Raw genomic sequence first — 56,837 nt, 5'->3', positions numbered from 1 at the left:
AAAAATTGACAGGCATCCCTGCAAAATTTGTGCTGCATTTGCTAATTTATGATCAGAAAGAGAGCAGCATTACATCAGTAAAAACAGTAAAGCACATACCATGGTTGTTAAAAACTCATATTATTCTAATTTGTTCTTCAATATATTTAATACTTACTTTTTATATAATGTATAAACTTGCAAGGAATGTGCAAAAAACTGAATGTTTTCAGTCTTGTTTTGAAAGTTATTCTTTTCTAGTCGATGGGTGGGTTCACTACAAATTTAATAGAATTTCTTATTTCCTTCTCAGCATTTTTTCCATTCTCCTTGATAATTGAAAGTATAAAATTATATACACATTGTAATAGAATTATTAAACTTATCTCTGTGGAAAACAAGATTTTTCATTCACCAAGGGCCAGAATAGTTAACTTTTTTTATAATCTTCATGGTGAAACCAACCTTTAGAAGAATTATAAAAAAATACCTATAAATAAAATGTTACTCTGAAATATTAAACAGTAATTTGTTATGCATTCCATTATAATCCTACAGGAGTTCTTCAAATAAATTGACACTTATTTAAGTAACACAAAAAACAAGGTTTAATATGATATAAATTAAAATTTTTCAGTCGCATAATTCACAAAATTACAAATGTTCAAATACAAAGCCATCTCTTTCATAATGAAAACTGCCTTTTTATTTTAACAATCATATCGTAAAATTAAACAAATATTGTTAGTGTATTAACAATTAATAAGTGTATATTAAGAATTAATATATAAAATAAGTTCAGTAATATACATCTGTAAAGTTCACAGTTGTAAATTTAGTTCAATATCATTATGTCATGATTATATTATTGAATTCTTCTAGCTGTTTCTGCACCTAATGATTTTTCCCCCTTCAAATTTCTCAAATTAATAATTTTTAAAAGATAAATCGGCTGCTATTTATTGTAACCATCTGATATTCCAAAGTCCAAGAGTTTAACTCGCTGTTTGGTTTTGACCATTTTTTTATTAAACCACAGTTTCTTAGACAGTAAGCAAAAGGTTATGTATATCTGACTCATAGGTTGTGCTGAAGAAGTAAATTAGAATATAGTTCTAAAAAATCAACCTGTTGAGAAATATACAAAAAATGAATATCATAATTTGCTCATTTCCAAATTCATCTAAATAACTTTATACGTACCATTTATTATAAATAAAATATTATTTACAAATAAATATAGTTACTAGTTACTAACTTTTACAGCCAAGCCAATATGATGTTGCTGATCTAGGAAAATCTGCATCAGCTTTTTTCCAAGTGTTATTAAAACCCCAATACTGTTTTCCTTTAAAGAAGTATGTTATTCCTGAAACAATTCATTTTTGATTAGAATAAATTATTAAATAAAAAGATTTAACAGCTTAAAAAAAATTATTTAACATAAGCCCAAGAAAACCATTTATGTAGCAATGTTTTCCTAATAAAGGATTGATTATAAAAAAAAAATTGTGAAAAAATGCAAGTAAAGTCTGATCGGGCGAGTATGATTTCATAACTTTTGTATGAAACTTACAAAAGTAAGAAAGCAAACAATAGATTGTGTAGTGCACCTTTAAACAAGAAAAGCTTTACTTCCATTTACAATTGTTTGCTATTCATGATTTTTGTCTCCCACATATATAATCATATTAAAACATCGCACAAAACATTAAAAACTAATCAGCAGTTGGCTGCCTATTTATCAATTTACCACAAAAATTTCACAGGATCAAGGATATCTGCCTGTGATCTAGAAACTACCAAGCTTGCTTGCTACAAGTACATGTAATATCGCTTAAAACTTTGCTTGATCACAACATCTGCCTGTGATTACAAACCAGTAAAAATGTCTGCTACTGCTTTCTTGTATTGTGAGTCAATAATTTGTGTAAAAACATTTCGTTACAAAAAAAATCACACAAGTTTTTTTTTATTATCAACTAGCATCCTGACATAGCTTTGCCAGCACTATTTATGTATAGAACTTAAAAAACTGGAAATAGCTGTTTGGTAATTATGTGTGGGCTGTTCTCTGATTTTTCAATATTCACAACTTGCCAGATAAAATAGATTAATTTGTATGAATAACTTACTAGTTAGTTGTTAAATATGTAAAATCTTAGTCATTCACTTTATTACAAAATTAATTTGTTTCTACTAATGACTTTTTTATAAAAAATGACATTAAATTTAGTAAATCATAGTCTGAAGAAATCGCACTGACATACACAAATTTACTAAAGAGAGTTCTAGGTTATTTATTTATCCTTTTTTTTAATTTATGATTTATACATAGTAAGGTTTGAACTGTGTTCAACATTCCTGGGATCATAAGAAAGCTACAGTTAACATTCTGTAATGATTGGTTCAGTAGATTTCATGGTTACCAGGAACAAATGAAAAAGACTGTCTCTTTATGTAGTAGCAAGATAAAAGCAATAGCACAACAGTATTTTTCTTCTGACCTTTCCCGCCTCCCATTTACTAAACTAAAAATTTAACACACTTTCTGTCTGGTAAAAATTAGTCATGAAGTACTAGTCTTAGGATTAAAATTCTTGAAAGAATAATTAAACCAGTAAATTTACTGTTACTAATTAGAATATTTCATGTCACTATATACTAAATTCAGAGCTGCACTTAAATTCTTAACAGTCGGTCATATACTCATTTTAAAAAGTGACCATTCAGATTTTTTTTTTTTTTTTTGTATGTTCAGTTTCTTTCTACACATGAAAAGAAATCGTCAGCATAAGTGAAACAATATTAAATTTGCATATCTTTCTTTGCCTTCAAATAATCAACTGTACTGATTACATGAATGGTAATTTATAAAGTGCTGAATTTGGGAGTGAATGAACCACACAACTGAAAATGGGAAAAGACTATAGTTTCTTTTATAAGGAGCTTGTAAGTTAGGGTTTCTAGGCAGAACAACATGCACAAATAATTTTGTATCTTTCTCTGTTGTAGAAGATTAGCTCTTTCATTTAAAGATCATTGTAGGAGTGTGTATACATGGATTTATTTAGAGTTGTAAAAAACCAAAAATTTTGTTAACATTTAATTATTATATTAGTCCAGTAAAATTTTGGTGTTATTCATAAAATTACAACTATAAAATACCAGCAACAAACATAAAAAAAACCATCTATAATCCTGGTTTTATAAATATTTATGGTTTCTTCAACTCATCTAATGTTGTTCATGGAAGATTTGATAAATATTTCATGAAAATTGGCCTGATATTCTTAAGTTGCAATATAAAAAAGAGTATAAATAAATACTAATTTATTATACATATTAAATTTCTGAATTTAGGCAAAGAAACCTTCAATAAAACCTGATCGGATTGCATCAATGAGAGGCCTCCCTTAGGAACAAAACCAATCAACAGGCAGTTTTAGATAAAAATTATGGTTAGATTTCATGAGAAGAATATGAAAAACTGATTCTTTCTTTTGATCAATCCAGGCAATGTTAAATGTACAGTTATTTATTAAAGAAATACAAATATTTTTAAGAACTAACCAAATACTTACCATCATTATCTGACAACTTAAAAGCTTGAAAACTCTTAAATACATTCACATCATCAATATTATTAAAAATCATTTGTTGAAAACAATAAAAAAAAACACGTATTAAAATACAGAGCATGAGACCACTTATTTTAAGTAATTTAAATAAAGTAAATGATTACCATCCTTCCATGTCATAGCTGCATCTAAGTCAGTCGGTATGTTTCTAAAATTACCCATGCTTCTCGGATAATTTTCATCCATTGACTTATTGAATTCATCATATCTCCAATATCTATCGCCTCTATAATAAAAATAATATTTGTTGAAACTGCAATATCATGTTACAATAAATAGTTAGGCAAAAAAGAGGGAATATTAAAGTAATAAGTCAGGTTTGAAACTTATATGAAAGCAGTTGAATTGCACTCAAAGATTTAGATTGAATTACCACCTTGGGCTTGGCAATTTTTCATAATTTATAAATTCATACTGTGCCTATGATAAAAAGAGAAAAGCTAGTTGGAGGGTTGAATATATTTAGTAGGCATAGCATGCAGTTATGCAGCTACATTTGGTTAAGATAAGAAGGCCACAAAAATCCAATTCACTTCACACCTTCCTAGTAAGCCCAACATGAGTTGTATTCATGAAGATGGCTTCACCATTTTTTTAAATAACAGATGGCACTTTTTGCCAAGAAAAAATGAAGATGAATAGTACAAATGTAATTTTATCTTGTAATGATATTTATATAATATTATTATACAAATATTAAAGTATAGGTGACTTTTTTCTTGAAAAGATATTCTTTTATTTTTAAATAAAATAAAATCTCTTCACATTTAAAAACACATTTTTGTGGGAGCATTTCAGTAAATCAAAAGTAAATGTTTTATTATATGTAAATCTTTTCATTTTTTTTTATTCTACTGAATTTTTCCTGTGCTATAATTGAAGCTTCTTTTTTAATAAAACAAAAAGCCTCAACATTTTTTAACAATAAGGCAGTAAAATAACAAAATTTTTTTTTAAATATCAAAGAACATCTTTTTGTACAACTAAATCTTTCTTAAGATTAAAAATTATTCTTACAAATAATCTGAATTTACCTGAATAAATATGTTTTCTTATTCTTTTGCCATACCATTGCTGCATCAACTTTTTCTACATAATCAGGTAGACCATAACGTGATATAGGCTGAGGACTTTCATCAATGAACTGATTGCCATCATAAACCCAAAAGTCTTTACCTGAAATTACAGTTTTAAATATTCATTTCTTACATGTAATCTGCATCTAGCCTACTATGAAGTAGTTTTCAAATTAAGTTTTATTTTGCTATCGTCATTCAAATGACTGAAAATCTCTATTCTTTATAATCTACATTAAATTTTACTTCCTTGTCTGAAGTAAAGGAAGTATTGTGATCGCAAAAAATTCGGTTTTCAAATTTCAATGGAAATATCCATTTTGACTAGTTTCAGCATGATGCTTATACGTATGTTCATATGCATTTACATATCTCGCATAACTCAAAAATGATTAGCCCTAGGATGTTGAAATTTTGAATTTAGGAGAGCTGTGCCCTCCCCTTTTGATTGTAATCGATGAACCAAAATTTGGATTTTGGACTCTTTCTCATTGAGTCCTCATTGAGAGTTTTCAGCAGTATATCATAAGTGGTACTTATTTTTTCATTGGTCCAGAGTTATAGCCAAATAGAATTTTAATTATTGAAATATTTGGATCTTAGAAGGGGAGGCAGATCGGTTTGACTCAGATTTCATCTCGTTTGTTTTTAACTTTTTTTTTTATTTAAATCTATTGATTTAATAATTATTTACCTCTGATTGTAAAAACTTTTTAATGATAAATAATAATTCAATAAATAAAAATATCAGAAGTTATTAATGAAATAAAATATTATGGACTTTTCATTAAAAAAAAAGTTAATGTGCAGGTATTAATAACAATAATTTTCTGCTAAGCATATAAATGAAAAATATTAAATTATAGTAATTTACTCAATTTTCCCTGTTATTTTGATTTTTTGAAGTTGGTGAAAAATTAAGTTAGTCAACTATTTGTTTTTAATCTGGCATCCAATTAAAAAGTCAATATTTAGAGAATAAATAAGCTCTTTTTTTAATTCCAAAATATATATTTTTTAATTGTGAAAAATTTTTTAAATATAAATGTTGTGTAATTTATCTAATTCTATTACATGAATATTAATATTTTAAAGTATTTAATATTCAGCATTATTGAAATTCAAAGTTATCAATCCGATTTGTTAGTGATCTGTGATTATCTTGTATACTGGTAACATTCGGCTGCAGTTTTGGTTCTTTTACGATACATGGTAGTGTATCATTTTATTGTCAGCGAGTAAGTTTTCAATCAGATTATTTCTAAGTCAGTTTTAGTATAAGTTGATTTGTGACATAAATAAACCCATAAAATAACAGCTGGATTCATCATTTGTAAAAACCTTTTACAGGCAGGAACTAGGTTCTGAAGAAGATGCAAATTTAACTATATTTTTTTAAATATTTAGGTTTTATGACCTTCTGATCAGTAAATATAATGGTTTTTCTTGTTAACCATTTGAATAGAACTCAGGTGGTACTTTATACAGTACAAAGTATTAATCAAGTTTTGTCCCAAGAAATGGAGGTGAAATCTTGTTATTTTAAAACTTTTTTATTCACACCATTGAAATGAATCTAGCATAAAACACTGTCCTTAGATTTTTCCGTTTGCTATATCATCTATTTTTTTAAGTACATTTATCAACCTATGCTGTAACAGAAAAATTAAATAAAAAGAGGCATGAAATAAATATTGATTAAGTTATGATTGTACAATTATTTGGAATTTACTTATTTACAGTTAATTTCAGTAAGTTGAGAGGTACATTTTCTAGTAGACTAATTTTTAAACTGTAGACATGGTATGTTTTGAGCATACAATAAAAAGCATAATAATATATAGTAAGCATTTTTAGTAAATCTTATCTGTAATTGGGGATTAGTACATAGTTTTTTTCAATATGGAAAATGATCAGACAACAATAATCAGTATTTGAAAATTGTAATAGATTTCTTGATTCTGTATTTACAGAAACATCTCTTTAAATTTTAATATGAATGATATTAACCATATATTGCACAACTTCTAAAAACCAAACAAATTTTGCTATAGTTAATCTCTTATTTTTTAGAATTTTCTTGGACAGCAAAATAATTAATCTGAAAGCCCTTGATTTCTCTTTGTAAAGCTATTTGAAAAATAATCCTTTCCTAATTAAATGAACTTTACTGCGGAAATAAAAGGCTTAAAAGGAAATTCGAGATCCAAGTAATAGGAAAAGTTATAGTGAGATGTGTGTTTGTCTAATATGTGGTAAAATTATAACCTGTATATTATCAACAATTTTTTTTTTTTTTTTAAATTATAGTGATTTGAGAAAGCAAAACAAATAATTCATTTTTTTTAAAATACAAGATTATAAAAATCTAGTGTACCAAAATGAAAAAAATTTCACTAATTGTAATTAATTTTTAAAGTTTGCAAAAAGTTGCTACACTTATAGTGAAAGGATACCTACAACTTACCTGAAAATATAACAATATTTGAATCTGTAGGTCTTTGATATGCAGCAGATATCTCAATCAAGGGTTCTCCAGGAGTTCTAAAAAATCGATCAGTTGTGACTGGATACCCTTCCTGAATATGTCCTGGTTCATCTAACCTCCAAACTTGCTAAAATAGAACAGCAAGAAAACATTTAAAGTGCTTTCAATTTTTTATGTTAATTAAAATAAACTAGAAAAGCAGACTAACATTGTTAGCTTTCTGATACTTTAAAAATAATGAAATACACAGAACTTAGAAGCTGATACTACAATAGTAAAATTTATATAAATTATTACTAAGGACTTCCTCTAAGAAATGTATATAGCTGTCAAACCAATATTTTATACATTACATACCAAACTATATATATACTTACATATCAATATTATATGAAACTTAACTGTTCAATAAAAATAATTGATGCAACCGTAAAAATTGATTATTGGTGTTAATTTGGTAAGTTTACTTACTGTTTACTGTGTTTTGGTGGTTAAGTTAAAGTTAATGTTGAATCTGATTAGCACAGTGGTCAATATGTTTATGAATTATTTGAATTTTCAAAAAATGAAATGTATACATATATATATATTTTACTAAAATTGATCCTTTTGAAAATCATATTCCTTTGCACTATACAAATTATATTAATCTGATCAACCTAAGTACAGAATAATAAAATAAAATAAAATAGGATGACACCTACCTTATTCCATAATTAAAGCAAGAATGCAAGAAGCAAGAAAGCAAGAAGTCTCTCGCATCATCAGTTGTTCTATATAATTTTTTAAATCATTTGTAAAAAATTACACATTAAAATTGAAATTAAAAATCCTGTATTATACATAAGATTTAAAATTGTTAGAAGATCCTTTACAATTAAAATCAAAATAGAAATAAAAACTAAAAATTTTTAAATTCAAATTTTTTTTTAAGTTAAAATTAAAAATTGCAAATATATAAAAAAAATATGACTGTCAGTCATATTTATGACTGTCACATAACTTTGACTAGCTAGTCCACATGGATTTCTATTTTGTTTTTATTATTGATTTTAATTTTGACTTTTTAATATAATTTTATTAAATGACTTCACATATATATATATATATATATACAACTTTTAATTTAAATTTTAAAAAAAATTTGAATTTAAAAATTCTTAGTTTTAATTTGGTAAAGGATCTTTTAACAATTTTAAATCTTATGTATAGTATATGATTTTTAATTTCAATTTTAATGTAATTTATTACAAATGATTTGAAAAATTATATAGAGCAATTGATGATGCGACAGACTCGCGAAAGCGCTCTTTAATTATGGAATAAGGTAGATGCCATCCTATTTTACTTTATTATTCTGTACTTAGGTTGATCAGATTAATATAACATATATATATATATATATATATATATATATAATAGTTAATACATATTTAAGAGTCCATAACAAAAACTTCTGACTAGCAGAAATGAAAACATAAATGATGAAACTAAGAAAACAGAAAAAAATTACACACTATACTTTCTACCATCTTTCAAACTAATGGTTTTTAAACAGAACTGATTTTTAGTATTTGAAGTTCAACAAATGCAGTTCCAGGGACTGCTTAATCAGGGAACCCCGTCTGATACATCATATTCAACATTTAAGATAATGTTTTAAGTAGTTTTACTTCAAGTACAAATCAACTAAAAAAATCTTTATCACAATAAAATGAGATTTCAAGCCCATTAGAAAGTAAAGAGCAGATTGTAAAATAAATTAATTTTACACTGGCTTTTTTTTAAACCAAAAAAGATAAAATCTAAAAGAGACAAAGATTTTCAGTACCACCAACCTTATTACTTTAATTCACTGCTTTCGTTTTTATCCATGCTTAGTATTTTCATAAATATTTCTGTTTAATCAAATTTTTTTTTTTTTAATTTAAAACATTAAAACTGTAGAAAGATATATTAACCATCTCATTCACAGATATAAAATTTTTACTGAACATGTTATCACCAACATTACATTTAAAGTCTTATTTCTGTCATGATCAACTGAACTAAATAGTGGTTACAGCAAAGCAAGCTATTAAAACAGGTGTGCCAATTTCATTTTAAATAGTTAGTCATGTTCAAAATTTACCTTTACATTCATGAGTATATATCTATATATATTTATGTTTGTAAATATACAACATAAACAGATTCCTTTTGAATGAACAGATAAATTTTAATATGATGAACTATATAAAATGGAACATCAATTTTGAAAAATGTAACTACTATTTAATTGTTAGTCTTTACAACTATCAGATTCTACCTAGTTAAAAATTGTTATAAAAGCTTATTAAGTAAATTAGAATATTTATATTAACAAGTTTGGTACTTTGGTGTATTCATAGGAGGTTTTAGTAATTGTAAAACAAATTTTATTTGTAATTAAGATAGTACATATACTTCTCTATATTTTTAATATTTAAACTTTTGTTTTTAATTAAATCTCATAAAAGGAAAAATCCTGATGGAGCTGTAGTATTAAACACAGATAAAAAATAAAACCAGTAAATAGAAAAAAAAATTAATGTTAATACATGATAGTAACAAAAAGAAAAAAAAGGTTATTTTATGAGAAAAAAAGTAGTGTATCTTGCAACATTTGTAGTTAAGTTGAATGAAGCACTTTCTTAAATATTACATTATGGGTACAATTTATAAATAATTAGTCTAAAACCAATCTTACAATAAGATTTAACCAGTCTTAGAATAATGTCGCATAATTTAACACTAAACTGTGTAGGCATAATACATACAATGAGAAAGGTCAAACATCTTAAATTAGTAACAGTGTGCAAATTTTATATATTAGATTCCATTTTTCAAATGTCTAAATCTCTATTGCATTGTTGACAACATAAATTTATAAATAAAAAAAAAATAATAATGTTATTCTGTTCTAGTAATAGAATCAATAATAGTATATCTGATATTGAATCAGTTATTACTTAATATTAAACTCCTTCACTATATGATATACTGTAAGAAAATAATGTATTTCAACTAAAACAATAAATGGTAGTATATATTTCCAAACCAGTATTCTGTTTCTACTGATTAATTTACTTTATTATTTAAAATGAGCCAATCACCTCCTTTTTAAACGATGATATTTTTATTCTCAATAATTATAAAATAAATACCATAAATAATAATAAATTAAATACTAACAAATGCTTGCGTTAGTGTTTACCTAAGTTTACTTACTCTGTTTTTAAAAAAAAATAGTTCTCCTCTGAGATTTGCCACAGCATCAAAATTGCCATGACAGATAATAATATTACCATCGTTACCATTTACAACAGGATCTTCTGCATCTGGAATACCATGTTGATCATCATGTTTTTTATGATCATCAACCGATTCATCATCACCAATATATGTAATTGTTGTTTTTTTAGTTGAAGTTGATATAGGTGGTCTTCTTGTATATGGTGTAGTAATTCTTGTTGTGGATTTTTGGGTTGTTGTAGTAGTTGTAGAGCTTACCGTTGGGTCATCATCATTTTTATCATAACTAGTATCACCAGAACTGTCAGAAGTCCTTCTAGCAACTGAAAATTATATAAATATCACTATCAGGTAAATAAAACACACTGTAATAAATGAAGTTTTTCAGTTTAACATTTAATCCTATCGTAGACTAATCATTCCCAAGACAGTGTTATTAAATGAACTCCAGTGACTACAGAATACCAGAAATGCAGGATTCTAACAAAAGTAAATAACTTTATACAGACTTGAGCCTGGTCTTGCATCAGCACAGAAAACAGATGAAAAGCATTAATATTAAGCATCACTTTTTAAATATAACATACATTTTTTTCATATACACCTTGCTAGTACTTTGTTATGGATAGAGGAGGAAGAAACTCTTGCAAAACTAGTTTATTCCTATGGAAAAAACTGGATATCTATCTACAGGATCAAGTTTTTTACTGGTTCCATGGAAAACCAAACTACTTTTTTCAAAAAATAACCAAAAAAAATTAAATATACTTTTTTTTGTTAATTGAAGATATCTATAACTTGCAATGGAGTAAGACCTCCTAATCGAGAATTTTTTTTCAATTTTTACTCACCCTGAAAGTTTTTCAAAATTATGGTGTAAAAAGTTTTTTTTTTTTAAACAACAGTTCGAAGCCAGGAAGATTTCAACCATTTAAAATTAATTTCACAATCTAGTGGTGTTCCATGCAATATATAACATAAATGATATAATAAATGGTATTTGACAGCAATAAAAGAAATGTATGGCAAAAGAATAAGAATGGTTTTCACTTAGATAGCAACAAATAAAAAAATAGAACACTGATAAATATAAAACAAGATAAGCAATATAAACTAACAAAGAATAAATAAATAAATATTTTATTCTGATCACCACATTTACATTAAATAAATCGCATCATTATAAGATAAAATGTAAATATAAAAAAAAACATAGTATATATTACTATACAAAACAAGTATAAGAAAAAAGTTCAGATTAATTATTTAAAATGTAAGCACATGAAATATAACTGACCTCCGAGGCGGAATGGTAGCATCTCAGCCTTTCATCTGAGATCCTGGGTACAAATCACCTGGTCAAGCATGGCAATTTTTATACAACACAAATTTTCATTTTCACACTCCCACATACAAGCTTCTTTGTAAGCTTCTATAGTGAGTTTTCATCAGTCAAAAAAATAAAATAAAATAATGTTGAAGTAAATGCAATTAATAAAAAAAATTACTACAAAGTAATTTACAATTCAGAAGCCATTATTGAAAATTACTTTCTTAACATATATGAATAACATGTAGAATGGAATGCGAAAAAAACAGGGCTATTTAAAATTTTTTAATTATTATTATTATCTACACATTTGTCAGAATAATATTGTTTCTGTAAAAGAAAATTATTTAATCATATTTTAAATTAACTGTTGGCAAGAATTTTTAAATGTTCAGCACTTTATTAAAAATGGCAATGGAAGTATAAAAAAACTATTTTCTCATAAGCTGAAGTACTTGTGTTACATGAAAACAGTTAGTTCTGTTATCTGGTTTGACAGCGATGGAAATTATTATTTTTTAAAAAAATAAGTGACAATCCTTTTTAGCAAAGAAAAGGAACAAAAGATGAAAAACAGTTAGATCATTTATAAAGAAAGGCCAGTTAGTGTAATGGATACCACACTGGTTTCTATACCAGCTGATCTCAGATTTAATGCCTGACAAGTTTGGCACTTTGTCATGTATTATATCCTTCATATCGTTACTAGTTAAAATTCATTGATATAATGCATTCAACATATTTTAACAAAAAAATATCAAATAAATAACATCATTTAAGTGCATCAAATGATGATATAAAAGATTAGTAAAAAGTAAAGAAAGGTAACAAATAAAAGAAAGACGGTAGATAGATACATAGGAGAGAGAAGGAAAAATAATAATGATGGCAGAGTAATAATTTAGGGAATTTAGTATAAACTCTGATCCAGAGATAATTTGGGACAAATAATAATTAATAAGAGCAAATTTTTAAAAACTTTAATTTTAAGTATTAAACATACACATGAATACTTACCATATAATTCATATACTGCAAGTATATCATCATATGCTAATTGAAATGTACCAGGTTTATATTGTTTATAATATGGATTCATAACAGATCCATCTTCTGGTGAATGCATTAAACCAAGGCTGTGCCCCAATTCATGAACTGCGACTGAGAAGAAATCAACACCTGCTCAATACATAAAAAACAAAATATATTTGACCTGTTCTAATCACTTTAAAGAACAAAGAGTAATTTAAAAAACTAGAACAATAAGACACAATACATCTCTAAGTATTTATTCTAGAATAATAGATTTAATATACATATAAATACAACTGCAGCTTAAAAGATTTTCAAACTGCTCATAGAAACTGATTTCTCTTTTATTTTTTAAAGGTAGGCTACTTCATACAAAGTACTCCAAAGCAGTTCAGTTACTTTAAATAACAATGAAGTTTTTTTTTTTAGTTTTTTTTTGCCATCACAAAAGGTATTGGCTTATCGAGCTGTTCCTTTCTGAGACCTTCTTTAGCTAATTCATCAGCTTTTTCATTCCCTGATAACCCACAGTGTGCCAGTATTCACTGTAAAACAACTTGTATGCCTTCTAAAATCAATTCCTAACACATATTAACTTGATTTAAGGAAGAGCAGGAAGCATCAGAAACTGCAATTATGGCAGCCTGCGAATCAATCAGGATGCAGTTTTATCTTTTTTATGGATTCCAAGGTGAAAAAACTGCTCTGACCTCGCCATCGAAGATACTGGCTAGCTTCCCCTCAGGCTCTGATAACCAGAAAGCTTCTGCGTAAATTCCAGCCCCTCCATTCTTTCTTGCACTATTTGCAGAACCATCTGTGAACACACATAACCATAGGGGTGTGGGGTACCGCTCTCTTATAGCAAAATTCTTTAGCTCAGTCCTTCAGCAGCTTTGTTTGTTTATCGGCTGCAGAATAAATATTTTATTTAACAAAAGAATATGGCAGAATATTAAAACATATTTTGTTTGGTAAATAATACGTTTAAAAAATAATAAATTTATTTATTTTCGCTGAAAAAAATAACTCCCAAAAACTGAATTTGATACTATCCCAATATTACTTTCCCAGTAGAGATTAAATCGTTTTTTAAAATCAATATAGGTCAATTTATTGAATGACAAAATATTTAAAAATAAAATAAAGCCATTATTAAAAAAATACTTCATTTTTTAACTTGATGTTTAAAATATTATTTATATTCAACTGTGGTGCTATGCTCTGAGAAGCACTTTTTAAGTAACCATACCAATGATATCCAAATCGCATCTTTTTTTTTTACATTACTTACATAAATTTTTAATTGAATTTCATCTTCAATTAAAATTTCATTATCAAATTCCTCGTAAAAATATTATTCTATGTTTCAATTACATAAAGAACTTGACCACCAATTTAAGTTATACAATGTGGTGTTGTGGAACAAACAAACAAGATAAATAAATTACAAAATCTATGAGAACACTTCTTCCTAGTCACTTTTTATATACAAGGCATATTCATAAAGGGCCGTTTTATCATTAAAGAGAACTAACTCATGAGAAAAGGTTTTTACTTACAGTTTTAGTTTAGTACATATCTACTTCACTTTTCCACATAATCACCAATCAGTTCTAAGCACCTTTTGTAACACTGCACCAGTTTCTTTTAACACCTCTGCATAGAAGTTTGCCGCCTGGGAATTGAACCAGTTGACAACAGCTGTCTTGACTTCCTCATCATTATCAAACGTCCACCAAGCCAATTTTTCAAATGCAAGAAGAGGAAGGAGTCGCTAGGTGCAAGATCAGGACTATGTGGAGGGTAATCAAAAAGTTTACAAAGAAAATCCTGAATCTTCTTCTTGGTTAAAGCAGCAGTGTGAAGACACGTGTTGTCATGAAGGAGGATTATGCCGAATGACAGTTTCCTGTATCACCAATTTTGGATTGCACGTCTCAGTTTGGTGAGCATTTCACAGTACACGTCAGCTGTAAATGTTGATCCACATTCCATGAAATCAACCAAAATGATGCTCTTTTTGTCCTAAAAAATGGTGGCCAACATTTTTCAACTCAAGTACGGAGACTGCTTAAACTTTTTCAGTTTTGGAAAACTCGAATGGTACCACTGCATTGCCTGTTGTTTAGATTCTGCGTTGGTGTAGGATACCCACGTGTCGTCTGTAATAATATGGGAAAACAAATCATCTCCATCTTGTTGATAGCGGTCCAAAAACACTTGTCCACTATACATTCTTTGCTCTCTGGGTTGGTTGGAGAGCATTTTCGGTACCCAACTTGCACACAATTTATAATATCCAAGTTTTTCTGTGTCTGTCGTGTAGATAGAGGTGCATCCAACATGCAGAAATTCATCAGCCAGAGCACTAACTGTCAATTGCCGATCACATTGCAGTTTTCAGTTCATTTGTTCAATAATTCTGTCGGTCTGAATACTGGCCCTACCACTCTGCTCTTTGTCATGCACATTTGTGTGGCCATTTTTAAAAACTCGAGACCATTGTCTAACCTTTCCTTCACTCATTACTGTAAGTCCATACATTAGGCACAACTCCCAATGAATTTCAGCAGACAAAAATCGAATCACAGCGCGCACTTCACAACTGGCAGGAGAAACGGGATGTCATAGACATTGCGATCTGCATTCACCGGCAGGCAAATAACTACAGAATCAAAACAACTGAAGTGGTTTCATAAATATTCGATAGATGGCCTTGCATGCATGAAACTGTGTTCAGATCTGCTAATATTTAAATATAAGCCAACGGCCCTTACTTTATGAATATGCCTTGTATATTATATTATATATATATATATATTACAATAATTGTAATGTTATATTTCTTTATAATAAAATGAAAAAAATAGGAAACGATAGTAAAGTAATTATACCTCGTACTATAATCCTGCTAAACAAAATTGCACTACAAGACTGATCGCTATAAAAACTACAAAAATAATCGTTATCTATTTTTGTGGTTAATTAAATTCTCAGGAGTAAGCACATACTGAAACTATCTAGTAGTCACTGCCCATCAAGAGGGAGCAGCCCACTGTAAATACTTCAGACATTTTAATGATTTTAAAAATCTAAATTGTCATATCCAGTTAATTTAAAGTAAGATAGTTATATTTTAATAAAGCAGATTAAGTCATTCTTGCATTACCTCACACTAACATTAAAACAAACACAGATTGGGGTAATAAGCATAGATTGGAATAAAATCACTGAAACTAAACCCATTTTGCTTTTGTTTTGTGTGGAACACAAAATAAAATGGAAATAGAATGCCAGTTAGCATTTTACAAAGATAATTACAATATTACAATCCAGTACACAAGCAGTGATCCTTAAGAAAAGTTATGTCACTCAACCTACCTTTAAGAATCATGTGACAATAAACATTTTGTATTAAATCAGTGATATCTCAAGAACAGTTTACCTGATTTTGATGAATGATATAAAAAAATAAAATTCAGTTTTATAAATTTCACTCATGTGAATTGTATGACCATCTCTTACAAAATACAGTTTAAATTTGACACAAATGTTACAACAAAACAATGGTAAATGTTTTCAAATAAAAAAAAGTGGTTAAAGAATTATTTAGGTTGGCCAAGTGATTCAGGCCACGTTTTAAGTTAGCATTAACAATACAAACATACATGCACAGAAACATTCTTATTATTATCAAAAATATGAACACTAACCCAAATCAACAAAAAAAGCTGCAAATACATTTCTAAGATATGACACATTCCATTTTTCTCATATAAAATTCTATCTAAAATATAAACATATCTTTTTTTGTTTCTTTTATGACAAATTCACCACATTACCTTGAAGGTTGGACATAAGAATAAGGTATGGAAATTTTCCAGCATATTAAATACTGGCATTTTTTAATATGTTAATGTTATACCTACAATAACTGGTAGTGAAAAAATTCCTGCACAGGCAGATACATTTTTCTGAATAAAATCATTTAATTTGCATTGGTATCAAAATAACCTTGGGGCAAGGTAATAAACTATCCCAACCTATCCTGATGAATAAATTGCCCATTTTCATCTCCCTCATTTATACCCTTGATCTCTTCTTCCCTACTATTAGTTCTGTAAGTGCAGATCTGATAGATCACACATTTTTCATGAATGCCAGGACTTGCAGAGCCCACAATATCCAAGCTATTTGGTGGTGGCTGTGAACAGACAAAGGGATTCTGTTTCTTGTCCAACAGCTCCATAACAACCCTAATAGTTGAAGTTCCTATCACGTGAAGCCAAACCTCTGAATTTCCCTCCCCCAAAGTCATCAAAACAAAGTCAGTGCCATCCAGCTGGTGAGAAGGCATAACAATTAACAGATTAGTTGATAAGACCAACAGGTTTTTAAAGGTCAACATAAATTAGTTAAAGATAATAAATGGAAAATTAAGATCAAATAATTTTCTTAATAAATATTATTTAAATAAATAAATAAGGCATGCATAAAAAAGAAAATAATAATAAATTAATATATATACCATCATCAAATGGTCCTGGATTGTCTTGCCATTGTTCATCATCATCAAAATGAATATCCCCTTGTAGACTTGAAGATTCACCTGGCATAAATGCATGAGCAAGAACACTCCCTCGTCCATCAAAAGGAAACCTATACAAGAAACATTGCAGAAATAAATCAGCAAGGGTACTAAAATTAAAACTAAAAAATTATTTTAGTATAAAAAAAAGATGTATTAAAATGGTATAAGTATATCTACCCTGATAACTTAAACGAATTCACAAGATGAATATAATTTAAAATCTAAAAAATTGCCCAACAGATATATTTTGATTACTCAATGTAAAATAAATAACATATTTTTAAATATGTTATAAAGTCAAATGAATAATGTTCTATTATTAATATTAACTCTAGTTTATTAACTTATCTTGCCAACCTAATATTTAAAAATAAATAATTTTTAACTGTTAATTTATTCCTGAAATACAAGGGCTATCCCAAAATTGTCTTCTGATTAGCTATCAAAAATAAATCAATTGCCATAACAACACACAATGTGCACAGTAGCCACCAGCAATATATAATTTTATTAGATGTCTATTTGTCGCTGTCCATTCTGTTCATTGCAGATGTAAAATCCTTATATAACAGAATAACCTTATATAACTGAGCTTGTTAATTCAATTAACTTTTGAAAATCATAAATCAACAAACTGATCAATAAGAAAAAATTTAAAACCACTCAACTCATTCTAAACCTTGAAAACATTTTGTACACTTAGACAGAAACTGTTTCATAAAAAAGATAATATCTGTCCATGCAATAAATTAGGTTACATGATCCATCCACATTAGTCCACTTTGTAAACACATGACACTGCAGTATTAAAATGTTCCACAATCTAAAATAATTATTTTAATTGTATAAGTTTTTTTAAATTTTATTATATTTTTCTGTATGTATTCACATATGATATTGATCATGCTACCTCAAGCATGTATAACACATTGCCTGTACAGTTAATTATCTCATTTATTGAATGTACTGTCACTTTATACAATCTGTGTTCGATTATAAATCATGAAAATCATCAATAAGAAACCTCAAATCATTATATTAGTTCTAGGTGTCGTAATTAATTGTAACAACTGATATGGACAATAAAAGATTCATCAAAGTTTACAAGATCACTTAGTAGCAGGATATTTAATAGCATAATTACATTGCATTCTCTACAGCTGGTAAGCAATAATAATTAAAAATGAAAAATTTTAGTTTCTTAAATCAATTTAGAAATTGTGATTAATTCTTCTACAACTGGAATGAAACAGAGTTAGTGAAGTTACAGTGACAATTTTTTGTGTTTGTGGTCATAATATTATAGTAATGAGGGACACTACCATAAAAGAATGTCAGGTACCTAACGAGCTAAAATATTTAAGCATTAAATGCATTATTAAACCAAAATACAAAAGCTACATATTTTGGAACTACAAAGGAATTTTGCTAAAAGAATTCATGGGACCTGGGGCCATAATAATGTCAGAATTTTATTGTGAAGTGTTGAGAAAGCTTCAGAGATCAATCTAGAAGAAATAGTCAGGGATGTCAAAAGATGTCATCCTTCTGCATAAAAATATACGGTCATATGACCAGCCTTATTTGAGTAATTTCATTAGGAAGATTTTTAACTGTCCTCCTACAATCTCAGACTCAGCAATAAGTGATTATCATCATTTCACCAAAATGGAAATTGGCTAACCACTAATATGAAACCAATGAGAGCTCACAAATGGGATTAAAAACTTTTCAGAATTTTTTTTTTTAATTCTAATAAATGAAAAAGTGAAAAATATGGAAACATATTACCATGATTCACACTTTTTAAGATATTAAGAGGAAATGGAATTCTTTAGAAAAAGCACACTTTTTTTTCTAAATCACTCCAAAGTAGCCAGTAAGTTAGACATTGAGATTAAATCATTACTACAGTAACCAATACCAAACCACACACAAACTACATCATCACCTATATACCAGCTTGTTTCAGAAACTACTTAAGAGTTTTTTTAACTCAGAACAAAGGAAAACTTAACTTTAGACTTTAAAGTCTAAATGCTACTTTTAGTTAAACTCTCCAAACTACTACTTTATGACATAAGACATACATTTTGATATTTAAGTAGACATTAATATACTAATACAATAATATGAAACCAATATGTATACCTACCGAGTCCAATAAACTATCTAAGTTAAACAATGCTAGGTGCGATTTCTCTTTTTACCAGTGTAATTGCAAATTTTCTATTAACAAAAAGTGATTAATGACTACAGCAGATGATAGCAAAAAATAAATATAAAAAAAGAAAGCTAACACACTCTATGTACTAAAAATGTATGTAAACATGAAATGGTTGCTTAACTAAAAGTTAATTAATTATTTTTTTTTATTTTTGTTAATAAATTCCTACAGATTTGAATGAATCATAACAAAATTTTTAAAAAATGTACAACTACCATTCTGTCAACCAAGTATTATATCTTATTACCAAGATACAGCATTACTCATGTTTATTAAGATAAGGAATTCATCAGCAGAATGAACTGTCAAGAAAAAATTTGTTCAGTCATCTTTTAAAAACATTTTTCCTATAAAATATTTTAAAAAAATTTTGAATTAACCAGATAAAAACTAAATTTTTAAATTAACTTTAAATTACACAAAATAATTAATTTTAATGGCAAACTGAACCAAATCTAATTTAAGAAAACTTTTTTAATTGTATTAATACATTTTCAACTGTATGGCTTTATCAATGTTTATCACTACTATGTGTTTCCAATGGAAGAAACATTTATATAAAATGTGGCCAAAAAAAGTTGAATATTATGAGTTGTATGAGTTCATTTATATAAAATGAGTTTATATATAATGAGTTTTGATATAAAAAAACTGAAGCCACTGGAAAAGAAATTTATTACATGTAATTTGAAAATACATCCTTAATCTACTTTTCTATGTAGTCATCAAATACATTGAGATACTTGTGATGAATTTCTGTCATCAAAAAATTCTGCCATCTGGTTTTTCAGCCACACAACACCTTCTTGAGTACTTTCTTTTCATCCAAGTGTTTAATTGCCCGCCAATTTTTCATTTGAGGGAACAAACAGTAATTACTCAGTACCAGATCTAGGCTTTACGCAGGATAATTGAAAATTTCCCATCCAAACTTTCCCAAAAGTTCTTGAGTATAATGAGCTATGTGGAGAGATGCATTGTTATGAATGAAGAAAATCCCAGAAATCAAAATGCTAGGTCATTTGTTTTCAATTTCTCTCCATAGCTATTTTAGGGTCTTACAATATATTTCTGCATTTACTGTAGCATCAAACTTAAATTACCCTTTTCTGTCCCAGTTCATCAGACAGAGCCCACTTTGCCAACCCACATTGTTTTTCATTGTGAACATTTGAGCAGCCATTTTCAAACACGATACACCATTACCTCACTTCACTCATTACATCTTTCCCAATAAACATCATATAATTCCCAATAAATCTCAAGGGGTTTGTAGTTTTTTGTCGAAAATCTAATAACTGATCTCACTTCATAACTGGCTGAATTTTCTGTGGCAGTTCATGTTTTAAAACTTACATAAAATCAACAAGATATGTCACAGTCCATGTGCAGCTTGATGGGTATTGAGTCAGATTAGCAATGACCACAAAGATGGTGCCACTACCTGCATACCTTCGCAAACAGCAGAACGTAAGATATTTCTGGTTAGCCCTTGTAGAAATATTTTTACCTACTGAATTTTGAAAACTGAGTATGGAGACATCATTTACTATTTTGCACACAAGAGAGCTTTTATAGCAATTCCTATTTTATCAGACGAGTTGTAAATTTAATAAAAAGCATAAAGTAAATTTTAAAATATAGTTAAAAGATATTTGATTATACTTTACAATGCAATCTGATTTTTATCTGTCTTCTTCCGTTCATTTAATAAGACATCAGACTTTATTAGATGGTTAGAGGAAGAAAGATATCTTTAATGTTTTTTTTCATCAAATACATAACTTACCTGGTGAAATAGTGATTGGTACAAAAGCACTCATCAGTACCCCTAGGAATTAAAAAAGCAATTGGTTAATTAATATTAAAATAGAACATTATTATTATTCGACTGCTAAGATGTTTTACTGAAATCTATTCATTAACTTTTAATAAACTGTTTATATCAATTGATTAATTAATAATTATTTTAATAGTACTAAAATATCCCTTTTACGTGGGTTATTTTTTTTCAAGGTCCGATCGGTCACGAAATAAAAACCCGCGCAAAAATCGGATGAACCTTTGCACATATGTGTCTCTAGTATGGCCTTCAATCACGCCACGTCACTTCATTTAGTTCTGAACACGCAGCTAGCACGTAAACATGTCTACAACAAAAGCATCTCCCGCCAAGTGTGAAGTGCGTGCGGTAATTCAATTTCTTCAGGCTGAGGGGTGTAATGCAGCTCAAATTCATCGACGAATAAGTAATGTGTATGGTGAAACTTCAATGAGAGAAAGCAAAGTGCGACAATGTGGAGATGTTCATGGTGCAGACAGTCAGGGAAGGAAGCGAGTGTCAACCGATGATTTCATTGAGCAAGTGGATGAGACAATTCGACAAAATCGTCGGTTCACAATTTCTGTATTGAGTGATTCGTTTCCTGAAATTTCAAGGTCAGCTGTCTACACCATTATGAGTGAGAGACTTCAGTACTGTGAGATGGGTTCCCAAGATGCTGTCCAACCATCACAAAACAATGAGAATGGACGCCTCCCTTAAGCTGTGTAAAAATGGATGTGTTGTATATGTCCTAGCCTAGATGTTCATTATGTATAAATGATCTTCAATCATTTTTAATTATTCAAAAACTAAACACAATAAAAAAAATGACCATCCACTTTAATTTTCAGAACAAACTATTTCTATTTTATTTATTACATATTAGATAAAATATATCATTACATTGTAAACTGTTGTTTGTCTGTTTTCTTTAACCACTTTTCCAGCTACTGCCAGGTCTCGGTGTGTGTGTGTGTGTGTGTGTGTGTGTGTGTGTGTGTGTGTGTGTGTATATAGGCAAATGCAATTACCGCCACTGGTTTGCCAGGCCTGACATAGCTGCACACACAGTACAACTTAAGTGTAAATGTACCAGTTAACATGTAGTCTGGAACAGACGTGTAGTTAATTGAAACCCAACCACCAAAGAACACCAGTATCCACAATCTAGCATTTAAATCCATATATAAGCAACTACCTTTACAAGGACTCAAACATTAGAACTCATGACTTTGAAAATAAGCTGATTTTACAATGACAAGTTTAACTGCTAGACTAACCCAGTGGGATCTGTAAACTATACGAGTTTGTATTTCACAAATCTCATCTTTAACATTTTACATTATAAGTGAATACATTTCAAACTGTAAGTGAGTATACTTTTGAATTTTTTTTTTTTTGTCTTCAGTCATTTGACTGGTTTGATGCAGCTCTCCAAGATTCCCTATCTAGTGCTAGTCGTTTCATTTCAGTATACCCTCTACATCCTACAACCCTAAAAATTTGTTTTACATATTCCAAACGTGGCCTGCCTATACAACTTTTCACTTCTACCTGTCCTTCCCATATTAAAGCGACTATTCCAGGATGCCTTAGTATGTGGCCTGTAAGTCTGTCTCTTCTTTTAACTATATTTTTCCAAAGGCTTCTTGCTTCATCTATTTGCCGCAATACCTCTTCATTTGTCACATTATCCACCCATCTGATTTTTAACATTCTCCTACAGCACCACATTTCAAAAGCTTCTAATCTTTTCTTCTCAGATACTCCGATTGTCCAAGTTTCACTTCCATATAAAGCGACACTCCAAACATACACTTTCAAAAATCTTTTCCTGACATTTAAATTAATTTTTGATGTAAACAAATTATATTTCTTACTGAAGGCTCGTTTAGCTTGTACTATTTGGCATTTTATATCACTCCTGCTTCATTCATCTTTAGTAATTCTACTTCCCAAATAACGAAATTCTTCTACCTCCATAATCTTTTCTCCTCCTATTTTCACATTCAGTGGTCCATCTTTGTTATTTCTACTACATTTCATTACTTTTGTTTTGTTCTTGTTTATTTTCATGCGATAGTTCTTGCATACGACTTCATCTATGCCGTTCATTGTTTCTTCTAAATCCTTTTTACTCTCGGCTAGAATTACTATATCATCAGCAAATCGTAGCATCTTTATCTTTTCACCTTGTACTGTTACTCCGAATCTAAATTGTTCTTTAACATCATTAACTGCTAGTTCCATGTAAAGATTAAAAAGTAACGGATATAGGGAACATCCTTGTCGGACTCCCTTTCTTATTACGGCTTCTTTCTTATTTTCTTCAATTATTACTGTTGCTGTTTGATTCCTGTACATGTTAGCAGTTGTTCTTATGTTTCTGTATTTGAACCCTAATTTTTTTAAAATGCTGAACATTTTATTCCAGTCTACGTTATCGAATGCCTTTTCTAGGTCTATAAACGCCAAGTATGTTGGTTTGTTTTTCTTTAATCTTCCTTCTACTATTAATCTGAGGCCTAAAATTGCTTCCCTTGTCCCTATACTTTTCCTGAAACCAAATTGGTCTTCTCCTAACACTTCCTCCACTCTCCTCTCAATTCTTCTGTATAGAATTCTAGTTAAGATTTTTGATGCATGACTAATTAAACTAATTTTTCTGTATTCTTCACATTTATCTGCCCCTGCCTTCTTTGGTATCATTACTATAACACTTTTTTTGAAGTCTGACGGAAATTCCCCTTTTTCATAAATATTACACACCAGATTGTATAATCTATCAATCGGTTCCTCACCTGCAATGCGCAGTAATTCTACAGGTATTCCGTCTATTCCAGGAGCTTTTTGCCATTTAAATCTTTTAATGCTCTCTTAAATTCAGATCTCAGTATTGTTTCTCCCATTTCATCCTCCTCAACTTCCTCTTCTTCCTCTATAACACCATTTTCTAATTCATTTCCTCCGTATAATTCTACAATATATTCCACCCATCTATCGACTTTACCTTTCGTATTATATATTGGTGTACCATCTTTGTTTAACACATTATTCGATTTTAATTTATGTACCCCAAAATTTTCCTTAACTTTCCTGTATGCTCCGTCTATTTTACCAATGTTCATTTCTCTTTCCACTTCTGAACACTTTTCTTTAATCCACTCTTCGTTCACCAGTTTGCACTTCCTGTTTATAGCATTTCTTAATTGCCGATAGTTCCTTTTACTTTCTTCATCACTAGCATTCTTATATTTTCTACGTTCATCCATCAGCTGCAATATATCGTCTGAAACCCCAGGTTTTCTACCAGTTCTCTTTATTCTGCCTAAGTTTGCTTCTGCTGATTTAAGAATTTCCTTTTTAATATTCTCCCATTCTTCTTCTACATTTTCTACCTTATCTTTTTTACTCAGACCTCTTGCGATGTCCTCAAAAATCTTCTTTACCTCCTCTTCCTCAAGCTTCTCTAAATTCCACCGATTCATCTGACACCTTTTCTTCAGGTTTTTAAACCCCAATCTACATTTCATTATCACCAAATTATGGTCACTATCAATGTCTGCTCCAGGGTAAATTTTGCAGTCAACGAGTTGATTTCTAAATCTTTGCTTAACCATGATATAATCTATCTGATACCTTGCAGTATCGCCTGCCTTTTTCCAAGTGCATATTCTTCTATTATGATTTTTAAATTGGGTGTCGGCAATTACTAAATTATACTTCTTGCAAAACTCTATAAGTCGGTCCCCTCTTTCATTCCTTTTGCCCAGCCCGTATTCACCCACTATATTTCCTTCCTTGCCTTTTCCAATGCTTGCATTCCAATCTCCAGCTATTGTTAAATTTTCATTTCTTTTTAAGTGTTTAATTGCTTCATCAATCTCTTCGTGTACACACTCTACCTCATCATCATCATGGGCGCTTGTAGGCATATAGATGTTAACAATCGTTGTCGGTTTAGGTTTTGATTTTATCCTTATTACAATGATTCTATCGCTATGCGTCTTGAAATACTCCACTCTCCTCCCTATCTTCTTGTTCATCACGAAACCTACTCCTGCCTGCCCATTATTTGACGCTGAGTTAATTTTGAGTTAACTTTTGAATAACATATTCATTTTTATGTGAACTAGTTACATACAAAAACGCTACTCTACTAATTTACTTCATCAAAATAGTATGTTTATTTTTTTTAATATTTTATAATACTGAAGCACATCAAGATATGATCATTTTTTTTTGTAGAGGTCTACTGAATAGCTTTGTTTGGGACTTGTCTTTATGTGATAGCTGGAAATGCTGACAGTGCTCTTATGAACAATTTTCATGTTTATTGTATCTTTATTTTAATTTGCATCCTGCTTTCCTAATGTAAAAAAACAAAAAACATTCTACATAAACAAAGGATTTGCGTTTGCCAACCACCTAGCAGAAAAACTTTATATAGGAACAGAATTTATTATAAAATTTGATATTCTACTAATAGAAACAAAGATTGAAATAATATTATGAACACATAAATAAACAGTTATGGAAAAATGGTTAAAAAACCAACTGATAAAGTTCAAATACAATAACATCTTTTGGCCATATTCTTGTGTACATGCCTTCCAAGCTATGAAATGAAGCACAAAATAATTAAGCAATATCTATAATCTGAGTATTAAAACTTTTAAAACACTAAAAACTAAAAAAACTAGTAAAACAAGTTCATGGATAAGCTTTTAAGCTAATTAAAGTTTACTTAAATCACAAATAATGAATTGCTTGTAAAGAAAATTTTTAACTTATTTAAAAAACAAATCATTCCACACAAAACACAATATATCTGGAATAGTGAAAACTAAACTACTCCAATTATACAATATTTTACACCTATCAAACAGGACATAATTTTACACAAAGTTACAGTAAACTTTAAAAGTCCTCCACACAACCTAGAATCAACATTTGATAACCACCTCAGAGACAAAATCACAAACTAGTAACAGTGATGACAACCTTGATATTCTACATATACACTAAAAAGGAGCATACCCTAAAACACTACCAGATTATGTAAAATTTACACACACAAAAATGTACTGAATGAACAAACACATTTCAAATCACAAACCTTTTGACCAAATTGTTAATATGGCTTCCTAATTAAAAAAAAACCCCACCAACAATAACATTAGCTGATGCCAGTATGAAAGCAGCAACAGCAGTGAGAATAGTCATAAAAATAACCAAATATGTCTTGAAAACATTTATAATTTGGTTTAGTGTGTTGTTAATTTAAATTTCAAAGGACAAGAATACAGTAAATTAGAAAGTGCCATCAGTCAGCAGAAAAGAAACTAACTGCTCCTGAGTTCACCTAATTTCAGGTGGCTTAGTGATTACAGAACAAAAAAATTTCAAACACTTTTATATATTATTTTGATACGGCCAGTACTAATTTCATGCCTTTACACTAAGCACTCTATGTTAAATATTTTTAAGCTTTGTTGACTCTGCAAAGCAAAAATTCATTTAAGACTTTGGAAAAATAAAATATTTCAAGTTTTTAAAACAAATCATAATAAAAAATATCTACTTTCTAAGGATTTCAGATGTTTGTAAATATCAAAATCTATGATTCTATATTATTTCAAATGGAAGTGAAAATATATTATACATAAATACAAAAAATACAAAGGTCTGAAAAAAAATCTGTTTTTAAATTTAATGATTCTATTGATACTGACAAGGCTGCCAACTAACCCATCGCCATGACTACCAGATGCAAATGAAATAATAATATCGGCATTCATATCAGGTACTTCTATGAATTTTAACTGAGAATATGAACTCCATGAATCAAATGCTCGTCTCATGTTCGTCCTCACATTGCGCTCACTAAGCCCTGATGGCCAATTAGCAACACTGAAAAATAAATTCATAATTTCATTCAATAATAATATTCATAAAGCATTTTAAAAAACTTAAACTTGTTATTCGCAAGGTCAAATAAAGTATAGATTATTTAGTAACATACAAAAGGGATAAAATATTTTTCGTAACTTTTCTTAAAACACATCCAGTAAAGATAAAATTTTTATTCTACTTACATTTTAACCCTTTTGTACTTTTCCTAATCTTTACCCAATTTATAAAAAAAATAAGTAACAGTAAAATTTTAAAATTATGAATCATACTTACTAATAAGTTAAACGATATTTTTTCCATTGCGAACCACTTAAAATATATCTTTTAGTCCGATTACTTGATGACAGACCACGAGTTTCAGGAACACCACATCTGGGTGATTTCATCAGCTGTAAAATAAATATAACAAAATATGTTTATTTTAATAAGTTTTAAATATGTTATTTTAATATCTTTGATTCATTAAGTAATTACTTAATGTAAAAAAGAGAATATAAAGATAGGATAACTTCAGTACAAGTAAAGGAGAAATCTCAGATTGTGTGGGTAAAATGCAGAAGTTTATAATTTATCTTGCCTAAAAAATTTCTAGAAATACAAAAGAAATCAGGTATTATCAATATATATATAATCAAAATCATAACTTGAAAAACTATGAAAAAAATAAGAATGAGGAAAACTCTTATAAAGCAATTATTACACACAGAAACATTTTAATATTAAAATAAATCAACAAATTTAAGCAATTTTGGGTCTTGAGAAAAAATGTAAATCTCATCTCTTACAACCTGATTGTTCTGTAACACTTGTATTGGCTCAGGGAATGGCATCCTAGAAACTAGTTAGAAATTTAACAAGTAGATCTTGTAAAACAAAAAGAAATTTTTGATTTCAGCCAAAACTTTAAATGAATCAGACAAAAACTATAAATTAATCAGCGACTAAAGCCAATACCAAATATAATCACTTGATTTCATAAAGGTTTTCTACAAATTTTGAAAAATTATAATTATTACTTTATTGATTGTAGTAACCCCCTCTTATGTTGAAAAAATGCCAATGAGAAGACAGCTGTTGTTTATGGATTCACTAGCAGAACAGAAAAAAATGGTACACAATGAATACAGTGCATTTTATATTGCAAAATATTTTTAAACTCCAATCTTACACAATCAAAGTTGTTAGAGCATTTTAACAATCAGCACAGTGGTGAATCTGCAGGATATATTCTTAACACCTTGAAGTCTAAAAAGAAACAATTTGATACCAGCAGTACTAGCCAAGTGAATTAAATGCATTAATACAAGGATTTGGTAGGAACATAATAATGCCTAATGAAAAATTATCTTCATTTATTAAAAACTAAAAATTTGGAAACGTTGAGTTGAAAATGGAAATTTTGCAAACTTTCCTTTGCTTGATTTAATTGTTCTGGAAAATGATACAATAATAATTATACCTGAAATTGCAATACACCTCCAACAACTGAGTGAATCATTTCATAGTTACTTTACCACAGAAGATATCAGCATAATTCAGAGATGGATACTGGATCCATTTCTATTTGATCCAGATTTGAAAAACAACAGCGATTTAATAAAAGACGATCTTATTAAACTACGTATAAGTCAATGCACGCATTCAAATGAAATTTGAAAAACTGGAGGTAGAACACTTCTGTTGTACACAGTTAGAACCTTATCCACAGCTAGCAAAAGCAGCATTGCAGACACTTTTACCAATCACCACCTTACATTATTTATGAAACTTGAAACTTATGAACTTATATTTCGATTCAAGGGAGTGTTGGTCACTACAAACAGTGTGTTTGTAGTGACCAGAATAATTTAAATGAGAATGAAAAAGGTAAACCACTTTGGCTTTCAAAAATAACATGAGATCGTAAGAAACAATTTTAGCTTCCAGATAAATATTAGAAAGCAATTGAAGAAAAAACAAAGCTGTGTACATGGCATTTGTTGATTTTGAAAGAGCATTTGATAATGTAGAATGCTCAATATTTTATCAAGAAGAGGACTGAAATATAAAGAAAGAGTTACACTGAATATCCAAAACCACTCATCTACCTCTTTTAAAAAAATAGTGTTTTTTTCCAAAAAACTCATGTCTCCATATTAAGTAAATTGGGTATACTCCATCAACTGCTGATATCAACTAAACAAGAATATAGAACAATGATAATAAAATGTGATAGAAAAGAAAATTTGATAAAAAGTTGCATACTAAGATAGGAGAATAAAATATATATGTCATCAAATTTTGTTATTTAGGTAGTAAAATTACAAAAAGAAGGAGTAAAGAAGAAATTCTTAAAATTATTTGTTTGTAATGAAGCACTTTATGGCAGTGAGGTACGGGCAATAGAAAAGTCAGAAAACAAGGAATAGCAATTTTTTTGGATTTCATATTACAAGAAAATGTTGAGAATTAAGGGATAAAAATGATGTGAACAAAGTGAAGGGTTATTAAGACAAGTGGGAAAAAAAGAGAATCATGGTCATATTTTATAAAACAAAGGGCAAGGCTGGTGGACTATGTATTCAGAAACCAAGAGTCAGTGAACTCTATTATAAAACAAAATGTATAGAGGATGAAAAGAGTAAAAGCTAACAAAAAATTAAATATATGAAAAAACAGAGCGTGGAAGAAGTCTAAAAAAGGTTGGTAGGTTAGAAAATTTAAAAAGGGAAATGGAGTACGAATTAGAGAGGTTTGGTGGGATGAGGAAAACAACTTTCAGTCAGGTGATTTTAGAATAATTACCTCAGCTTCAAATAATGGGCAGGCAGGAGTAGGTTTCGTAATGAACAAGAAGATAGGGAAGAGAGTAGAGTATTTCAAAATGCATAACGATAGAATCATTGTAATAAGGATAAAATTGAAACCTAAACTGATGATTGTTAACGTCTATATACCTACAAGCGTCCATCATGATGACGAGGTAGTGTGTATACGAAAAAATTGACGAAGCAATTAAACACATAAAAAGAGATGAAAATTTAATAATAGTTGGAGACTGGAATGCAGGCATAGGAAAAGTGAAGGAAAGAAATATAGTGGGTAAATACAGGCTGGGCAAAATGAATGAAACAGGGGACCGACTTATAGACTTTTGCACGAAGTATAATTTAGTAATTGCCAACATCCAGTTTAAAAATCATAATAGAAGAATATACACATAGAAAAAGCCAGGTGATACTGCAAGGTATCAGATAGATTATATCATGGTTAAGCAAAGATTTAGAAATCCGCTCGTCGACTGCAAAACTTACCCGGAGCAGACATTGATAGTGACCATAATTTAGTGTTAATCTAGATTGGGGTTTAAAAACCTGAAGAAAAGGTGTCAGATGAATCAGTGGAGTTTAGAGAAGCTTGAGGAAGAGGAGGTAAAGAAGATTTTTGAGGAGGACATCGCAAGAGGTCTGAGTAAAAAAGATAAGGTAGAAAATGTAGAAGAAGAATGGGAGAATGTTAAAAAGGAAATTCTTAAATTAGCAGAAGCAAACTTAGGTGGAACAAAGAGAACTGGTAGAAAACCTTGGATTTCAGACGATATATTGCAGCTGATAGATGACGTAGAAAATATAAGAATGCTAGTGACGAAGAAAGTAAAAGGAACTATCAACAATTAAGAAATACTATAAACAGGAAAAGCAAACTAGCGAAAGAAGAGTGGATTAAAGAAAAGTGTTCAGAAGTAGAAAGAGAAATGAACATTGGTAAAATAGATGGAGCATACAGGAAAGTTAAGGAAAATTTTGGGGTACATAAATTAAAATCTAATAATGTGTTAAACAAAAATGGTACACCGAATTATAATACGAAAGGCAAAGTCGATAGATGGGTGGAATATATTGAAGTTATACGAAGGAAATCAATTAGAAAATGGTGTTATAGAGAAAGAAGAGGATGAAAGGGAGAAACAACACTGAAATCTGAATTTAAGAGAGCACTAAAAGATTTGAATGGCAGAAATGATCCTGAAACAGACGGAATACCTGTCTGTTTGGTATTATAGTCATGATACCAAAGAAAGCAGGAGCAGATAAATGTGAAGAATACAGAAAAATTAGCTTAACTAGCCCTGCATCAATAATCTTAACTAGAATTCTGTACAGAAGAATTGAGAGGGAAGTGGAAGAAGTGTTAGAAAAAGACCAATTTTGTTTCAGGAAATGTATAGGGACAAAGGAACCATTTTTAGCGCTCAGATTAATAGTAGAAGGAAGATTAAAGAAAAACAAACCAACATACTTGGCATTTACAGATCTAGAAAAGGCATTCGATAATGGAAAAATGGAATAAAATATTCTGCATTTTAAAAAAATTAGGGTTCAAATACAGATACATAAGAACAACTGCTAACATTTACAGGAATCAAACAGCAACAGTAATAATTGAAGAAAATAAGAAATAAGCCGTAATAAGAAAGGGAGTCCGACAAGGATGTTCCCTATCCCCGTTACTTTTTAATCTTTACATAGAACTAGCAGTTAATGATGTTAAAGAACAATTTAGATCCGGAATAACAGTACATGGTGAAAAGATAAAGATGCTATGATTTGCTGATGATATAGTAATTGTAGCTGAGAGTAAAAAGGATTTAGAAGGAACAATGAACGGCAGGGATGAAGTACTGCGCAAGAACTACCGCATGAAAATAAACAAGAACAAAACAAAAGTAATGAAATGTAGTAGAAATAACGAAGATGGTCCAGATCTAAAAATAGGAAGAGAAAAGATTATGGAGGTAGAAGAATTTTGTTATTTGGAAAGTAGAATTACTAGAGATGGACGAAGCAGGAGTGATATAAAATGCTGAATAGCACAGGCAAAATGAGCCTTCAATCAGAAATATAATTTGTTTACATCAAAAATTAATTTAAATGTCCGGAAAAGATTTTTGAAAGTATATGTTTGGAGCACAGCTTTATATGGAAGTGAAACCTGGACGATCGGAACACCTGAGAAAAAAAGATTAGAAGCTTTTGAAATGTGGTCCTATAGGAGAATGTTAAAAATCAGATGGGTAGATAAAGTGGCAAATGAAGAGGTGTTGCGGCAAATAGATGAAGATAGAAGCATTTGGAAAAATACAGTTAAAAGAAGAGACAGACTTATAGGCCACATATTAAGGCATCCTGGAATAGTTGCTTTAATACTTGGGCAGGTAGAAGGAAAAAATTGTGCAGGCAGGCAATGTTTGGAGTATGTAAAACAAATTGTTAGGGATGTAGGATGTAGGGGATATATTGAAATTAAATGACTAGCACTAGATAGGGAATCTTGGAGAGCTGCATCAAACCCAAAACAAAAAATGAAAAAATTGAACTTGTAGACACTAGAGATTTGTTAGGGTAATAGAATAAATTCATCAAATTACTGAAGACCCCTCCCCAACAAAAAAGCATATTTCCATTCAAGAATTAATTTTTTCTATTTTTTTAAACCTCATTTTCTCATGCTGTTCAAAGGAAAAAGTGTTTAAAATTTGCAATGCATCAAAAAATAACTGTACCTCAATAGTTGTATTATCAAGTATTCCTGTCTGTGGAATACCTCCATAAAGTTGAACCTCTTTAAGAGCATTTTTAATATCATCTCCACTATACAACGACTCTGAATCTTCTAAAGATGTATTTTCCAAATAACCAAATTGTTTCATAAAACCAATCTGTAAAAAACATACAAATACTAAATTAGTAAAATTCTTTACAAATTCTTTAACATATGTACTTAACACTCTTCATTTAATTGCACACAGGAACAGTTCATTCAATTACTTTTAGTTATTTTAAACAACAAATGATCTCATTAAAAATAATATTCCTGTCACACTACATTTTATTCCAAAAACCTCACAAGAAATCTTGATTATCATCAAATACAGCTCTTATGATGAACCCATACAAGTTATCCTATTTTCTAATCATTCAAAATTTTGAGTAAAAAAAAACTAATACTTTTTCATATCTCTTTGTATTAACTTTTACCAGATATAATAGCAGGTTGATAAAGATACACAAAAATAAATTAAATAACAAATAGAAGTACCTACGGATACTGTTGGGTTAAATTCGATTCGGTCTGTATGAATGCTTAAGGAAGTCCTGTAATAAAGCTTACGTTTCAAGCATCTTTTCTTAAGATAAAACTGATGAGCATCTTGTATAGTATGTGTACCAACTGAGCAATATTCAAATGGTTAAAAAACAAGGTATTTACAGATCGGATGATCAAATAAAAATCACAAGTTTTAAGTACTGAGGTTAAATTTGCATCTTCTTAAGAATCCTTATAAAAAGTTTTAATTTTTTACAAATGTTGAGTCCAACTGTGACTCGTACGGATTTACTTTCGTCGCAAATCAACTTATTTGAAACCTGGCTTTGTAAGAGTAAGACTGAAAACTCAACTCACTCATTGCTAAGCAATTAAACAAAAACATTCAAAACCGTAACTGACAGTTCCGGTTATCGCAAACCAAATTACCACAGGTAACTGTCGAACCGGATCGATTAACGATCGATAACTTTGAATTTCATAGTATTTAATATCGAATACATTGATATACAATAATATTCATATAAAAGCATTAGTAAATTATTTATATATCGTTTATACAGAGCGATTTAAAGAAACGGGAAATTTTGAAAGTTGTGTTGGTAGCCGTGGGCGATTGGTACCACTTGATAAGTGGCGCCACCTCTCTAACCTAACCTGCCATTTAGTTGTCATGGATCCTTGGAGTGACGCGCAACGTGCATTTGCTATCAAAGCGTTTTACAAAAACAATGACAGTGTGGAGGGAGCGCGTAGAGAATTTCGCCGTCATTTTAATCTGGGACGGCACAACCGTGTTCCATCAGCACATGCAATTAAAACATGGATATCTAATTTTGAGGAAACTGGTTCGGCAGCAAAGAAACCTACACGCCGTGGGCGAACCGTCCGTACACCACAGAATGTTCAAGCTTTACAAGATGTCTCACACGAAGTCCACATCGGTCAATCCGTCGTCTCTCAGCATCTTTACAATTGCATAGTTCAAGTGTTCGAAGAATGTTAGTGAAGGACTTGGCAATACCATCCATACAAGTTGCAGATCGTCCAGGAACTGAAACCGAACGATGCAGTTGTGCGAGCACAATTCTGTAATGTAATGCTTCAGAAGATAAATGATAACGAAGAGTTTGTTCACAAACTGTGGATGTCAGACGAAGCGCATTTCCACCTCAGTGGATTTGTTAACAAGCAAAATTTCAGATACTGGGCACAAGAAAATCCTACGCAGCTACACCAGCGTCCGTTGCACAGCCAGAAAGTGACCGTGTGTTGTGCTATGTCTTCTTACGGTGTTATAGGCCCTATTTTGAGGATGACAACGGTCTTGCGATTACAGTGACGTCGGCTCGTTACGTAGCCATGCTTGAAACCTTTGTTGTGGAACAACAAAAGAGATTTCCACCAATTCTTAACACAGCCTGGTTTCAACAAGACGGAGCAACGTTACATACTGCACGAATATCGATGCCAGCTGTACGCCGATTGTTTGGACGTGTCATTTCACGAAATGGTGACATTAGATAGCCTCCCAGATCGCCTGATCTCTCAGCTTGTGATTACTTTTTGTGGGGTCACCTTAAAAGCAAAGTGTTCCACAGTAGACCTGCTACAACGGAAGAACTGAAGGCAAAGATCCGAGAAGCAACTGCGGAAATTCCAGTTGAGATGTTACGTCAAACCATGAACAATTTAACGAAGAGACTTCGTGAGTGTTTACGTAGAAGAGGAGGTCACCTGGAAGATCTCATCTTTAAAAAATAAACTAAAATTTATGTATCCTAAAATGGCAACATTTGTACAATTACATGAAATAAAATTCATTTTCTAAAAAAATTTTTCATTAACGTTATTTAATTTTTTTTTAATTTCCCGTTTCTTTGAATCACCTGTATCTGTTTTTAATTACCACAACAACAAAAATACTTATTAAGTAATAATTGACTTTTTAAATTAGGTACCAAATTAAAAAACAAACAACTGACTCCTTTACTTTGGCATCAACTTCAACGCAAGAAATTATAATAATTAGAAATACTACAACGAAACGATTGTAAATATTTACAACTTAAATATGAAAATGCAGATGTATGAATGTATTTATTTCCATAATTAAACTACTAAAAATGGAATTCTGTTTGAAAATACTGTATATATCAGAATTATTTCAGGCTATATACCATTTAGTACAGCATTTCTCAACCTGTGGGTCGCGGTGATATGAAAGGGGGGGTTGCGATATTAGCCTAAAATTTTACACGTTAACAATAATGAAATCATTTTTTGAGAAAAAAAAATCATTTATTGTAAACGTTTACTTATAAATAAACATGTAAAAAAGTAAGTTAATAAGACGGTTGCGTTTGTTTATCATTTAAAAGTTTCTCCATTCGTGGATCTATGTAAGAAATTACATAAAAGAAGATTATTTTCAAGTGATAAAAGACGATTCTTACACTTAGTTTTTAGCGCTACCATAAAAGACAAACCCTTTTCACAGAGGTAAGACCTGGCAAAATGGTTTAATATTTTCAATGCTTCTACGATTAAATTGCCATATTCTCTTTGATGAGCAATCCATAACATATCAAAATCTTCAGATGTGAATTGTAGTTGTAAGATTTTATCGGCAGACATTTCGATGAGTTGTTTATTAATCCCAACTGATAACTTAGCAGCTACAAAAAGTTTTCACTAAATGAATTCCTTATACCCACTAAATGGATACCCATCTCTTCAAGAAATCATTTTTATCTTCCAGGAAGTACTCCACCAACTAAATTTTTAGCTCATGCAAATGAATCTTCACACTATCAAAACTGTGGTGAATAATAGTGTCTTCTTCATCCAAATTTTTCTAAATATAATCGGAAGTGAGTGGAAACATATCAAATTTTTCCTTTGAAGGCGAATAATTCAGATATCAAGCTTCTTTTGAAAGCATGAACTTTGACTGTCATTAATAAAATGTTTTAAATATGTCCTTTTAAATTCACATTCAAATTGTTTAAATGCAAAAATACACCAGCTAAGAAAGCCAACAGCAACATATACTCATTATTCTGTAAAAAAAACTGAGAATGGCCTTTGTTTATCCTGGAAAAATTTTAATAATTCTTCTTGCAATTCCAATAACCGGGTTAACCCTCCCCGTGTTAACTATCTAACTTCTGTATGGAAAAGAAAAATATTTCTTTTCGCCCATTTCATCACATAGTTTAGCAAACAGCCTATTTTGTAATGGTCAACTTTTAATAAAATTATCCATTTTTACAGCTTTACAAAGAATTTGTTTGAGATTTTCTGGCATAATTTTTTGGCAAGATAATGTCTGTGAAGGAAGCAGTGTGTCCATTCCACCACTAGTATAACCAATTTTTTATTTTTTCAGAAATTCACTGTTCTTTTCTGTTATCGCCTTTGCACCATTACTAAATTTTTCCAATTTTAGTTATAGTTTTTAGTAGCCTCATAAAAAAACACCAAAAAGACATTGTTCTGTTGCGTGACCAGGTATTGATTTGCAAAAAACATATTTTCTTTGGTTGCTCAGTCCATATTGCATTCATATCTCTCAAAACATAAGTGTGAAATGTTTGCCACATCTGTTGATTCATCAAACTGAATACTAGAAAATTCACTTGAACTTACTTGCTGATTATCTGATCACAAACATCAACAGCTATGTCACCAATTTACCTTTACACTGTGTCATTAGAAAGCAGGAGTTTTTCAATTTTTCTTCTTCCACACCTATTAAAACACTGATCAAAAATTACAGCAGGCAATATGAAGTTTTCTGCAATTGTATGAGGTTTGGACATCTTAGCTACTCTTAATGCTACGAGATAACATGCTTCAAGTGTACTTTTATCAATGACTTGATTTACAAATAGAAGCTTGTTCATTTCTCAACAAATGTAATTTTCTTTCAAAAAAATTCCAAGGGTTTGCTTTTCTGATCCGGATGTTTAGTTTCCTCAAATTTTGAATTAATTTTGATGGACTTTTATCGGAGAAGACTTGAAAGTAAAGCCTTGTGACTTTCCATCCAATAAAGTAAAACCATAATTTAAAAAACTATCATTGTAAAAACTTATCTTTTTACCAGTCGATTCACTGGATGTAGATGGTCACTTCATTTTTTCACAAACTTATCCATTTTGCAAAAGAATCTAATTGAAAAAACCAATTTCACCGTTTGACCGCAAACTAAAAATTAAAACTTAAGTTATTATTATTTTCAATGAAAGTATGCTTTTAAAAGCTTAAATAAAGGCAACAGACACATGGTTTACATTCAAAACTAAACTGATTTTTGGCAATCCCTTATGTTTTTTTTATAATGCTGACAGCATGACATGTTCGAACATGACATTCTCACAACAAATATTATGCAAGCAGACCAAGCACGTACACATCAAGTTGGAACCTGTAAATTGCTCATGTTTGTACACTTCATACATGCATGTTCATACCAGTCACTATCAACACAGCTAAATAGTTTTAACTGGGTTTTATTGGTTGTAATGGTGGGCCAAAAAAATATTCATTATTTATTTTTTTTACTTTTTAGGGGTCACGGAGCTAAAAAATTGGAAATTGCTGCTTTAGAATTTAAAAGTAAATAGATTCCTTGGAAGTGTAAATGTTGATTGCTAGGAATCATTGTTACTTCTCTTATTCAACCACAACACTAATAAAATAATGAATAGAAAAAAATAAAAAATATCCACTTATGTGGTTTCATTCATAAAACTGATTTCTTAGTGAGAATTAGCATAGTATGTTCCACTGCAGAATAATATGTTCACAGTATCAGCATAATGAGTTCCATATTTTCTAAGAATTATGGTCATGGAGATATGTTTTTAAAGGCTTAAAAAAAAGTAGTTAGTTGTTTCAGAATTAATTCAGTCATTATGACAACTACAAATAAAAATCTGAAATAATCAAATTATGTGTTTGCGAATTATAATCAGTCATGACAAGACCTTTGGAATTGGAGTTCTAACCAAATCGCTTTTTAGATGTACCTAAGAAAAATTTCACAAATGACTGAAAAATTTTAAATACACTCAACAAACACAAAACTAAAAAGGCTACATGTTTACGATGTGTGTACTCCACATGCAAATCTGACTACCTTTATTCTGATCAGTATATAATAATAGACTATAAATATCACTTCAGAATTGGGTAGGATGCTACTCCATGGATAAAACATAGAAAATGCCCCAGCATGTGCCTGGATGGATTAAGGGAAATCATAGTAAAAACCTTGATCAGTGCAGCATCACAGAATACATAATAATTAAAAGATAAAAAATACATATTAAAATCCATATTAATTATATCAAATATAATCTCATTAAATAATACTAAGGTAATATGAAGATACTAAATTTAAAAAGAAAAGACTACAAAATAATTCACTACTTAAAAACTGTTACTGAAAATTATTTGGCCATATACTTGTGTACATGTTGAACATAAATGATGCAGAAAATTCAAGGTTTTTTAATAAGTATTTTTTTTTTTAAATTCCTCAACAAAATGATGTTTCTGTAAAAGAAGATCATTTAATGATATTTTAAATAGCATATTTAAGTCCCTTTATAGTAAGCCACAGAATTGTGTTTAGACTTTATTCAAGTATGCAAAAACAAGTCTTTTGTCTGGTTTGGTAAAGGTGTGGATATATTACTATTTTTAGATAAGTAATTATTCTTTTTAGTAAGCATTGCACATTCATAGATACAAACGTATAGAAAAAACTTTAATTAATTAAATATCAATCTACATAATTTATAATTATGAGCACCAAACAAAGATTTAACTGCTCATTTTTTGTATCTTGGAAAGTTATTCTGACTTTTTGTTGAAACCCCAAGAGATTTAAATCATTTTGGAACATTGGGCCTAGAAATATACAAAAACTCAATGTACAGCTTTAATGCATTCCAATTATTTACTTTTTTGAGACCCAAACTCCAAAATTTAATAGCAAAAAAATTATATTTATACTTAATATGTATATAAATAAATGTATCAGATTTAAATAAAAAATTTGCAAGAAGTTGAAAACATCAACTAAATCCAGTAGGATCTTACACAGTAAATGATCAACTTTCTTAAAAGTATTCCACGTGCACTCACTATTTAATTAAACTGATTTTTCGTTACTCTTCCTTTGCTATCTGCTTTATTGCAATTACTATTGTACTTTATTTGTTAGTTGATAATGGCATTCTAAAATAAGGGCCGGCCATTATGTACTTACTTATTATTTTAACCATTTTAATGTAGTTTCTTAATAGTGTTAAAAATATTACATTATTTACTAAAATACTAGATCCTCAGACAGGTGCTTACAACCAATCTGTGGAATCAATGTGGACGTCAGGTAAGACAGTAAAATAGATATGAATGCAGTATGCTAATAGAGCTTATGTATTCGTACTTGTGGAGAATGACATAAGTGCCATGACTTTATTCAAGCAAATATCAGGTTGTCTAAAAAGTACTGAGGCTTTGGAGACCAAAATCGAGAATACATTTATTGGTGTTGGAAAATAACATTATGAGACCACATTTTTTCTATGACCTGCTATTTTTCTGGCATGACCATAATCCCTTTGCTATAGAACTTCCATGGTTTCTGGTCAACAAATTGTGACCCATGGTTTTTACAGGCCTCTTTTGAAATTAACAACACCATTCAGGGAATTCTCAGAGACTGAAACAAATGATTGTCTGACAGTGAAAGGTCCTGGATATATGGTGGATGCATTACAATCTCCCAGACAAGTTCTCTCATTTTCTGTCGGATCGTTAAAGATGTATTCGGTCTGGCGTTGTCAGCGTGGTATACACACCCTTTCTGTTGACCGGTTCAGGCCGTTTCTTTTGAATTCCTAGATGCAATCGCGCTAATTGTTGACATTACAGGCCTCAGTCTATCGTTCTCCCTGGCGGCAGTAGCTCGTGATGCTGCCAGGGAGCATCTACTGCTCCTTGCAGTGGGGCGATAGCCATTGAAATTGTAGAACGAAAGCGACTAAACCATCTTTGGGCTGTTGCTTTTGATAACGTACCTTGTCCATAAACAGGGCAAATTTATTCACGGGATTACGTAGTATTTGTGCCTTTATCAAAATAAAATTGTAAACTGTAGCGCAGTTTTGCGAAAAGTTAACTCATATTAACGGCGCAATACCTTACGTCTGAGTATAAGGAAAACTCCCAACACTTTTTGCACATCTACTTGCTTTAACTGCCAACTGTCAAATGACGTTCAGCCTGACCCACTGCGACTCATATACGCTGAGATTTGGGACGCCAATGCTATATCGTGCTCGTGCAAAAGACTCACTACATTTTAGACTATCTATTATAACGATATACTAACTCCTTCTACAGATCTTAGAAACAGAAACAATATTAGATTTGTAATATAAGTTGGGTTAAGTTAGGTAGGTTAAGGTCTCGGGTTCGATTCCCGGTCAGGCATGGGCATTTTCACACGCTACAAAAATTGTCAACCATCTCATCCTCTGAAGTAATACGTAACGGTAGTCCCGGAGGTTAAAAAGAGGCATATTAATATTAGGTTACGCTGAATAGCCAGAAATTTACATCAGAACACTACAAATATGTTGGGGTAAGTAAATTTTCAATAGCACTAAAAAACATTTCTAATAAAAGATTTTAAGAAACGTGAACGTCTATTACATGAGATCCACATTGAGACAACAGGGGAAAGATGCACAAAATTTGTACTCTGCACTCGACAACCGGGAGCATGACATAAGAATGCTGATACCGACGTTGATGAAGCGGCAACTTATTAACGAGATGGTGTCTCGGACAATCACCGTTTCGTTGTTTTATTGCATCGTTGCCGTAAACAGATAAGTAACAGAATTCAGTGGATTGATTCTTTATTAAAAAACTGGAGGAATTGGTCTACATATTTTTTGAACGTTTAAGCCAGTACAAACCGAGTTTCTTCAACATATATATATAATATTGTACATATTTATCTTTTTTATTGTACATATTTATATATATATATATATATATAAAGGTATCAACAAATTCGAGTACTTAGTACCAAACTCGTGCAACTAATAAAGCACAATTGTTTAGGAGACCTAAAAATCATTCAGTTCATTAGTATTTTACATCTGTCTTTCATGAAATATAACTTAATAAAATTGTTCTTATTTTACGAATATACCATAGTTTTTCTGTAATGAAAAAATATTTTATACTGAAACAACTGCAAAAAATCTTTCTACAATGTGAAATACTCTAGTTTGGTCTAGAAGGTTGTGTAACGCCGTATATAAATTCGTTGGTTCATAATCACGTTTTCTTTATCGAACTGGTGTTGCTTTCAATAAGAATATATGAAGATAAGAAGTTATAATCTTCAACTATTGAAACCGTGTACTATCAGAAAAAAAATTCGATTTTTGGCGGTTTGGATGTATCATTCAGCAAAAAAAAAAAAACAAACAAAGCGAATACAGACGAACGAAGAATAAAATTAATCTAATACAACATATACACACTTAATACATAGTTTAATCTATCTGCTTAAGGGTTGTACGAAGGAATTCGCATGAGAGCACAGATTTAAACTAAATAAAACCGGCCAGATTTCTAGCGGCGACCAGAAGATAAAAAGATGTGGACTTAATTTTCTGCCTGAAACGGGAGAAAACCCGTTTTCAGCCGACACGGATGTAAGCGTTTGACGGGTACATATACATATTATAATAACATAATATACTGTAACGGGTAGAAAAGCTCTAGAAGAAGAAAGAGAGAGAAAATAAACTAAAACTTTTCTCTGCTAGAAAATATCTAGCAGAAACGACAAATAAATTCTTTTTAGAAAGAATTTATAGAAAAGTGTACAAGTTGCGAACAATATAAATCATTACTCTTGAACAAACAAAGGAGTTAGTCGGCTAACATTACTATAGGTCAAACCCTTGGCCCGAAGATATATACTGCTGAGAACTAGCGAGTTCAGTACGGTTTGCGATAAATGCGAGGACATAGTGCAAGAACATTCGAAGAGAGAGTGTGGCAACAAATCAGCGAAGAGTGCGACACTATTCCGTTTTACGATAGTGTTATCTGCGAATAAGTGGGAGAAGCTTTTCGGTTAGCTCTTTGTGAACAGAAGACAAAGTGACATTATAGAGCCAGTTTCTTTTTGTAAACATTAAAAGTAAGTAATTCATGCATAAAGTGAATTGTTAATTTTTCGATTATCTTACTGTTATAATTTCTCGTTAATTTTGTATTACTTATTGTAAGGTGTTTAATAAAATCGGAATTGTATTTTGTTATTTGTAACTGACCTATTTTATAAATTATTAGTTATTTAAGAGTAAATAAATTACGTTTGTAACAATTTTTACGTGTGCTATATCTTAATATCCTTGTCCAACTACCAACACGCGACAATATGTTATTATAACACTTTATATCCATCCATTCACCTAGTTGCAATCGGTCAACTAAAACCAGTCTTTATGAAAAGAGCATTGCATTTGTTATACCACTTGAATTTATGTAGCTTGCTGTAAGATGTCGAGAAAGAATCTTAAATAGTGAAATTTATTTGTTTTGCAAAATCCAATGGAATATGGATGACTATTGCGAACACCAAGGTACAATTACACTTAGAAATAAGGGAAATGAATAAGGGTGGCTTCACATCTTTAAATAAACGGTGAAAATTTAAAAACCTGCCTCGCCTATTAATCTATTGTATATTGTTTAAAATTCTTTGAATTCTCCATTTGAAATATGAAAACTTAATACATAAAAGTAAAACATATCAGTTGTAAACAGTAATAACTAAATATTTATTTTACAATTTCTTTTTATTAGTAATCTACACAATATAATTATTGTAAAACATTCCTTCTTACTCATTTGTAAATCCACCAATTTAACAGCAATAAGATAATACGGGGATGGGATGTAATGGTTATCAGGAACTTTCTCCCGGAAGAAGTATTAGAAGAAGGAATCCCACAAATATAAATTTTTGAGTATTTCTTGATATGAACGACGCACAACAATAAACCGAATAAATTTTGGTGCATTCAGCTGAAATGGACTGATTTCTCCTATTTAACAGGAAAAACGAACCACAATACCAATAGAAATCTTTGAAGTATTACAATGATAATATAAAATACATTCTTCCTGAAACCGGAAGAGTATAGCCGATACATCTTTGTCCCATCATTAGTAATATCGGCAGAGAAAATTGCGTTGGCTCTGAAGTATCGTTTAGCAAACGTCCTTTGCCATTTTCGAATGAATCCCTACTTCTTTTACAAACTCAATATGAACACACAGTTGATTGATTAACAGATATTTGGATTCATTCTATTGGATTATAAAATAGTCCAATAAGAAACTGTGTATAAGATATGGTATATTGGTTAATATTAATACCACAGTTTGGTCATAGTTATTCCCTGTTACTTTTTGATATTTTATAACTTTCCTCATTTGCCATGCTTCCAAATATTTATACTGATAATTGAGTGACTCATTATTTAAATGATACGTTTAAACTAGTTATTATGCATTATCAAAATAATTATCACGTATTTTAAAATGAATTTCATTTTCTAAAAACACAATTAGTAATTGCGGCTTTCTGTGTTCAAATGTTAAACGGTTTTGAAATCTTAAATATTATGTTTTTCAGAATGGAAATTATTTCCCAGTCGTAAATTAAAAAAATTAGATGCACCAAGGAATTATGAATGTGTAATATTTATTTAGTTTTGAATAAATTACTTTTACGTGATATGTAGAAATTACTTCTAGAGATATATGTTGATCAGATACAGAATTTTTGAATGTTACTTTGGGCTCATTTATTCAAATATAGTTTATATTTCATTTAATTACTAAAAGTATATGGAGTCAACAATTTTTGTTACGTATATTTAAACACGGGAAAAAAGATAAATAAAAAATAAATAAATATAAGATGTTTTCGGATACTGGTAATTTAAAGAACTTAAAAGTTAAGATCGAGATAATTTTCGCAGGAATTTTTAAGTATTGTAAAATGTTATAAACGTATTCTCTGCGAATAGTTCGAAAACTAAATAATTTAATACAAAATGTCAAAAGATTTTTTTCTTAGAAAATTTTATTACCTTTATTAATAATTATAAATCATTCTAATACGATAAAAATTGAATGAGTCATAGAAGTTTCACACCAGAAGGATTAAGGGTAAAAAAACTAATTTCTTTCCGGATCTATGAATATCGTACTGCTTTTCGCTAAATATTTTCAGATTTGATGAACCGTTTTTGTTCAAACTTATTCATGGCGCATTTATCACGTTAAAATTTTGTATGAATTTTTCAAGAGGGTGGGGAAATTTACGAATTTTTTATTTTTGACTTTTTGCTTAGGTGGTTTCCTAGCAAAAAATATATGTAGTGCTTAGATAGAACATAAACTTTCAGAAAAAAAATTGCAAAACTTTTACCCCATCCCCGAAAACTGTAAACATACAGATTCAGTTTTTTTTTTAGAAAATTTCAGCCATAAGAGTTAAAAGTATGTTACTTTCGTAACATATTTTTAACTCTTAAAAATATGTTAAAGAATGATACAGGTTACCCTCAAGAAAACTGTCTATCATACATCTTCGCAGACCTGTTTTGATCTTTGAGAACTTGATCCAATTCCCAAATTTTGTGATGAATTAAGCAAATAAAGATGTATTGGTACTATAATTACTACGTACACATGATTCAGAATAAAGACATGTCAGCAACATTGTAAAGATAAAAAATTTGCAAAAATATTCACATACCCCCTCCTAGAATTTTATCATTTAATGTCTCCATATTTTACTTTTATCGTTCAAAATCTCAAAATTTTACGTTACTAATGAAATTGTTCGACCCCTTTAATTTATTAATTTAAATTAAAAAATTTAGAAAAAGTACTTGAAAGACACATTTGACTTTTATTTTTAAAATTCGTCGTATAATACGTAAAAAAAAATCTTGAAATCGCACAAGAAATTAATTTTTTAAATACGATTCCACTTTCTCAGGGCAGAGAAAGCCAGCCTTTTTTTTATATTACTCCCACCTTTTTCATTCCTTATAAACTTCCTTTCACAAATGAGCGTCTTTTTATCGTATTTTTTTTTTTTGAACCACCAATTTAAGAATTGTTAAGCTATTAATAATTTATTTTTAATTTCTAACAGACTTTAAAAAAATAAAATTTTTTAAAAGAATTGAATGATAACAATTTTAGTAAGTTCTTGATTTGGATTTTATTATTTATTCATTTTTTAATATTATTTTATTATAGAAATAACTCTGGTTTCTTAGGAAAGATTTTGTAATATACTGTACAATACGTATTACAGCTGGCGAAGCTAGGAATGAGAGCTAAAAATAAAATAATTATTTGATAGAACAAAATGCCAGTATTATATCATACAACTAATAGAAATAAATATTTGTGTAATAAAACATATCAGTTAAGATTTACTTTTTTAAATAGAGTAAATTATTACTGGTAGTAATTGACTAGCAAGACCTCAATGTACTTGGTCAAGGATACTATATGTATATAAGATTAATTTAAGCTACATCAGCGATTATGAATAGAACAGTTTGAACAAATCAATGACCTGTCTTTCTTTAAGGATTATGCTATTTTAACAAACATGTCATGTCTGGCCTGGTAATATATATATATATATATATTAAAAATATATAATATACTAATCTTAATATATATATATATATAATAAGATAATATAATATTAATATAATTAATCCTACAATATTAATCCGATTACAATGAAACTTTGGTGAATTGTTGTGCGCACGCCCGCGAAGGTTTCTGAATTAGTTTGGGCCCGCTAGATGGCGCTGGGGTCGAGATATATTTCGAAAAATTGTATTTATGGTCCGATTTGACTCATATTCAGAATATATATTAGTTACTTGAAACGAGATATTTTTTGCAAAAAATGGATAAAGGGGAAACTGGAAGAAAGCAAAAAAGGGGGAAAAAAGGAAGATGCTTAAAAGGGAAAGATTAAATTTTGTGATGTTCCGCTAATGCTCAGTTTTTTAATGTTTTATCAAACCTTCATTTGTGTTGATTTAATCTATATATATATATATATATATATATATACTCAAATCTAGCAATGGTGAAGCATTGCCGGGTCAGCTAGCTATATTCTAGCTAAATATATATCCTTATATATTTATATATATATATAGAATGATTCACGAAGAATGTAGCACACTTTCTACTGGTAAAAATAAAGAAGAAAGTTCACATAAATATAGGTTGAGAAACGCTTCATTAGCGAGTGTCGTTTGGCGAAAGATTTCGCCCTGATTTCTGCGCCCTCAGTAAATTTAAGCCAGACTTTAATTTTATGGACCCAAAATAAGAAATAAGTTTATCTTTTTATGTAAAATCTCACCTAAAAATTGGAAAAAAATAGGTCCCAGAACTGTATTTCTAGTAGTAGTAGTTTCTAATAAATTGCTTTGTTAATGTAATGTTATTTGACTGTTTTACATTAAAAAAAAATCGATTGTTTATTTTTCTAAAACATTTAATTCTTTTATTTTGTAATATTGAAAATGTTGTTTCTTTTAATACCTAGTTAAATCAAAGCGAAATCTTTCGCCAGCCGATACACGCTCTCTCTCTCTTTTTCCTGTTTAACCTCCGGTAACTACCATTTAGATAATTCTTCAGAGGATGAATGAGGATGATATGTATGAGTGTAAATGAAGTGTAGTCTTGTACATTCTCAGTTCGACCATTCCTGAGATGTGTGGTTAATTGAAACCCAACCACCAAAGAACACCGGTATCCACGATCTAGTATTCAAATCCGTGTAAAAATAACTGGCTTTACTAGGACTTGAACGCTGTAACTCTCGACTTTCCAAATCAGCTGATTTGGGAAGACTCGTTCACCACTAGACCAACCCGATGGGTTCAGCCGATACACGCTAACGAAATGTTTCCAAACCTATGTTTAGATGAAGTTTTTCTTTATTTTCACCGGTAGAATTTGTACTAAAAGTTTGTTTCACTCTCTTCATGAATCACTGTATACTAAAATAAAAAATACCGATCGAATTAAGAACCTCATTTTTAAAAAATGCTTATTTTTTGAATTATGTTTTGAACCGAAAGTTCCGGAAATGAACTGTTAAAATCCCAACCCCGTAGGGGAAGAGACACCCGCCTAGTGACGTTCCGTTCGCCACACCCCCTCCCCGACCCTTGTCCTGTTGGGCTTTAACGGGAGTCGTCTATCCCCCTCAGACTTTTTACATTTCATAGTAATATGCCTGGCCTCGTTGGGATGCCACCGATATAAATGCCTCGGTATACATTTACCGTGCAAATGTATACCGAGGCATTTACATCGGTGATTTATTAACTCAGCTTTTGCCTTCGCTCCGGACATAGGAACACTTTGATCTTAGCCATGAGGCCGAGAAGCGATAGGAACTGTTAACAGCTGGAAAGGCTCTAGAATTTCTTTTTTATGCGCTTAATATTTAATAATAAACATGTAATTTTTTTTTTTACATTAATTTTACAAGCCTGACTAATCGGATAAAGTTCCACTGGTGAGTGATTTTCATATTCCAGGAACTACTTGTAAAATTATATCCTGTACTTGAAAAGAATAACCAATATATCGAGAGAGAATAAAATTATAGAGAATAATTATTAATTATTCTATAATTATTTACAGCATATAAATAAGCAATATATATGACAACCGGCAAACATGAGAGGAATGAACAGCGTTAAAAATTAAATATTAAGCCTACACCTCGATGTGTTGGCCTTCAACAAGGAAAGGCAAGTATGTAAATGCTGCATTTCCCAACGTAAATAAATACGTAAAAGAAAAGGAAGTATTACAAGAGAAACTAAAATAATGGATACCCAAAGGAAGGGCTTAAAAATATATTGTTAGTTAGAAACGTAATTTGAACTAGAACAGGAGGAAACAACCACGCTGTAGCTTACACATTACATTGACATATCGATAAAAAATTCAAATTCCAGGCTTTTTGAAATTATTTTTTTAAAATAAGAAACGAAGTAAATTTTTATTAACTTAGCATTCCTTAGCAAACTTTCACGTTTTAGGATGGAAGAAATTGGGCTTCCAAAAAATAGTGTGGAAGGAACAATAAGAATGAATGGTTTGAAAACTTGATGACGCAACTAAATGAATTGGCAAGAGATGACAGTTTAGACAGAATTATAAAAAAAAAGCTGATAACACATTTGTAAGACTTTCCCGTCACGCGGCTAGAGCCGCGTTCCGGAAAAGTCCTACAACTGTGGGTTGTTTCTGATGCACGGCTTACACATATATAATACACGCAACTTAATTTATAATATTTATCATTTTATCTAAATATATTTTTTCGTTTATTTAATTCAATAATTCTAATTAAAGTGCGTGCGCATACCGTATTTAATTCGCGGGGCGACGGCCGGCACTAACTAAACTAATGTAATTTCACAACTTACGTAGAACAAATTTCGCTTGTATGGTCGGCAGCCTGGTCTAGCCACGAGGCTTACAGCGTCAGATACCGAATCAACCGGGCGATCGAGTTCGAAACTCAACCAGACCGTGTTACTTTTTTACACTTTAAATATTATTCATTTATTTAATTCTACCGCTGCTGTGACGCCACAACATATCAGTCGACTACAACAGTATTTTTTGTGGTGGGGGTGCGATTTTGCAAAGAGCGTTTTTTGCAAATATTGTTATTTTTTAATTGTTAAGAAATGTGCGTTAGAAAAATATGACCTTGGCGAAATCTCGAGATACTAAGGATGACCTAGCTCGCAGCCTCACCCACTTGGCCTTTTAAGTTGAAAATTTAATGACAGTTGAATTTAATGTCCCATATAAGCTGACCAAGTTTGGTCAAAATCAGTCCATTAGTTCTGGTGATATAACGTGATTTAGAACCAAAATCGAACACACGTAAACCTGAAAATTTTCAACCGGTTTTTTGGGTTCCTTTGATGTCAAAACATCAAGATCTGATAAAAAAACATTTTTTTTTTGTCTTCAGTCATTTGACTGGTTTGATGCAGCTCTCCAAGATTCCCTATCTAGTGCTAGTCGTTTCATTTCAGTATACCCTCTACATCCTACATCCCTAACAATTTGAAAAAACATATATGCCCAAATCGGACCGATTACAATACTTTTCCTTCAACAGCTATAAATCTGCTATAGCGCTGAAAGGGAAAGTATTATCGATGTCTACGCTTAAAGAGTAGTGTGTTACTAAGGGACTTTCTTTTTCCGTTCAACTACCGGAACCACCGTAAGGTGGCTTCAGAGGATAAATGAGGATGATATTAATGAATTGTAGTCTTGTACAGACTCAGATCGGTCGTTGCTGAGATGTGTGGTTAATTGAAACCCGGACCACCAAAGAACACGGGTATCCACGATCTAGTAATCAAACCCTTATAACAGTAACTGCCTTTACTAGGATTTGAACCTTAGAAGTCTCGATTTCGAAATCAGCTGATTTACGATGACTAGTTCACCACTAGACCAACCCGGTGGGTTTTATTGCTAAGGACTGAAGAAATTAATTGAAATGCCTTAAAACGTCTTGGTAGTTAAGGATTAGTATATATAAGAAGCTTAAAGAGTTATTATTATCTATGCTAATTTAGTTTACTTAAAATTAAATAACGAAGAAAATCCATTTGCTAGGTTAAAAAAAAAATTGAAATTCTATAATTTTTTAAAAACATGTTATTTACGAAAATCAAAGTTGTTATTTTATTAAAGCTCATCTAAAGGACAAGAAATGTGTCTGTCGTTCATGTTTTTTTTTTATTTTTATAATAATGAAGACAAATTCGAATTTTAATCGAGTGTAATTTATCATTTCCAAGGTAGTATTTTACTGTATGTAATGTCAAAAGTTTTATATTTTCAAGGTTGGGATTTTTCACACTCTATAAAATTCCGTTTCCACATTCCACAAACTTTAAGCTTCTATGACGATATCAATAAGGGGGGGGAGGTGGGGAAAAGGTTAAAATATGTATTTTTATCTTTATTCTAATAAAATTTTAGGTCGACCTTCTAAAAAAATGAGTGCACCAATCACCCGGTACGTATCTAATCTATGTTCTCACAGCAATAAACAATTTGACAAAAAACTTAACTTCATCACTCAAAACTAACGTAGTTTTTAACAAGATAATGAATAATTTATTTAAAAAATTTTGTAGATTCTTAGGTTTGTTTTTGAATTGAAAAAAATCATGTTCTCATTGCGACAAATTACATTACAATTACCTAACTACGGAAGTACTAAACGGTGTTACACAGAAGGCAATTATTAACCGATATATTTATTTCTGTTTACATTAAATTTTCTCATTTAACAAGTAATGTGTTTGTTCATCCGGATTACTGGAGGAAATATCTCGTGGGTGTGGTTGGATTACTTTATCGGCAATAAAGCTATACTTATAACCAAACTCCTCCTCTATGAATCATGAGACCTTGCCGTTGGTGAGGGGGCTTGAGTGCTCAGGGATACAGAGTAGCTGGACCGAAGGTGCAACCATATCGGAGAGGTATCTGTTGAGAGCCAGACTAAGGAATGATTCCTGAAAGAGGGCAGCAGCTCTTTCAGTAGTTGTTAGGGGCGTGAGTCACAATGACTTAAACGGCCGTATCAACATCACTCAGTCCTCTGAGTACTGCGCAGCTGAAAGCAATGGAAAACTACAGCTGCTTTTTTTCCAAGAAAATGTGGCTCTCTGCATTTTCACATAGCAATAATGGAGGCGCCTTCCTTGGTAAAATATTCTGGAGGTAAAATAGTCCCCCGTTCGGATCTCCGGGTGGGAACTACTAAGGAAGGGGTCACCAGAAAATTAAAAAATAACATTCTACGAGTCGGAGCGTGGAATGTTAGAAGCTTAAAAAAGGTTGGTAGGCTAGAAAATTTAAAAAGGGAAATGGGTAGGACAAATGTGGATATAGTAAGAATTAGTGAGGTTCGGTGGGAAGAGGAAGGCGACTTTTGGTCAGGTGATTTTAAAGTAATTAACTCAGCGTCAAATAATGGGCAGGCAGGAGTAGGTTTCGTGATGAACAAGAAGATAGGGAGGAGAGTGGAGTATTTCAAAACGCATAGCGATAGAATCATTGTAATAAGGATAAAATCAAAACCTAAACCGACAACGATTGTTAACGTCTATATGCCTACAAGCGCCCATGATGATGATGAGGTAGAGTGTGTATACGAAGAGATTGATGAAGCAATTAAACACGTAAAAGGAGATGAAAATTTAATAATAGTTGGAGATTGGAATGCAAGCATTGGAGAAGGCAAGGAAGGAAATATAGTGGGTGAATACGGGCTGGGCAAAAGGAATGAAAGAGGGGACCGACTTATAGAGTTTTGCACGAAGTATAATTTAGTAATTGCCAACACCCAATTTAAAAATCATAATAGAAGAATATACACTTGGAAAAAGCCAGGCGATACTGCAAGGTATCAGATAGATTATATCATGTTTAAGCAAAGATTTAGAAATCAACTCGTTGACTGCAAAACTTACCCTGGAGCAGACATTGATAGCGACCATAATTTGGTGATAATGAAATGCAGATTGGGGTTTAAAAACCTGAAGAAAAGGTGTCAGATGAATCGGTGGAATTTAGAGAAGCTTGAGGAAGAGGAGGTAAAGAAGATTTTTGAGGAGGACATCGCAAGAGGTCTGAGTAAAAAAGATAAGGTAGAAAATGTAGAAGAAGAATGGGAGAATGTTAAAAAGGAAATTCTTAAATCAGCAGAAGCAAACTTAGGCGGAATAAAGAGAATTGGTAGAAAACCTTGGGTTTCAGACGATATATTGCAGCTGATGGATGAACGTAGAAAATATAAGAATGCTAGTGATGAAGAAAGTAAAAGGAACTATCAACAATTAAGAAATGCTATAAACAGGAAGTGCAAACTGGTGAACGAAGAGTGGATTAAAGAAAAGTGTTCAGAAGTGGAAAGAGAAATGAACATTGGTAAAATAGACGGAGCATACAGGAAAGTTAAGGAAAATTTTGGGGTACATAAATTAAAATGTAATAATGTGTTAAACAAAGATGGTACACCAATATATAATACGAAAGGTAAAGTCGATAGATGGGTGGAATATATTGAAGAGTTATACGGAGGAAATGAATTAGAAAATGGTGTTATAGAGGAAGAAGAGGAAGTTGAGGAGGATGAAATGGGAGAAACAATACTGAGATCTGAATTTAAGAGAGCATTAAAAGATTTAAATGGCAGAAAGGCTCCTGGAATAGACGGAATACCTGTAGAATTACTGCGCAGTGCAGGTGAGGAAGCGATTGATAGATTATACAAACTGGTGTGTAATATTTATGAAAATAGGGAATTTCCATCAGACTTCAAAAAAAGTGTTATAGTTATGATACCAAAGAAAGCAGGGGCAGATAAATGTGAAGAATACAGAACAATTAGTTTAACTAGTCATGCATCAAAAATCTTAACTAGAATTTTATACAGAAGAATTGAGAGGAGAGTGGAAGAAGTGTTAGGAGAAGACCAATTTGGTTTCAGGAAAAGTATAGGGACAAGGGAAGCAATTTTAGGCCTCAGATTAATAGTAGAAGGAAGATTAAAGAAAAACAAACCCACATACTTGGCGTTTATAGACCTAGAAAAGGCTTTCGATAACGTAGACTGGAATAAAATGTTTTAAAGCATTTTAAAAAAATTAGGGTTCAAATACAGAGATAGAAGAACAATTGCTAACATGTACAGGAACCAAACAGCAACAATAACAATTGAAGAACATAAGAAAGAAGCCCTAATAAGAAAGGGCGTCCGACAAGGATGTTCCCTATCGCCGTTACTTTTTAATCTTTACAAGAAACTAGCAGTTAATAATGTTAAAGAACAATTTAGATTCGGAGTAACAGTACAAGGTGAAAAGATAAAGATGCTACGATTTGCTGATGATATAGTAATTCTAGCCGAGAGTAAAAAGGATTTAGAAGAAACAATGAACGGCATAGATAAAGTCCTACGCAAAAACTATCGCATGAAAATAAACAAGAACAAAACAAAAGTAATGAAATGTAGTAGAAATAACAAAGATGGACAACTGAATGTGAAAATAGGAGGAGAAAAGATTATGGAGGTAGAAGAATTTTGTTATTTGGGAAGTAAAATTACTAAAGATGGACGAAGCAGGAGCGATATAAAATGCCGAATAGCACAAGCTAAACGAGCCTTCAGTAAGAAATATAATTTGTTTACATCAAAAATTAATTTAAATGTCAGGAAAAGATTTTTGAAAGTGTATGTTTGGAGTGTCGCTTTATATGGAAGTGAAACTTGGACAATCGGAGTATCTGAGAAGAAAAGATTAGAAGCTTTTGAAATGCGGTGCTATAGGAGAATGTTAAAAATCAGATGGGTGGATAAAGTGACAAATGAAGAGGTATTGCAGCAAATAGATGAAGAAAGTAGCATTTGGAAAAATATAGTTAAAAGAAGAGACATACTTATAGGCCACATACTAAGGCATCCTGGAATAGTCGCTTTAATATTGGAAGGACAGGTAGAAGGGAAAAATTGTGTAGGCAGGCCACGTTTGGAGTATGTAAAACAAATTGTTGGGGATGTAGGATGTAGAGGGTATACTGAAATGAAACGACTAGCACTAGATAGGGAATCTTGGAGAGCTGCATCAAACCAGTCAAATGACTGAAGACAAAAAAAAAAATAACCAAACTATACAATAATATTAAGTTTATTAGTTATATAAGGAGAGCATGTTAATCGGTTCAATTTTGAATATCCGGATTTTTTTCAAATCTAAAGGTTTCATTACGTCCTCTAACCAAAAAAACACAATTTTATTTATTGAAAAATTCCGGAAAGGATGTATGTATGTTGGCCTGCTTTTTGTTTAATATGTCTATACAGGATGGAAAGATTTGGATAAAATTTGATAATATCATTTCTATATATGGTGCACAGGGATATTAATATCATTTAACTTTGGTCAAAATTGGTCAACAGTGACGGACCTTATGGATTCCGCACCAGAAAAAGTTTACTCATAGGTAGCTAATTTTTTTTTCAGTTTATAATTTAATTCCCCTTGGGTAATTAACTTATTTTCTGATGGTGTTTTTCTTATTCAAACCACATAAAAAACGCAAATAAACCTTTATTCTTTTTTGACGTTTCTGGATTCAGTCACATTCTTGCAGTAATTAGATGGTTCCTTACATGTCATTTTGATTATGTATTTGGGCTGTTTCGTTCAGGGTTGGACAAAGCTCTTATTCTTTTTTCGGCGGTTATCGATTTTCTTGATATCTTCATACTAGATAAATCAATTTCTATGAAATTTTGTACTACTTCTGAATGTAAGTTATCGATGCTATTTAACTTTAATTACAATTTTTTAAGGAGATGGAAGGATAAAATCACCATAAGTCCCGAATCTCAAAATTATACGCAAAAAGTAGAATATTTTTTTACACAATTCTTTAATATACATTTACATGTTTTAATGTCCCACTTAATCTTCTTTTAAATAGAAGTTTTGAAGGCAAAACCCTCGGTAGCCAGAGAGTTTTCCCTCCAATGTTGAAAATCGGCAAAAGTTGCTATGCAACTCATTGATGGCTAGGATAGGAGAAACTAATTATTTTAAAGGCCTGCCATTAATAAAAAGATTTATTAAATGACGTAAAATTTAACGGGAATAAAAATTTAAAAAAAACCAGTTTAAAATATATTTCGGCTATATATTTTTGAAAATATTTTATGTACCAGTATGTTATGACGAGTTTAAAACAGATACTCAACAACAAAAGTCGACGAGAAATGTTTTTTTTTCCTGCATTTTTATAAAAAAAAAAAAATATTGACTATTTGTTCTTAGTTAAATTCTAAATAAAATAATATACAAAAGATATAGGGTTTTTAATCAAATTATGATATTTTAAGCTAAAATCTTTTTCTTCTGTAATAAAAAAAAAAAAAAAACTATTTCTATGACTTTAATGAGATGTAAGTTTACAAGTATGTCATGAAAAATTTTTAAAATGATGTAATCTCACATCAAAGAATATTCATGTTTATATAATTCATTAATCTTTTATTAACTGTCTATAAATAATCTTTAAAAAGTTTTTTTATATATAAGTATTTTGAATCTATATTTCTGAACAACCGGGCCCTTTTTTAAATCCATTTCATTAAATTCGCTAACGGCTGGAATCCTGATAGGTTATTGGTATAATTGTAGTAAAAATTCTCAAAAATTGTAGTTCCGAGTACTATTTTAATGTAATAATTTAGATATTGCAACTAATAATAATAAACTGGCCGGTCAGTTGGATATTTATCAATGCACTTTCAAATTAACCGGTGTCTCAAGTTCAATTCTCACCATGATTTTGGGAATTTTTTTATTTATTATTTTATTATACCTATAAATTTATTTTTCTTTACAGTTAATTGTTCGTAATCGAAATATTAAAATAATATAAATATTTAAAATTCAAGATACGATATTAAGTACAGATTTTTAATCCAAATATATGTTTCCTTAATAAGAATTTTTTTTTTTAATAAAGTTTTAGATATTAATTTGGATTTTAAGAGTATTTTAATTACGAATAAAATTAACACACTATTATTCATCTATACAATGAAAGTTAAAAAACAAAAATTAAAAAAACTGACAGCTTTAACGGGGTCAATCTCTTCATTATTTTCAGACGAATCTGGCGTTGGTCTACAATTGACAGTATTTAACACTTGTAATAAAATAAAAAAAAACATTACTAACAAAGCTTCACTTAACACCATTGTCTCTTTACTATAGTTCACTTATTATAACATATTAAACGTAGAACTAGCTGTTGCTCTTGTATTTATACTAACCCGTACATTGTTGCTTAGACGACTCGATCCTTCCTCTCCGTCACTGTCGCTCATGAATCATGCAAGTATGAACTAAGTTCAATATCCCCTCCCCCATTTTATGATTATCGTCTTGTCTAATTGCCCTCTCCTCTCCAGCGCAATATAAATATGTACTGTATATAGATGGCTGCAATAAAATCATGGAATTGTAAGCAGCAAATCGATAAGACAATAAAGTTTACAATATTTGTCATTTCTTCTTCAAATATATACATGAAGAGAAGCGGTAAGATACAAATATTTT

General features: G+C 30.5%; 1 protein-coding gene across 1 annotated transcript; it reads right to left on the bottom strand.

Moving 5' to 3' along the window:
• Nucleotides 1-593: 593 nt before the first annotated feature.
• On the bottom strand, nucleotides 594-56,597 carry LOC142323830 (stromelysin-2-like). The gene is made up of 12 exons (XM_075364094.1): nucleotides 56,351-56,597; nucleotides 32,924-33,079; nucleotides 27,655-27,770; nucleotides 27,217-27,378; nucleotides 17,351-17,481; nucleotides 12,805-12,966; nucleotides 10,434-10,780; nucleotides 7,164-7,311; nucleotides 4,655-4,796; nucleotides 3,725-3,846; nucleotides 1,238-1,348; nucleotides 594-1,107 (listed from the first exon to the last, which is right to left on the bottom strand). Exons 1-12 carry the CDS (start codon nucleotides 56,474-56,476, stop codon nucleotides 1,103-1,105), a joined length of 1,728 nt encoding a protein of 575 aa, XP_075220209.1. The 5' UTR covers nucleotides 56,477-56,597; the 3' UTR covers nucleotides 594-1,102.
• Between the last annotated feature and the right edge of the window lie 240 nt (nucleotides 56,598-56,837).

The sequence above is a fragment of the Lycorma delicatula genome, chromosome 4 (assembly GCF_047948215.1).
Source record: "Lycorma delicatula isolate Av1 chromosome 4, ASM4794821v1, whole genome shotgun sequence".
Lineage (NCBI taxonomy): Eukaryota > Metazoa > Arthropoda > Insecta > Hemiptera > Fulgoridae > Lycorma > Lycorma delicatula.
The sequence above is the reverse complement of the archived record's forward strand: the minus strand, read 5'-3'. Positions and strand labels throughout refer to the sequence as shown.

Coding starts and splice junctions, on each gene's coding strand:
- LOC142323830 (XM_075364094.1), bottom strand. CDS start 56,476: ATGGTGTTAAGTGAAGCTTTGTTAGTAATGTTTTTTTTTATTTTATTA. Junction 7,312..10,433: donor TATTTTTTTTTAAAAACAGA/GTAAGTAAACTT, acceptor GTTCTATTTTAG/CAAGTTTGGAGGTTAGATGA. Junction 1,349..3,724: donor AGCTATGACATGGAAGGATG/GTAATCATTTAC, acceptor GAATTGTTTCAG/GAATAACATACTTCTTTAAA.